General features: G+C 35.9%; 10 protein-coding genes across 27 annotated transcripts in view; 3 read left to right on the top strand and 7 right to left on the bottom strand.

Moving 5' to 3' along the window:
- Mid1 (calcium-permeable channel component Mid1) overlaps positions 1-572 on the bottom strand; it is a 22,284-nt gene extending 21,712 nt beyond the window's left edge. Inside the window, exon 1 of the mRNA XM_017909919.1 lies at positions 67-572. Coding sequence (XP_017765408.1) covers positions 67-551 — 485 coding nt within the window. The 5' untranslated portion in view covers positions 552-572. The remainder of the gene's footprint in view (positions 1-66) is intronic.
- Positions 573-11,224: 10,652 nt separating this feature from the next.
- LOC108554572 (E3 ubiquitin-protein ligase RNF13) lies at positions 11,225-14,961 on the bottom strand. 3 transcript variants are annotated; one of them, XM_017909890.1, is made up of 8 exons: positions 14,457-14,961; positions 13,363-13,679; positions 12,929-13,121; positions 12,595-12,803; positions 12,326-12,500; positions 12,067-12,225; positions 11,758-11,967; positions 11,225-11,563 (listed from the first exon to the last, which is right to left on the bottom strand). In XM_017909890.1, the coding sequence occupies exons 2-8, from the start codon at positions 13,540-13,542 to the stop codon at positions 11,334-11,336; spliced, it is 1,356 nt and encodes a 451-aa protein (XP_017765379.1). In that variant the 5' UTR covers positions 13,543-13,679; positions 14,457-14,961; the 3' UTR covers positions 11,225-11,333. The 3 variants fall into 3 exon arrangements, with proteins under 3 accessions (XP_017765379.1, XP_017765380.1, XP_017765381.1); XM_017909891.1 differs by having other exon boundaries at positions 14,544-14,961; XM_017909892.1 differs by having other exon boundaries at positions 14,800-14,961.
- Positions 14,962-16,080: 1,119 nt separating this feature from the next.
- Positions 16,081-20,386, bottom strand: LOC108554570 (uncharacterized protein DDB_G0283697). Of its 3 annotated transcripts, none has more exons than XM_017909885.1 (5): positions 20,259-20,386; positions 16,769-18,434; positions 16,532-16,702; positions 16,313-16,453; positions 16,081-16,239 (listed from the first exon to the last, which is right to left on the bottom strand). In XM_017909885.1, the coding sequence occupies exons 2-5, from the start codon at positions 18,419-18,421 to the stop codon at positions 16,081-16,083; spliced, it is 2,124 nt and encodes a 707-aa protein (XP_017765374.1). In that variant the 5' UTR covers positions 18,422-18,434; positions 20,259-20,386. The 3 variants fall into 3 exon arrangements, with proteins under 3 accessions (XP_017765374.1, XP_017765375.1, XP_017765376.1); XM_017909886.1 differs by having other exon boundaries at positions 20,255-20,282; XM_017909887.1 differs by lacking the exon at positions 20,259-20,386 and adding an exon at positions 18,741-18,767.
- LOC108554571 (phosphatidate cytidylyltransferase, mitochondrial) lies at positions 18,740-19,852 on the bottom strand. Its single transcript, XM_017909888.1, has one exon. It carries the CDS (start codon positions 19,850-19,852, stop codon positions 18,740-18,742), a length of 1,113 nt encoding a protein of 370 aa, XP_017765377.1.
- A 441-nt stretch (positions 20,387-20,827) lies between the features above and the next one.
- Positions 20,828-22,412, top strand: CSN6 (COP9 signalosome subunit 6). Its single transcript, XM_017909893.1, has 6 exons — positions 20,828-20,977; positions 21,079-21,324; positions 21,395-21,678; positions 21,741-21,906; positions 21,986-22,179; positions 22,254-22,412. The coding sequence occupies exons 2-6, from the start codon at positions 21,093-21,095 to the stop codon at positions 22,392-22,394; spliced, it is 1,017 nt and encodes a 338-aa protein (XP_017765382.1). The 5' UTR covers positions 20,828-20,977; positions 21,079-21,092; the 3' UTR covers positions 22,395-22,412.
- A 1,023-nt stretch (positions 22,413-23,435) lies between these two features.
- LOC108554567 (uncharacterized) lies at positions 23,436-29,940 on the bottom strand. 8 transcript variants are annotated; one of them, XM_017909877.1, is made up of 18 exons: positions 29,788-29,940; positions 29,568-29,713; positions 29,231-29,384; positions 28,100-28,459; positions 27,903-27,929; positions 27,520-27,716; positions 27,283-27,424; positions 27,116-27,212; positions 26,855-27,049; positions 26,536-26,688; positions 26,158-26,434; positions 25,823-26,095; positions 25,535-25,742; positions 25,282-25,466; positions 24,911-25,203; positions 24,404-24,682; positions 23,826-24,008; positions 23,436-23,766 (listed from the first exon to the last, which is right to left on the bottom strand). In XM_017909877.1, the coding sequence occupies exons 4-18, from the start codon at positions 28,249-28,251 to the stop codon at positions 23,608-23,610; spliced, it is 2,820 nt and encodes a 939-aa protein (XP_017765366.1). In that variant the 5' UTR covers positions 28,252-28,459; positions 29,231-29,384; positions 29,568-29,713; positions 29,788-29,940; the 3' UTR covers positions 23,436-23,607. The 8 variants fall into 8 exon arrangements, with proteins under 8 accessions (XP_017765366.1, XP_017765365.1, XP_017765367.1 ...); XM_017909876.1 differs by having other exon boundaries at positions 29,568-29,940; XM_017909878.1 differs by having other exon boundaries at positions 25,535-25,739; positions 29,568-29,940.
- A 2,265-nt stretch (positions 29,941-32,205) lies between these two features.
- Positions 32,206-52,816, top strand: jbug (filamin-type immunoglobulin domains fbug). 7 transcript variants are annotated; one of them, XM_017909900.1, is made up of 40 exons: positions 32,206-32,226; positions 34,030-34,407; positions 35,546-35,670; positions 35,830-35,960; positions 36,049-36,262; positions 36,339-36,456; positions 36,543-36,730; positions 36,816-36,971; positions 37,053-37,194; positions 37,299-37,504; positions 37,575-39,066; positions 39,141-39,276; positions 39,359-39,438; positions 39,535-39,702; positions 43,886-44,032; positions 44,121-44,348; positions 44,424-44,738; positions 44,811-45,029; positions 45,119-45,439; positions 46,755-46,976; positions 47,050-47,237; positions 47,354-47,558; positions 47,629-47,766; positions 47,838-48,011; positions 48,080-48,387; positions 48,452-48,680; positions 48,764-48,892; positions 48,973-49,188; positions 49,551-49,727; positions 49,817-50,056; positions 50,153-50,296; positions 50,381-50,539; positions 50,635-50,783; positions 50,868-51,054; positions 51,165-51,427; positions 51,500-51,671; positions 51,749-51,967; positions 52,045-52,241; positions 52,347-52,649; positions 52,740-52,816. In XM_017909900.1, exons 2-40 carry the CDS (start codon positions 34,038-34,040, stop codon positions 52,806-52,808), a joined length of 8,844 nt encoding a protein of 2,947 aa, XP_017765389.1. In that variant the 5' UTR covers positions 32,206-32,226; positions 34,030-34,037; the 3' UTR covers positions 52,809-52,816. The 7 variants fall into 7 exon arrangements, 5 of the variants coding, with proteins under 5 accessions (XP_017765389.1, XP_017765388.1, XP_017765390.1 ...); XM_017909899.1 differs by having other exon boundaries at positions 32,214-32,414; XM_017909904.1 differs by lacking the exons at positions 32,206-32,226; positions 34,030-34,407; positions 35,546-35,670; ... (9 more) ...; positions 39,359-39,438; positions 39,535-39,702 and adding exons at positions 43,029-43,330; positions 43,402-43,450.
- Positions 52,817-53,085: 269 nt separating this feature from the next.
- Positions 53,086-57,228, bottom strand: LOC108554568 (ribosome biogenesis protein BMS1 homolog). Its single transcript, XM_017909884.1, has 2 exons — positions 56,142-57,228; positions 53,086-56,056 (listed from the first exon to the last, which is right to left on the bottom strand). Exons 1-2 carry the CDS (start codon positions 56,993-56,995, stop codon positions 53,086-53,088), a joined length of 3,825 nt encoding a protein of 1,274 aa, XP_017765373.1. The 5' UTR covers positions 56,996-57,228.
- A 3,721-nt stretch (positions 57,229-60,949) lies between these two features.
- Positions 60,950-63,781, top strand: Hey (Hairy/E(spl)-related with YRPW motif). Its single transcript, XM_017909898.1, has 3 exons — positions 60,950-61,670; positions 61,923-62,137; positions 63,304-63,781. The coding sequence occupies exons 1-3, from the start codon at positions 61,012-61,014 to the stop codon at positions 63,705-63,707; spliced, it is 1,278 nt and encodes a 425-aa protein (XP_017765387.1). The 5' UTR covers positions 60,950-61,011; the 3' UTR covers positions 63,708-63,781.
- A 2,078-nt stretch (positions 63,782-65,859) lies between these two features.
- Positions 65,860-67,350, bottom strand: LOC108554575 (uncharacterized). Its single transcript, XM_017909895.1, has 2 exons — positions 67,163-67,350; positions 65,860-66,594 (listed from the first exon to the last, which is right to left on the bottom strand). The coding sequence occupies exons 1-2, from the start codon at positions 67,205-67,207 to the stop codon at positions 66,340-66,342; spliced, it is 300 nt and encodes a 99-aa protein (XP_017765384.1). The 5' UTR covers positions 67,208-67,350; the 3' UTR covers positions 65,860-66,339.
- Between the last annotated feature and the right edge of the window lie 1,811 nt (positions 67,351-69,161).

Here is a 69,161-nt window from a genome sequence, read left to right as displayed (position 1 = left end):
CCGTCGTCGTCGCCGTCGCCGTCGTCGTCGTCGTCGTCTTCATCGACGTCATCGTCGTCGTCGTCGTCATCATCGTCGTCGTCATCGTCGTCGCCGTGGTTTTCCTTTCTCTCCTCGCTTTCGACGTCAAACCAATCGTTCCCTCGCTGTACAACACGACAATCACCGTTTTTCTGCAAAATATTCGTGAGCGTTCGAATGCGCGGGCGCACTCCGCTACGATAAACTGATTCGTAAGAGACATGAAAGGCAGTGGCGTTTCTGGTTTCGGATTCGTCCTCGTGCTCGACCAAACAACGCTGAACCGACGAGGATAATCGACGGTAGACGTGGTTCGCGATAACTCCGGTGAGTTCTCGTTGCTGAGAAAAAATCTCGGAACCACGAACGAATGAGGCCGTGGATCGAAAACGAAAGAAAGAAATTCCCGGGATGATAGATCGGCGCAGAAGAAAGCGAAAAGGCAAGCCCGAGGACGAGTAACGGTCGCTTGCATAGTTCCAATCGTACGACGTAGATGGTCCCGTGAAACCGGGCGGATCGAGCCGCATGGACACAAGCTCGGGAACGCTAACGTCCCCTGTTTGTCCCGACGACGATCGTTCCCGTCGACGGCCCACGCCACAGAGACGCGACGCAGCCCAAACACTTCTGCTTCTTTCCCGTTGCCTTTCCGTCGATATCGGTGCCGATGATATTCCGAACTCGTAGAATTGAATTTGTCTCGATGATCCCTGAAGCAGTCGCGTGCGTAACCGTCGTCCAACTGCGGAAAGTCCCGCATCGCTGCCACCAAGGATGTAGGCTGTTCTTCCCTTCGCACTGCGTATACACCACGATTCTACTGCTACTTCTTCTACTCCTTCTCCTCTTTCTCCTCCTCCTCGTTGTTGTCGCTGTTGTTGTTGTTGTTGTTGTTGTTGTTGTTGTTGTTGTTGTTGTTGTTGTGGTGGTGGTTGTCGTCGTCGTCGTCGTCGTCGACGTCGTTCTCGTCTCCGTTCTCGCGCGTTCCGACTCAGATGGATCGCTACCGCTTCCTTCGATCTTCTCGATGTTCTCGGCAACAAACTCGGCGATGTCGTGAAGCACAGCGTCGACGACCACTTTGTTCTCGCCGCTGCGAATTTCGTGAATGAATGGACGCTCGATAGACTGAACACCCTTAAAATGACTACGGAACGTCGCGAACTTAGACCTTCTCGGTTCCAGCGGCAAGGAACGCCAACTATCTTGGGGAATCGAAGAGCAGGCCGGAATTCGAAGCGATCGAAGCGACGCGACGAATTTTCTACATTGCCGATGTTGGTGGAATAACGGATACACGGACGAGCAAACTCGCGCGTGAACAAGAATAAGTTCAGCGAGTAGTCGCCTTTCCCGCGGATAATCGAGACGATCTTCTTTCCGAGACGACTCGTGAATGGTGTCAGCCCCGCTCGTAGATATCCCGGAGCCGATAGCCAGATGACAGCTGTCCGAGCGGCCCGGGTCGGCGGGGCCCTTAGAAGTCCCCCTGGAGCAGGCGGCCTTCTCGACGATCCCGGCGATCTCGATGATCTCGACGGTGACCCGCAAAGCGAACGGCCAACTCGAACCGCGCCAACGCGACAATAACTGGTACGGTAATGATACCGAATGCCAACTCGCGCGGCAATGACAGTAGTGGCAATAACAATGGCGTGACCACGCGTTCCACGCACTCGGGATTCTCGTGCCACCGCCGCCTCCGCCGCCGCCGCCGCCGCCGACGCTGCACCCGATGATCCACCGCTTTCGCCTCTTCTTTCTGCCGCGCCACCTGCACCACCACCGACTCCTCGTGTCGTACAACTCCGATGCTCTCCTCGTTCTCGCTTTCGTTCGACTCTTCCCGCTCCCGCTCCTGCTCTTGCTCCTGTTCTTGTTCCTGCTCCTGCTCCTGTTCTCGCTCTTTCCGCTGTTCCTGCTTCTGTTTCTGATCTTGATTCCGTAACCGCTCCCACTCGCGACTCCGATGATCCTGATCCCGATTTCGATTCCGTTCCCGCTCCCTTTCCCTCGCGATTCGCTTCTTCTGCCAGGTGGCCAACACTTCCAATGCCGTTGCGGCGCTGCAACCACGCCGGTAACGGCAGTTCTCGACCAGATTGACCAGCGAGACAGTGATGATCGTAAACACGATGACAACCGTTGTTGTTGTTGTTGCTGCTGTTCTCGTTGTTGTTGTTGTTGCTGCTGTTGCTGTTGTTGCGCCGGCGACGGCGACGGCGACGACGGCAGCAGTGGCGACGGCAGTGGCGACGACGACGCCGGCGATACTGCCCGTTTCGAGGACAACGGGGACCTGCGATCTCTCGACCGGCGAAAGCACCTGGACACCGTAGTCCCCCTTCCGAGGCTCACCAGCTCCCGATACGGGGCACTGAGGTTCATGCTGCATCCTAAACGCCCAGCTATTCTCCCTTTTCTTTCTACCCCCCTTCTTTTGTCGCGGATGATCACGCTTGCCGATAACACGGCAACGCGTCCCACCGCGCTAACGATAACTTAAACGGCCACCACGTTGACAGCCTACGCGGCACCGACGTCGCTTCGTTTGTTCGTTGCCATTGCGTCGACTTCATGGACACACCCCAAGCAGGTTCGCCAGCAGCCTACCGAGTACCCACCTTTCGCGAGTACTCTTACCTAACCTTTCCTCCTTGACCTCGTTGCGCTTTTCTCTGTCTCTCTCTCGCTCTCTCTCTCTCTCTCTCTCTCTCTCTCTCTCTCTCTCTCTCTCTCTCTCTCTCTCTCTCTCTCTCTCTCTCTCTCTCTCTCTCTCTCTCTCTCTCTCTCTCTCTCTCTCTCTCTCTCTCTCTCTCTCTCTCTCTCTCTCTCTCTCTCTCTCTCTCTCTCTCTCTCTCTCTCTCTCTCTCCCTCTGGCTCTTGTTCTGTCTCGTCCTCTTTTTATCTGTCCATCTACCTATCTACCTATCTATGCGTCTATCTATCAATCTATCTATCTATCTATCTACCTATCTATCTATCCCTGTTTCGCTCTCCCTCTTTCTCTCTCTCACACACACCCTCTCCCTCTCTCTCTCTCTCTCTCTCTGTTTCTCTCTCACTCTTTCTAGCTCGCGTTCTTTTTCCCGATACAATCAAGATTTGCTTCGCTTCTTACCGGATAACACCTCCAAACGAAATCTTATTCCTTTCTCTATCCTCCGTTAATAATCTTTCCACACCTTCGACACCTTCTTCTTCTTGCTTTCGTTTCGTAAATAGCCGATAAGATTCCTTTCTCCAAAAATAAAGTGAGGTTATAGAGCTACCCTTGACAAATGGTAGCGCGCACCAGGATCCGCGCGTGAGAGCTCGCGCGCGCGCGCGCGGTGGAGCGCGCGCACGGCCCTCTACACCGTGACGATGGAAATTCCAAACGATAGACGATGATAAGATCGTCGAATATTTCCTTCTTCCGAAGGATTCACCGATTTTCTTTTCTTGCCTTTCCGTTGACTTTCCGTTCTCTTGCTCTCCTGATACGAACTCTCTTGCTCTGCGTCTATCGTTCCTTTCGATCGTTCCGTTCACTTGTCGTGTGTCGTTGAACAACCACCTTCTCACGGACTCGACGATTCCACTCGAGTCGTTTCGATACGCGATACACTAGAGGAGGCACAAAACGGACGGATCGCACGTCCGGTCGATTCACTCTGATTCTCGAAACGATTCCTCTCGTTGTACGAGCATTGAATCGCAGCTGAGATTTCGGAAAATCAGTTGCTCCCGGAGAAAATTCGGTAAATTTGTCGGTGAGACTCCTCCTGGCACCGAACCGTCTCGATCGTGACGCACCTTCGAAATCGCGTTGCGTCGATTTACTCGATCGAATGGTAAAAGAAGTGTATTACGCACGTGCTTTTATCCGATCAGAGACTTAACCAGGAATCCACAAATTTAGCGACGAGCCATCGATAACGCGCACGCGACTCTTTCGCCTTAGCTTTTGTCATTGGCACATCGTATCGCGGACGTAAAGAATGTCTCGCATGGACCAGCAACCGACAAACGTCTTTTTCTCCTTTTCTTCTTCTCTTTCCTTCTCTTTCTTTTCGTCTCGCTCCCTCTTTTTCTAAGAACCAGGAAACGTTTTCGGGGTGGTGGGAACTGACGTGGAAAGGAGCAAAACGGGGCGGCGTTTGCGGCGTTCCAGCAGAACCGACGAATCCACTTTTCGCGGTTTCAGGCGAACAGCCTTTATCGACACGACGGTGGCGCGACCGACAATGATCACGATTCGCAAAACCTTCGATATCTTTCTTTCTTCCTCTTCTTTCGAGGCAATCAAGGAAACTATCTCTTCTCCTTCCTTTGTTTCTGCCTTTTTCCTCACTTGCTCCCTCTGCCTTGCGTTCTAAATGTTTCAGGCAGGTTCTCGCGTTTATCGTCGCGCAAACCAGGGAGCCTGTAACGCGGACGGCAGTCGAACCACGCACGCAGGCACGCACGCACATACACACTTTTTGGGGTCGTGCGCGTGACACGGTAACACCGACCCCGTAGCCGCGCACCAGCAACTGCGCGCGGGTCGTATAACGAACGTACCGAGAGTCCCTCTTCGAGAGACGGCGGAAACTTCGGTGCACCTTCGTTCCCTCGATCTGTCTTTCCAACTCGCACGCGCACACGCACACACGCGCCGAAATTTCTGCTTCCGTCTATCCCCTCTCGCTGTTCCGACCCACTACTCCCCCCTCCATCTACTCGATACTTTTCCCATCCCGTTTGTACTTTCGTTTCACGCGATTTTCCTCTCCTAGTCACCCTTCCTTGCTCAGCCCACTCCCTATTTAACTCGCTCCTTCTCTTTCTTTTCCCTATCGCCGTTACCTTCTAACCGACCTTCCCATCTTTCGGCCTCCGTCTCTGTCCGCATGTATTCGTGGCAGTGTAATCTCGGGTGGATCTCTTGCGCGCGCGCCTCTATCTCGTCTCTTTCTACCATCCCCTCTCCCTTCCGCCGTACCACCTCACCCCGCGCTGTCTCTTTTTTCTCGTGCACCTCCTAACCCCTTTCTCTTTTAGCCCTGTTCCTTGTGTTCGTTTCCGTTCTTTCGAAGCAGCACAACCCACAAGGTGGGTGGATTCTTTCTGTTCGTCGGGAATACCACCTACACTCTATCTCTGATCGTTTATCGTTGGCTATATTAATCGCAATCGAAAATTATCACCGTGTATCGTCGAAAACCGTTAGCGGTATCGATATCGATCCCTTAAACGCGTTCGCCGTTCGGGATCAGGGATCGGTAACGCACATCGCACACTCTGGTTACTGCTACAAAATAGAAAAGTGTCGCGTGATCCGCCATCTTCCTTTTTATCGTTCCCACCTAGGTAGCTCTGACCATCTCTCCGCTCCGATTCTACCCGTCGCTCTGTTCCCCTACTTCGGCACCCAACGGTTTGCCCTTGCCATCAGCTTCGTGTTTATCTGTCTCTCTTCGTCGCCCTCGCCATCATCCCCACACACCGTTCTCTCAACATTCCCCTAACTCGCTTTTCAGTTCCTCGAGCTTTCTCCCTCCCTCTTGCGCAGTTTCCATGATCCCCTACCACCGATTTACCACCTCTTCACCCCCTTATCCCGCCGTATTTTTCCGTCTCTCGACTAAAAACAACGGTACACACGCTGCCGGTTGCCTTCTGCCCCACGCCAGCGTCACTTCTGTCAACGTCTATCACTGGCAACTCCAACGTCTATTCTCTTTCTTTCCTTATCACGATCGCGTACCACTCTCAAATTTTAACTCGATTCGCGTTTGAGTCTACCTTACAAGTATTTTCGTTAGCCTCGATTTTTGTGAAAAAAGTATTCGTTGTTCATCTGCCTTCGTTTGGTGTTCTCGCCTTCGAGTCTAATCGGCATTTCCTTTTCCGTTTGACGAAACTACTTCCAACTGACTTTTAAAAATTCAATGAATTCTCGTCATCTTGACGGGTATGCAATACACGCATACGTAGCGCAAAACATCCGAAATTCAGTCGTTTTCGAAAAATCTAAATATTCCCGATAGATTCGTCCATGGAACATCGTTGTGTTCTATACCATCGAATTCGACTGACCCATGAGGTCGAATGGTTAAAAAACCATCCGCCAAATCGAGGTACCCTCGAATTTAATTTTATGCCTAACTATCCTTCCTTGACTTTCTGTGAAAATCCGTAAAAGGTCGAAATAGGAATGTAATTGTAATCGCTTTGAACAATGTCTATATTTCTCTCTCTCTCTCTCCCTCCCTCTCTCTCTCTCTCTCTCTCTCTCTTTCTCTTCTACTCATATCAATGACTTAATCGTTTCTTTCATTATCTTTATGGTACATAATATTTTCCATACCTATTTCGTACAATTATACCTTAATAAATCTCTACGAATCGAATATTTTCCAATTCTAATCGTATATTTCATTTAAACGAACGTACTTTTCACTTGTCTTTAATTTTCTTTGTCGTAAAATAGGGCTATCGATATACATGAAATTAAGAAACTTTTTGACATTTAAAAAAATATCGTCAATGCAATGATGATAGAAATATACCTGTCGACTATGCGGTATTAAAGGCACAGAGCGCATGTACCGCGTTAGCATCCAGAACGAGCACGTTTTCTTGCGCACGGATGTACGCATACACGAGAAGGCGTATCCTATCAAGGACGTTTCGCAGCATGTCCTTCTCTCTCCCTCTCTCTTTTGTACTTATTCGCTCTCCCTGTTTCAAAGTTAGGTCGAGAGTATTACCGCGCATGACCACGGACGAAGGGAAATATTCGCGAATCGATAAATCGCGAGCAGCTGCAGCAACAGCAACGGGTTAGTCACGCGAACGACTAGCCCATTTGATTATTATTCGTGCAATTCGCGCTGTGGTAACCTCTAAATTATAGTTGCCTTTGCGACATAGCGAGATTGTAGAATAGGTCAAGCATCAAAGTTTATCCGATCGAGACGTCTGGACAAACGAAATTTCAAGAACTTAAAAAGATAAGGATTTGAAATCTTAATCAGAGTCACACGAGTACACATCGGCTCTGTTTCAGTCCCTATCGAAGGAGGTAAAACGTGGCGATCGTAGTTGTCAGTGGATCAATCGGTGTCGCCACTTTACGCTTTCACTTAGAATCTCACTGCATACTAGGTTATATCAGAAAACTACTGATCATGTATAATTCGCATATATCGTGTCACTTCATTTATAGTTACATTACTTCGCAACAAAACTGCCAATTTTAGATTCTCTGAGACGTACAACTTTTACAATCTGATATTGCGAAAAATATGAAAAAATTATTTATGATAGCCAAATATTCGTCAGGAAAGAAATTTTCGCAGAAGAGGTTACTGGAATGCCTGACCACAGGTGGATGTCGTTCACGGCATATAACTTGCCAAAGTGAATAAAAGTAGCAGCGGCTTGTATTATGGGCCAACTTCAAACGCTAACAATCGTAGAAATGAAAGGTGCAGAAATTAATTACAACCCTGTAAAAATTACACGGCCATTCAATTTTGATGATACTTTTCATTTTATGCTTTTAAGGACAGTTATCGAAGCATTACTTCGAATAGCACATAATTATCAACAATGCTACGTCTTATAATATGACGACTAATAGATCTTTATTGACCACAGATACTAACTCGTTCGCACTCATTATCACTGCATCGTTTGAGCTCTCTAATATCGTAGACTAAACTTTAATAAATATATAAGTTTAGTAAGTATCCTCAAAATATCATTTCCTTTTTCAATAACAAGCATATCCCATAATGCCAAATTTATCAGTTCAAACACAGATAAATTGCACATTTGGTGAACTTGATTGCTTCACGTAAACATTACATTCTTTTTTCAGGTGTTACCTTACTGAGATTAACACTAACAGATGAGGTGTATAAAAACACGATGTACAAAACAGAGGAAAAATGAAAAACACAGTGGTTACGATAACATATAGATAAATGTCTCGTTTACATACACAAATTGCACAACGTTTTAAACGTACATATTAATTTGTTTCCTTATTTAATCCGATATTTTTGCAACAACAATGATACATGTTACAAACACATACAATAGAAAATTTCATGTTGACGAATCGACTTGAAAATAATTATTTGTTGAGCACGATAAGATAATTGTTTATGATTTTATATCCATAATACATTTTTTCTCGTCACGCGATACGCTAAACATTATATAACATTTTTTTTCTCGAGTATGCGGAAGCGATTGCAACAATAAAACATCGATGAATTGCGACCCGTTGCAACGTTATCTAACATATGTATATACAAGATTTCGTAACTCGTTTCGAATGTATATATTCAAATACTATCGCTATATTATCGCCTATTATCTATTATAATAATAACATATTATTCGAATAATCATGAATACAGAGTTATTTGCTTACACCGGGTCATCGCAAATATATCAAATTGTCGTGTAAATCGATAGAAACATTTTCATTTATCACTATTACGTTGATATCATGGAAAGATCGTGTTGAAATAATTAAAACAGATTTTAGTTATACATATATGTATCGGAAACAAACTGGTTGGTAACATTGAACGTGCCCGATTTTGTGATCACCGCTTATAAAAAAGCAGCAAGAGGTAGAAAAAGGGATGTCAAACAAGTATAGGTAATAGAAGAGGAAAGATCAAGAGGATGAATAAGAAAGATTCAGTGGCGGAGGAAGAAATCGGGGTTGCTGCGATAGCGAAGGTGGAGAGGATGAGGCTATTCGGAAGGTTGAAGAGGCCGAAGCTATGAAGAACAGAGCACGATCTTTTCTCGTCATCGTGACCGTCTCTGGCCGATTTTTGAACAAGGAGGCGAATTCAAACGGCATTGTGTCGTCACGTGCGGCCACTCGCGCTCTCTCTCAACAAAACACTGTTAAAACCTCTTCCCTCTGTACAACCGCAAAACTTTTTTACATTGTCCCTTCTATCCACCTGATCCGCTGCCTTTTTTTATCCTGATCATTTTTTTTTTACCCTAAATTATATATTTTTTGTCTTTTTCTTTTTTTATATATATGTAGCATGTTCGATTACATTTTCCATTAAACGCAATTACTAATTTACTGCTTATACGAAAAAAAAAAAGATTCAGTTGTCATATTCGAAATATGTAGCTTTCACTTTAATATACGTTACTGTTATTTCATAATATTAATCTCAATTATTTTCTTGCATCAGTATAATATAACTGGATATAAATTGGATAAGCTCCAACTGATCTATTATACGTATATCAATCCTGATATTATGTGGACATAATAAGGTATACATAAAAAGAACGAATATAGAAAACAAATATTTCCAATATATTATAAAACATACATAATTCCTTTCTCTATTTATTCAAAAACTTTTGATTCTTTCAAATTTCTTAGTTAATCTGTCGCGATAGCGGTATCAAAAAATACATATGGTAAAACACAAAATATAAATATTTTTTTATTTTTATTCGAATAATACAACTAGCATTAAACAATACCATGATAGCAAGTATAATCATTCGATTCGAGCATTAAAATAATCAAGTAAAAATTCATTCTGTAACATTCTAAAATGTTCATATACATATATACACACACGCGTGCACATACACACACATACATACATGCGCATATACATATATATATATATACACATATGCATTCATACATACATACACACGTACATACATACATACATGCATGCACACACACACACACACACACACACGCACGCACGCACGCACGCACACACACACACACACACACATATACACACACGAGAACACGCTCGCATAATAAAATTACACATACCGGCTATTTACACAATTTTATACAACTTCTCCTTTGTTCCTTTCTTCCAAAAAATGTATTTAAACATTAATCAAATCACAGTAACCATCTCCTAATTTCCATAATTTATTTCTCCATTTCTATTCACATATTTTCTATATATAATACATATTTTTATCAACAGTATGCAGTCAGATTTCAGATATCTTTTGTCCTATTATTAATAAACTGAAAACTTCTCCCCTTCCTCTCACTCTCTTTCACACACACACACACACACACACTCACACACACACACACACACACACACTCACAGATTATATATATAGAAAATTTTGTAGAATTTGTATGGAAAATGGTATGTCAAAGATATCCAGTTATACTTTGTTACATCTGTTTAGAAAATCAGTTATGGATACTACATGCTTATGACTATCATGTTCCTCTAGAAAAATTCAATTTGATTAACATAATGTAACATAACACTCAACATGTTCGCCATACAAAATTTTATCTTTAATTATATCCTATGTCCTGCATTGAAGAAAATCTTATTTTTGGTCTTCTAACTTACGTGTGTACGTGTGTGTTGCGCGTACACGCGCGCACACAGATACATCACACACGCACACACACAATAACAAATATTATTTACAAACTTATATTGCAGATCATGTCGTTAAAAAATATTTTTTCCCTCATTATATATAATATATGCATATGTGTATATGTGCGCACGTGTGTGTACGCGCGCGCTCACGTATGTGTATATAACCGATAGTCATTATTTAACATTTATGAAATAACTCTAAATTATATTTTTTTGACTACTAAAAAAAATATGTATACTGTGGCAACTGAACAAAGATAAAAATAAATGTATATTAATTAATTGCTGTGTGCAAAAATAAAATATCTAGGCCGTATAAAACTGTAAATAAAGCTCTGAATTTTTAAACATTTTAAATATCAAATTCGTTAATAAACTTAATACTAATAAAAATTTTGGTTAGAATAACGTTTTAAATAAATCATAATTTTTAATGAATTATATCCTTATGTTTTTAAAATACTTCTTAAACTAATGAACATATCTGAAAAAGTAAATGATGCAAATCATGCCAAAAAAATAATTTGCAGTCTTAACTATCAAATAACTACTTTTATGTATTTAAAATGACTTCCAAATATAATAAGCTAATAGAGTAACGTTGATTCTTACTATTTAAACAATGGCAGATCATTTTCAAGAAGAAATTTTCGCTTACCTTTGTATAAAATACACGATGTAAAAAAAATGCTTGAAGAACGACGAACATTGGACCAATGAAATAAGTTTGCAAAACATTTGCAAACCATTTAGTCGACAAAGATACAAGTGATCATAAATATATTTCGGACACTTTAGTTCTTTGAAATAATAGATTTAAAGCATTCAAAATACTTTTTCTTTTCATAGTTACAAATTATTAGTAATCTATAGCAAATTTTGTAACTTTTTAATTTATGCAGAAATGTCGGTTTCTCCGGAATCCGTGTTAATGACATTTGTAGCTTCACTTTCGATTGGTACGATAGATACATCCGAATTTGACGTTTGTGAATTCGCTACAGCTCGTGTATTGCGATTTGCAATTTGAATGACAGGAACTGGATACTTTTGAGCATCCGAATATAAATTCACTGTATGTGGCTTGGTACTGCTCACAGAACATTCCAATTCTGGTAACTCGCCTAATTAAATAATTAAAGTTTCAATTTCTTTTTTCTTTTTTTCTCATTAATTTAATCATTAACCCTCTCAGTGATAGTGACTACAATTATCCAATAAATTATGTAGTTATTAATTGATAATGAATCATTAAATTATATTTTAGTAGGAGGGTTAATAAGAATGTACTTAAGTAATGTTTAAAAATAATTCTTACCATTGATGCTATGAATATCAAATACCCTGAAAACAGTTCCACTGGATGGTTCACCAGCACTCATTCTAGCTTCCTCATCTGGACTGTCAAAAGATTGTTCAGAATCAGAATTATTACTTGAATGAACCACATCTTGCTGTCTTGATTGCGATCTTCTAGCACGGTTAAAAGGATTCTCTCTCTGGCTTGAAAATGTTCCACCTTGAGTGCCTAATAAAACATTCTTACTTTTATAGAATATAATTTACTGTGATACAAATAATTTTGTAACTGTATCTTGTAACACGGGGAAACAAAGGTTCTTTATACCTTGATAACCTTCACGAATAAGAGGTGTCGTATCGTCGGCATCCGAATCACTTTCGTCAGTAACAACTTGTTCATCTGCTGCAAATACTTGTCGTTTACAAACAGGGCAAACCCTCCGATTTTTTGTCAACCAGGGATCAATACATTTCATATGGTAAGCTGAAAGAAAATGGTATATTGTCATTTTATTAAGAAATACATTTTATCAGTTACAAAATATTTTAAACTTTTCAGTATCTTTATAATCGTACATACTAACCATGAGCACATGGTAGAACTCTTAATTTTTCTCCTTCAGCATAGTCATCTAAACAAATAGCGCATGTTTCATATGGATCACCTTTTGTATATTTGTGCGTAGGAATCTTTTTCAAACTTGAATTAGGTAATCTATGTCTTCGTTGCCTTCTTCTGTCCTTAATACATCTAACAATCTAACAATTTATAAAAACATGTTTTAAATAAAATTGTTCATTAAAAATATTTAAATGTTGCAGAATAATTTTTATTTTATTCTGCAATTCTTACCATAAAGATAACCATGACTAGAAAACAGACCCCAACAACAATAACAAAAGGTAAAAGTAAGTGCGTTATATTAAATGGGGTATCATCATTAATTAGTACAAAATACAGTTGATCATATAAATAATTTTCTTTAATAATCAATCCTGTAATTTCACTGACAAATACAGATGGTATTAATATTCCTACAGGATCTTCAGCTTGCATTGGTTCTGTAACAAAATTTATGTTTATTGATTAACCTATTCAAATATTGGTATATTATTATGCAATATTTCCAATAATGACAATCATTAAATCTATAGTTATTACATTTTTTCATAATAAAAATAATTACCTAATTCGTTGCTGTTTACATTATGTATAATTACAGCATCATATCCAGCTTTCTGTGCTATTCGTACTTTTCTTTCAAAATTACAATTATAACGAACAATCAAAGCTATCCAATTACCATGATAATTGGTACTATTGGGAGGACTCTGTATTTCATGACATGCTGTAGGTGGGTCTGCATACACAACCATCCCCTAATAAAATTTCCCATAAGCCATAATGTATATTTTATTTTCGACTTGCATTTATCTAATATATTATCCTACATTCTCTAATAAGAAATCAAACTATCAACATTAACCAACAACATAAAATATATATGTTATTTGACCTTCAATTTTCCTAAGAGATATTTTAATCTTTTTTTCCAATATGTGTAATATAAAATATAAATAATCATGCAAAAATCATATAATACAATTACATATTAAGTACCTTAATCCCTTCAGATGGTATCAAACCTCCAAATCTGGCAGGCATGTCTCTAAATTCTTCTTCAATTTGATGCCTTGCAGCTGCAGAAAATACTAAGATATCTGCTTTGTTGCACATTACACAAAAGACAAGAAACATAAGCCACAACTGGAGTTGGTGGCTTAAGCAACACTGTCTCATTTTTTTAAGTATCAGAAGTGTCCACTGTCTTGTCAACTTTAATAGTTTAGCATATATTTATTTAAGAGTCTCATTATATATTACATTTAGTCCTGAGATATTGATGTATCCATTATAATGAATGAAATAATATTAACCTGTCAAAATAATTACAATGATTTCAGGTAATGTGTATACATTCTTTTTCTACTTAGTATATCTTATACGTTACTCTGCAATTACAATCTTTTTCTTTATTACATGTATTTAATAATAATTAATATATTCCACATCAATTAAGGATTTTCTTTTTTTAAAGAACTGAATATTAATTCTTTCAATATCACTATTTCTATATAACAATAATAATGTATCAATATACTAAATATAGTAATATCATTAAATAATAGATTGTTCCTTTGTACAATAACAAAAACATTCAAACATATCCTCTAGAGCAAATTTCCATTTATTTTAAGTAATTAACAAGCCAAATAAAGAGACACAACGCATACAAAGTAGAATTGTGTGAATCTTAATCATTCTGTTCTCAATATGTGTCGTAAACGATTAATTAACGATTAATTACTCAATAAACGATTGATAAGCGCAAGATATAGCGTTATTCTCTTGTCGATATAGAAACAAAAAAAGAAATGCATTTAATATGCAAAATACATTCGTAATTTAAATCTGATACATTAACAAATAGATAACAGGATCATAGAAAGTGATAATAAATTTCTCAAAATACAGCAAGATAAGTAAAATAAATGAATGATTAACGTGAATAAAAATAATATACACATGTAAATTGCTATGTACGCAAAAAGGTATGTAACAAATTGAAAAGTCTGTACAAATTTAATCCTGTAAGTTTCCTTGCCAATAGTAACATTCAAATATATATATACATAAATAACTTCGATACATACTAATATTTTTGTCTCTTTTTTCATCCAGGAAAACGCGTTACGTATATCACGTAGGGGACATTCAATCGGTTCGTAAAATGTACGTACATGCAAACACATGCATTCACACATGTAATATTGTAGATACTATGAGTACGCAATAAGATGCACATCGTTTGCACATCGCATGTCATTTGCACCTTCTTTAATTCGTCTTCCACAAATTTGAGGTTATTGGAATATTTTAGAACGACCTGTATATTATTCACCGATAAAACCGTAATATCCTTACGACGACGTTAGATCAACTGCGACGTTGATTAATTCATCGAATAAACTTCATGAGCAAATGTCAAAGACTCACTTCGATAAACGAATTGCCTGTTCATGACTATTTCACTAAAAGTAATTCTAATAATTGTATGTAACACAAAAATCATTTATACAATTTTTTTATTGTAACAAAAAACTGTATGTAACTTGAACACTGAAGTCACGCGCATATCACACATACACTTTTTCCTCTATTTTCTCGCGAAACTATCTGATAGAGCCATGCCGGACGTATACGTCCACGCATGCAAGCGCTAAATTTAAATTCAATTAAATGTCAACCTATAACGCATCGATGTTTACATTGTACTATTAATATCCATGTCTAAAAGACTAAATTACAGATTAAATTTTACTAACTGAAACTTTCTGTATTATCACATTTATTGAGCAGATGATAATATCTGGGATGAAGATATCGCGCTTTCTATGCATACTTAATGCATTTTGTATTTCAACTTCTTCTTACATTTGTTATTCATATAATCGATCTTTAAATAAATGTCGATATTTTGTTTATTTTCGTCAATTGTTTTTACATAAAAAAAAACAAAATAATCGTATTTAATTTACAGAGAAAATTAAATATACGACATAGTTTCTGTAAAAAGTATATTTAAAGTACACTTGATACAATTACAATTATTTGAATTAAACAAAACATTTATTACATCAAAATATTCTTAAATAATCACAGGTAAAATTGATTGCGCAGCAAACTCAATCAAGAAACGATACCTCTTTTTTGAACATGTAAAATTTATGCCTATCATGTACTTACAATTTTGTAACTTACTGATTTACTACATTTCGTACTAGAATATTACGCGTTCACATGCACATCACAGGCATGAAGATTGATCATTTACAAAATATATGTTTCAGTGAATATATAACGAAAATTTAAATTAGTATCATTCACAAAATTGACAGAAAATAATTTTATATATAATGTAGTTTTTGAATATTTAAGCAAAAATGAATTAAATTTATATCATAGTATATAACATATTTTGCTTGAGTGACTTCGAAGAGACCATATTTTGCAATTTGAACGTTAATACCACTTACAAGTATGATGAACTGATAGAGTGATAAGACAACTAATAAATAAGAATTTAAAAAAACGGAGAAATTTGATTCATATCAAAGTATTATATTATTTCACCGTAAATAAAAATATGTATAGTTAAAGGCACTCATCAGCAAAATCGCTTATACTGAAACAAATTACAAATTTACATTGCACCAAATTTAATATTTCCTATAAAATTTTAATTATTAAGTAAAATATTTATTTACTCTGATTTGATTAAAATTTTCCACGAGAAAATCTTTCGTCCAAATGTTGTGCTTTATTAATAACAGCATTTTTTCGAGTTTGATCAAATTGATTGATTTGTAAATCAATATCTCTGTCAAATGGTCTCCTAATCGTCTGCCCAGTTGATTTTGCCCTTTTTTCTTCCTTCTAAAATTTATGTTTCATGTATTATGTTATCAATGTAAAAATATGAAAACGAAATTATTTAGTAAACAAATACCTGTTTTTTCTTTTGTAGTTCGTTTTGATGTATTTCTAAAAGTGACTTCTCGCGTTTCTTATTTTCCAAACATTCAGTTTCATTATTTCCTTTAGACAAATCTCCAATTGATGTTTTAACATCGTATAATTTTTCTTTTTCCTAAAATGATATATGTACAATATTACTTTGTATTAATAATCTTCTTCTTCATAAAAATGAGCATAAATTATACCGTACTTGTTTACATTTTTCTGCCCGTTTTGCTGGAGTATCTGTCCAACATGACCTGTCAGACATATCCGGACCTGCTTTCATTCGAAATTTTCGTGACGTTAATCCTAGATTATTAATCTGAGTTGGAGGTAACTCAGTCATCCATTCTTCTCGCTGATTCAATATACTATACCCCTAAAATATTATTTATTATATTGCAGTCTTTAAATATTTTGAACACTACAGTATAATTTATTTTACCTCTTCCTTTTGTTCATTTTTAATTTGCTGCGCTCGTTGCTCCAATTGTCTATATACGTAATTACTTTCTAAGGCTGGATGATTAGCCGGCAGTGGACCTATATCGTCTTCATTTTCGGATTCTATTTGATTTACTTCATTATTATTAATTAACGTTACGATATTTGGAAGAATAGGGCCTATGATTTTTGTATTTGTTTCATTATTACATTTCTGCTTTAACAAATGCGGTGGTAATGCTGGACCAAAAATGGTATCCGAATTTGAGACAAAATCTTGTGTTATATTATCTTGTGTAATATCATTTGATGTATCTTTTTCGATTCTTTCACATATATCCTGTGCACTAGTTTCTGGTAAACAAGGTCCTATAAAATGTACATCTTTACTTGATTCCATATTATTGGAAGAATTAGTTATTAATTGCGGCGGTAAAGCTGGTCCGTATGTCGTAGTTTTCTCAGCATACATATGAGATGAGAATACTGCAACATCTGTTGCTTTTACAGAAGAATTATTCAGATGCAAGGAAGTTTGCTCACTAAAATTTAAATTTTCTTCCTTACTATTGAAATCAATTGTATTTTTCCTTGATTCCATCGGTATAGGCGATGTAGTACCTAATAAGGAATCTGAAATGGTACCAGAATTATTATTACTGGAACCATACAACATATCATTCTTCCTTGCATTTACCTTTGGCGATCCTTCCACGGGTTTGATTTCTATCACGTGCTTCTTCGATGAATTATCATATTCGTTGCTTGAATTTCTTTTTTTTGACTTCTTATTACGTTCTTGTGATAGTAAATTTTTATTTTTTACATCCGAACTATCAGACATATTTTCATCCGTTTCTGATAAGATATCAAATTCAGATAAATTTAATTCCTTATATTCCTGACACTCCACTGAAAGATCTCTTTTCGTTAATGATTCATTACCGCTATGACCCTGTTCTACATCTTTAGGCGAAGGATACTCTTGTAAGCGTTGCCCTTCATTCTCTTTTGCCGATATCTTTTTATGTGTACTGTATTTTTCAGATTCTCCTCGAAATTTACCGTGATCTTCAGATCTCATTTTATATGACTGGTAACTTTTATCACGGGTTCTGTCACAAACATGATGCCTATACTTTTCATGAGATTTATTTCTGTGCTTGTCATTTTGAGAACTATCATTTTCATTTCTCCTACGACATCGTTCTTGAGATCTATTTCTTCGATGCTCGTTTCGATCTCGATTTTTGTGTCGTTTTGTGTCTTTTGTTTTATGTTTCAAAGATAACGAACTATTTTTAGAATCCGTACTAACATCCTTCGCAATCTTATGATCCTTATTATCTTCACGTCTTGAGTTTCTTGACTCAAGAGAATGTTTTGAGTACTTAGTAGGATATTTGAAATCTTTATTATCAATATCTAATTCTTTTGAAGGTCTATATTCTTCTCTATTACAGTTATGTTTAGACTTGTCTGTTCTATCTTTATATTTTATGTCATCATAGCAAAGCTCCTGTTCCGACTTCAATCTCGATAGTTTTCCTAACTTCGTGTCCAGCTGAACATTATCTTTACGAGTGGCTTCGAAGCGAAATCGTCGTCCATCATCACTGTCTTGACTTTCGGAATCAGAGTCCATTGTTGTCATAATTAGTTACAAACTGAAAATAGCGTAAATTTATTTTTTTACATATACATAACAAATACACATGGTAGCACTTTGTAATGTAAATATTTTAATACAACACCATACATATGCATAACAGAATTTAATTTTAATTTTTAATTATTTTAGTCAGCAAAATAGAACAATATTTTATAAAAATATTTTAAAGCATTAAAGTATTAAGTAATACTTGGGAAAAATAACTACAATGTGACTAGATGAAAACTTTATTCAGAACGCATTTGTATGATACATAGTACATATGACAGAATTAAAGTATGAGTAAGATAGATGTAATTACTACTCTATACGTTTGTCTGTTTCCTTTGATAGTACTTCAGTCTTCACATTTTTCAAATTACTTTCTATTTTACTTTGACTTGGCTCTAGTTTTGGAGGGGAAATTATCTGTGGATTTGTCTGTATCATCTTCTTTACTTTTGTTGCACTGTACCGAATAGATTTTATAAATCCAGCAGTTACAATTCCCTTTAAACTTTGGGTAACACTAGATCTCCATACAATTTCTTTCAAACAATGATTTAATATTTCACCACAATCAGGATCATAAGCTATTGCACGTAAGCAATCTTCAGTATCCACTGATATTGGACCACGACGCCATGCTCTGACAAGTTTAACTTGTGGTACTCTAGGTAACTGATTGAAATGATGAATTCTTGTTGCAGGACTTATATCTTGATGGCAGGTGACTGCCATAGTCTCAAACTTTGGAATATCCACATAATTATCAAAATGTTGTAAAATTGGACTATACAATTGTCTAAAATATGCCAACTGGGATAAAACGATGTTATTAACTTTTTCTTGATTTTCACCGAAGATCATTCGAAAATCACCATTATAGGATAAACCAGCAATAATTTTATAAAATTCAATTTCTGTAAAGTGTTGTGGGAGTAATATTAATGCTGCATGTACAGCTGAATGTAAATTTTGTACTAGAGCTGTAGGTAACTTAGAATATTCATTTGGTTCGATGAGTATTTTAACTGGCTTGTGTAACCTTCCTGCTAAATATATGTCATGCCAATCTATTAAATCTTCTATTAGTGAAACTTCAGAAATTATTCCATACTTGATGGTATATCCTTCTGCCATTTTAATTAATGTATTATAATATACCTTAGCACCCCATTTTTCTTGGACATTAGTAATTGCTCTTTGTCCAAAAAATCGTAATGGCTGAGCATAATGTGTTGGATTAAGTTTTAAATTCTCAGTATGCCATTGGTTCACATTACGAACAACAAATATAAGATCCACTACATTGTTAGACTGATTATTTAATTGTTTAAATGCAGCAGATCCATATGCAAAACAAAATTTTATATTTCTTGGAAAATTTTTAAGTACTTCTTTTAGTTGTTGAATATTTTTTAATTTTTCCATTGTACTGAGATATTAATGATACAATCAAGTTCTGTAGTACATATGTAAAAGCACTCAATAGCTTTAATTCTGCATAATACTTCCTTATCCACAAATTAAAGTAAAAATTTTATAGGTGCTTCCTCTTTTTCTTACATAAATTTAATTAGAGTACAGTTGATTTGCTTTGTATTATCAAAGTTATAGATACAATTGAAAGAACGAATACAATGTTGCAGAAAAATATAAAGAAGTGGCACTTGAAGTGAAATAAATATTATCGGTCCCAAATCTTCCTACGTTTCAACAAGAAAGGTGGTAAATTTTTGGATATTTATAATCAACTGCGCCCTTTATTAACCGAGATCCATTCCGTCTAACCTAAAAGTTTTTACTCATGAAATGTTTAATTAATATACATACTCACTTAAAGTCGATGAAATATCCTATACCGAAGATTTATTATTATCAAGTAGCTTTAATAATATAATTGATTTAAAATATACAACAGTAAATAAACGACAAAATTACAGAATACAACATCTCATTGTACTATGCAACGAATTCAGAAAAAAATGATTACTTGTATATAATCTATTTTATGTTGGCTATGTAGGAAACCCGAGTTTCTGTTCTGTTATTTCATTGGGTTTAACCAATTAATTATTTTGACGTATTAACTAAATTTGATTAAACATTTATATATATATTTTTGCAATTATTATCATATGCACTTTTCTATAAATTAATCGTCTTAATAATTTTGAATGATTTTCTCTCAAGAATGTTTTGTTATAATCGGCAATATACCTACGTAGATTTGTCAACCTAGTGTATTTTTTGGTTGAACTTCTGGTATGTATACTATGATTGCTAACTACAGATTGGTTAATCTCTACGCAGAGTTATAATAATTTACATTAGAAAATAATATTTTGTAGTGTATTGTGCACTCTCTAGTTATATATGCATGTCTAAATTTGAAGATGTCGAACGCATAGTTAAACATAATTTCAAAGGAACGCATGAACAAACTTAAAGTTTTAGATCGTACTGCTGACATTATTTAAACAATATTTAAACAAAAAATTATTTAAAGATACTCATTGAAATATATACAACAAAGAGATTTACTTGAATAAAGAAGTACGTATCGTAGCAAACTGAATATTGATATTCTACAAGATGTAATTTACGGAATACTGACTAACAATTTTATGCATGTTATGTATTATACGAATGAATAGAAATAGGAAATACTATGGAGGTTGATGAAAATAACGCAGCGGCTTCAACGGATACACCGATGGAGGTTGACGAGGATACTTCTGGTAAAAATAATACCACATCAACAAATCCTCCTAGTGCTATCAAAGTAATGGCATCTTCGGGTACTGTTGGCTCTGTGTCTATTAGCCTTCATCCCCTTGTTATAATGAACGTCAGTGAACATTGGACTAGGCTTCGTGCCCAAGAAGGGATAGACCAACTAGGTATGTCTTTTGTACCATTTTTCGTTTCCTTTCAGTATCTTAAATTATTCTTAATTTAATTACATTTTAGTATATGGAGCACTAATTGGCAAACAGAAAGGACGTAATATAGAAATTATGAATTCCTTTGAATTATTGTTTACGTGTATTAAAGATGATGTTATAATTGATAGAGATTATTATAATACCAAAGAAGAGCAATTCAAGCAAGTTTTTAGTGAAATGGACTTTCTAGGATGGTATACTACAGGTGATATGCCTAATGAAAGAGATATTACAGTACATAAACAACTTTGTGAAATTAATGAAAGCCCTGTACTATTAAAACTTGATCCAAGGCCAAAAAATACTGATGTATGTATTTAGCAGCATTAGTTTAATATTCAAATTATTTAATAAAATGTTATACTTTGCAGCAACTCTCCGTTTCAATGTATGAATCAGTAATTGATTTGGTAAATGGAGAAGCTACAATGTTGTTTGTTCCATTGACATATACATTAGCAACAGAGGAAGCAGAAAGGATTGGTGTAGACCATGTAGCAAGAATGTGTAGTAATGATCAAGGAGAGAGTTCATTAGGTAATTTTATGTATATTAAATTAATTTATTATTATATAAATAAAAAAAAATTAAATAATTCTTTAATTCATAATAATAGTTGCAGAACATCTTACTGCACAGCATAGTGCTATAAAAATGTTACATTCAAGAGTAAAATTAGTTTTAAAATATGTACAAGCTGTACAAAATGGAGAATTAAAAGGAAACCATGAAGTTTTAAGAGCAGCCTGCTCTTTGGGACACAGATTACCAGTTTTAAATAATCCCAAATTCAAAGCTGACTTTTATAATGTAAGTTTATGTTATTGTTTTCAGAAAAGCAATTTGTCTGCATATATAATACATTATATTATTTATATTTTTAGCAATGTAATGACTATGGTTTGATGACTTATCTTGGTATTATAACAAAAGGTTGCAATAATATCAATCAGTTTGTTAATAAATTCAATATTTTGTATGATAAACAAGGTGTGGGTCGCCGTTTGCGAAGCCTCTTTTTGTGATAAGTGAATAGAATTCATTGTTTTTTATACTTATATATTTTTTATTCTATAAATTATAATGAATACTCCTGAAATTCAAGAAATTAATAATGCAGTAAATTTAATTGCTCAGTAAATTGAGTGCTGTAAGAGATACTGTACTTCTCAAATATAAACATAAAAACGAAATAAATATTGTAATATTTGATTTCAATTCACAAAAATAATCAAGTTCTATATTACTATAATTGTATAAATGTTTTTAATACATACTTCGTACTTGTACTTTTTTAAATATACAATATGCATACAAAGAATTTTGAAACACATTTTAGATAATATTGTTTAAAATAAGATATACATAGAGAATGTACAAATGGTTGATACAGATGTAGTTGCGCGCTTTTTTCTCCTTTCTTCTTTCTTTTTCTTTTTTTTTTCCCCCCCCCCCACACACACACGCACGCACACACCTTTTTAATTTTTATATTTTCAGAGGCCACATTACTTTCTCTATACGTATTCAATTTGTATTATTTATGTAATCTACTTTGTATAAATTATATTTGATATAAAAAAGCGGCCTATAAAATACGACTAAAAGTCTTTATCTAAAAATCTATTTGATTATGACATATTTTTACTTGACATATATAACGACTTATAAATATTATACTGTACAAAATATAGTATAATATATTGTGCCTCATTAATTATTGCAGGTAACTGTATTGAATTACATATTTTATGTAAACATAAAACAGAATTGACTTTTCATATGGGTAAAATTATTAAATTTAAACAAATTTCATTCTAGTAAAAATTTCTGTTTACAATTTCACTAAGTAATTGAGTCAGTAATTTATGATATTTCATTTATATCATACTAACTATATTTAATATTATCTGTACAATATAATATTCTCTAAAAAGTACAGGATTTTTACTTTTATTTTTGTACATTAAATTGTGCGAATTTGTTTGATATTGTATTGATATGAAGTATTTAAACCACAGAAAACTTTTTTCCTCTGATTCATATAAATCTTAAAAAATTGCGTTTTCTCATTATGAAATCCTCCACAAGTGATTTCTAAAGTACATTTTACTTTCACAAATCGCAAAAGACACGCTTATTTGTTGTACTGTTTTGATATTATATTTAAGTATTTAGTAGGCTGTCTTCGATCATAGTAGCAAGTATATCTACCAGAACAGACAGCATTGAATCGGGCTAAGGACTTGGTTTATCCATACCAATTATTTCTTCAAAAAGAGTATTTCTTCCTTCAGTCCTTTGTTCGATAATGTGTAATGCAAATCTTAATGTTGCCGCGGCTAAATCACCGACAGACCAATGTCTGTCCATGAGGACTCTGCTCACAGTGTCTAACTAAAATGTCACATCCAAAATAAAACTCAGTTGTATATAATTTGTATATAATTTATTACCTTGGATAAGCTAGGATTTCCTGTGGTATAATATATTAGTTTTGGTACTCCTGCCAAAGAAGCAGCAAGCCATTGAATAACGAGTTTCAATTGAGGATCTCCCTTTAAACGGGATCCACACCCCCAATTACCTGTAGCAATAGGTAATAATCCACCAGTTTGTGGACTACCATCTCTTGGTATCTAAAAATTGTGTTGACAAAAATTTTAAACTATATGCATCATTTTTAAACAAACGTGACTCAAACCACACAGAATTATTAAATCTTAAATGATGTTATTGTAAAAGACCTATGAAATTACATCATATTAATATAGAAGTTATATTACATTAATATCAAATACATATTTAAGTCATTATCAGATAGAATGAGAGACAAATCATTAGTTTTTGGAAATACAATTATACAATTTCAGGTACACAAGAAAGCGTGTATTTGTAATCTATCATGCAATAGGCACTTAAGCTTAAAAAATATTTATCATTATCATAGTAAAAGATAATTAATTGGTGATATTATTACATGCATTACATTTATGAAATAGGATTAATAAATTTATAACATAAGTTTGCTCACATTAAATGTTATATGCGATTCGAATTGTTGCGCAATTTTGTCATTTCTGATATTGAAAGATTGTGTTGGATTTATTCCTTTCACCCCGGAGCCAGATATATTTAAAGAAACTGGATTAGATAGATATACGGTAGTTTCATCATCAACCAATGTTTGAAAAACTTCAGATGTGAACGTTACTGTCCTAAGCTTTTTACGTTGAATATCCTTTATTTCTTTTGATACAGTATTGTTACTTAAAGTATCTTCATGATATTCTAAACCTTCAGATACAGACACCTGTATAGTGTAATGAATTGATGAGATTTGGCTATGTATGAAAAATTATCTGACATAGCATTAGTCATCAGTTTGTCTCTCATTCTTCATCAATAGAATAATTTAAAATAAAAAATGTGTAATTTATAAAATTATTATCAATCCATCATAGAATGTTTTCTTTATGATATTATTATTTTGATCCAAGATCAAGTAATTTTGACTGAAGAAAAACATATTGTTTCTTACTGATTGTTGTCTCCTATTTTTCTGACGGGCTAGCTCTAAACTCAAACTTCTCACAGCCAAAGCTAATTTGTGGCTTTGATTAACATCGGTAGAATCAATGAAAGGTTGTGGTTCCCCCTCTTGAACTGGAACACCGGCAAACGATTCACTAAGAGCTCTTTTCAATAATGATCCTGCGAATCGTACTACTGCTCTGTCTCTCGCATCTAATTCGCGAGATTCGTCTGCTGCTATAGGATCTTCTAACCATTTTGCTAGTTGCTCATAAACTTCTTCAAGCTCCGAACAAAAATCTTAATGTAGGAAGATCGTTTTCTTATTCTTAGAAACTGGTGAGAGATATTATCTATAAACCATTCCATAATACTTGCCAGAATTGTATTCAGTGCTGAAACTGTACCTACTGCTAGCATTTGTGTCTCTCCTCTGTAATATAGGTTGATTTTGACGAAATCTGCCTAGCCATTTTTGTTCAGCTTCCAAAGATTCTTTCAAAAAATCTTCATCTACTGTTTCATCCCGTAGAACAAAACCTCTTGAACCTCCTCTCTTTACTCTGTAAGATTTTACATAATTCATATGAATTTATCAATACAAACGATATTTTTAAATAAATTTTCTTACCTAATATCTTGATCACAAACATGACTTCCAGATACACTTATTCCTACTGCATAACTACTTTCTCCAAATGAGGTATTCAATGAAGTAGCACCAGTAGCTGTATTTTCTCGTTTTAACGCATCTCTTAAACGTTGTGCGAAAGTTCCTCTTCTTTCTGGGGTATCCAATTGAGTATTATAGTATTTAGTTACTTTCTGTTCCTCTTCTTCTATATATTATAGTACATAATAATATACAAATTTTATTTTCGGTATAATAAGGGATTGGTTAATAACATTACATACATACCCAGGTCTTCATCTATAGTATCTTTTGCACTGTGAAAACTGTCTGTACTCTGACTATTACAACTACTATAAACCGACATTTGACCAAGTGACTTTCGCGTAACTGGTAAAATTTCTCCGCTAGATCCAAGAACGATAAACCGATTTCTTCTATTTGTATAACTTGTATCATTGTACATCTTATGAGGGCTAGGTGGTCTTGTAGATTTACCATTTGGTTTAGTACGAACTTCCGGTAAAACATCGTATTTATGTTCACGTAATACAGATTTTGCTAAAAATGATAGTAAATTATAGCTTTTCAGTTATTAATTGTTTTCAGTAATGTTGTTGTACCTTCTTTAGTATCATTATTTATTGGCAACATCTTATCATCGCTTTCTATTTCTGGAGGGGTGCTACTAAAACTTTCACCGATTGGCGATAATCTGCGAGAACCAACTGTTTCATCTATATCTGAATCTAACTTTACAGGGTCAGTCGGGCTGCTTGGTATATGTCTTTGTCGAAATCCAAGCAAAGATTTGTTCATTTCTCGTAATATGTTATCTTCTTCAAATTGTGACAGAGGTAAACGTGAGTAATTTTCAGGATCAATACAGCACACTGTTACCTGTGTAAAAATAAGAGAGTATTAAAAAGAATATTAAAAATAACAGAATATTAATGTAAATAAAAAAAAAAAAAAATTGGAAAATGATATAGTGTACTAACGACATTTGGTTTTGGTAAAACTTCAAATACAGCTCTGTTGCGAGGATCATTTATTCTAGATATATGCCTAACTCCTTCGACTATTAAAACTTCGTTGTCTTCTAAAGCCTCGACCGACAAAATTGCCGCGAGCATTTCGGGATGCGTTGCTATCTAAGAATTAAATTAATAACTATAATTGTTCGTTGCTTTTTATTTCAAGAATGATCTCTAATATTTAGTTTTATATTTCTCTGCCTTTCTTTCTTTTTTTTTTTATTTTGGAAGGCTACGATTAACTCAGATCGAAATTATTTTTCTCACGCCTTTAATTATTTACATGTACAGTTTCTTGCGTAATATCACCATCAAGTACACCGCCTCCAAATTTCGCACTCGTGAAACAAATTCTCAGTACTTTAGCTTCTGGTTCCACTCTGTCTAGACGACCTTCGTGACGTATCATCAGCGGACACAAAGGAACATTGCTCTCCAACCAATCTTCAATAGTTAACCACTGTTTTGATGTCATTACCTAGAAAGTCTATATTCGTTTTGATGTCATGAGATTTTCAAAAAATTGTGGCACCAAGTACAATACCTGTCTGGAAATTATTAGTTTTCCATCTAACGCGTTTTCAGTATCAAGATAGTCGTAATAACTAAATATGCTTCTTAGTTTTGCTTTTTGTCCATTACTGCAAAATAATACAGAAATATTTTTGACATTAAATATATTTTACTTAATATTTTCAATTTGATCCTTACTTGTGAAGATGTTTGAAAAAATTTGTAAAATTAAAATCCTGTAAAGTTGGATGCGTTTTCGCCGTTCTTTTTGGATATGTGGAAAAAAACGCGTTCGCGATTAAAGATGAAATGAAGGCATAGCTGTACTCGACGCAATCTCCTACGTAAACATATATGTTATATATTGAATTACATTATCGAATTGTATTATTAATTATATTATTAATCACCTAACATAAGATAAGTTTAAATTACCTTGTTGTTGAAGACTAAAGTGTAGACCTTGAGGTGGTTTACAAGACCTTAGAGCTTTCGCTCTTTCTACTATTCGTGGTATTGTGTTCACAAAGATTTGATCTCGTTCGGAGAAATCGAGATCATTATCAAGGAAGGTTGTTAGTCCAGAAAATAATTCAGGATCCTGTATGTCTTCTTCAGGATCGAGGCTTATGCTATAAAAGAAAAACGAAATGTTTTAAATTAAATCATTAAATAGAGAAAACTTTTTAAAAACACGTAAACAATTATAGTACAAAGAACATTCAAAATATGGGTGATTTTTGTACAGAAAGGCGTTGTACTTAAGAGCATTTGGGTACATCTTTTATAGATATTGAGAAATACTTTTGATCAGATACCTTTTCAGTATGCACTGTTCCTCGTATCTTTATAACAGCATGTAGCAAAAAAATCGAATTCGTTAATACCTCCGCGAGATAAAGTAATCAAATCAAATTGAAATACACATTATATATATATATATCCGCGTTGCCAGTTAATCAAAACTCACGTATACGTGGTGTTCATCTAGAGTAGCTTCAGTTGCAACACTTACTTGCACATGTCGTGCAGTCTCTGCATCGCTTCCACAAGATCTTCGGAATTCCTGGCAGCAGCAGCTCGATCTAGTTGCTTTACTACGGCCGGCCACCATGGTAAATCACAGGGTAACATTACTAGAGCCATTTTAATCACCGATCTAAACATCAAACATCATGGTATCCGATCCAAACATATCGAGGAAGTTCGCAAGTCGAGGAAAAATTCGGAGAAGTGACTGTAGATAATCAGTCGCTAGCCATACAAGTTCACTTATGTATTATATTTATATTTCCAATTGTATTCTCCCTGCGCTCTGCACACTGAAGTTCATGCTTAGACATGTGAAGTAGTACACATTTTCCAAGTCAAACAACTATGTAACATTATGTGAAAGAAAATAGATGGTTAGTGAATCGAGTTTCAAAAGGAAATTCATCTTTTATAACACAAACTATCTATACATATATGAGCTACGTGAAAATCAGTGAAATCGCCAAGAACCGAATATTTGTACTATTGACACTACACATAACTAAATCATATGTTACTACGTGATGTTATTTTATTTTGATGCAAACATTTAACTCAAAGTTTAATCATATTTTTTGGCTTACATATTTTGTTATCATTCTTTATTTACATTACCATTATCCGGCATATATCAATATGTTTTACTTGCGAGCCTATCCTTTCAAAGAACTGTAAGTAGTACAAGTTTAAAACAAGCGCGTTAGATCTATCGAATCGCTGACAGGGTATACGTGAGTTTACGCGCGAATTGTCGCGTAAAAATAAATATTCCATGGTTATAAAATGAAACAAGGTTTCACGCGCCATGTAACACGATATTCTTGGTTCCTTGCTTAAAAATATGTATATTCCTTGTAACAGAGAACTTCTTCGTAACCTTTGAATGTTCGAAGAGTAAGTAAACTTATTGCATTACGACACTATTCTTCAAATAAATCATTCTTGAAAGTAATATTATTTTCAGTGTTCTCGAAAATTTATAGATAAATAATTATATTAAAATATTACCATTAATAATTATACTAAACAAATAGTTCATTAAAGAGAGATCATATTAATATATATATATATTAATATACACATATGTATATATATGTGCAATTGATTAATTTACCTGATACTTTTCCCGGTTCATTTCAAACTGTAAACATTAAAATATTAAACACTCGATCCACAATTTTCATTAAGCATTAGTCAGTTTTGTCCAATGAAGGGACGAATAAATCCCTATTAAGGTTCCCATATGGGCCTCAAAACTGCTCGTGCGCCTGGCGAAAAGGGTTGTGTGGTTAGTAATCTTTCGTCACGAGGATAGCATAATTAATTTTTCTTGTAGGCAGAGAGAAAACTAGCCGGCGAATCCACAAATATTATCACGCAGAGGTAGATGCCAGAATAATATTTTGCAAGACACGGCCACGGCTGCTCAAAACTAAAATTTACATAATCACCTAATTTGCTCGATAGGTTGTCGATCAGCTGACGCGATCACGAATAAAGTCACATCTTAAAGTGTGCCATTGCGTCAACGAACATGCCGCATTTCGTAAAATGAGCACTTATACAATTGTAGCGTCTTTGAAACGTAGAAAACACCCTACATAGAGACTAAGTTAATGATTCTCGGCAATGATTCTTAACGACAATATTATCATTCGTTTGATACGGTACGACTGATTTGTTCGTGACAAATTTAACACGCTAATTTGTCGAATTGTTTATTATACAATGCTACGAAACAATGAGTCTGTCTTCGTGGGTAGGTGGCACAAAACACCAAAATGTTCCACCGTTAACTACAATACTATCGTCGAGCACACGCGATGGCTGGCTTTCCTTTTACTTTGTTCACAAGCCGCAACCGGCGATTGGCGTTGTATCCACTATTTATAGAGCGGCGCCGGCGCCCTGCCAAACCCTATATAGAATTTTTGACAACAAACTTGTCTATAACACTTTATTGAATCTATTTATCATACCATCATTAAGATTTTTATTTAAAAATATTATTTATAGTTTCTATTCTTCAACATGAATTCATCAGAAATGCAATTATAATAGTCTTTACAACGAAGTATTCTGTGCTCAGATATTTATAGATAAAGACGGATTCTACTTTATTAATTGATAAAAAGAGGTAATTGTAGTGATTAACTACTTTAAGCGAGATATAAACACAGATGAAATATGAAATATACTTATCGCCTTATAAAACATTATATATTAAGTTCTGAAATACCGACCGTACAAAATTAGGAGATCTATCATGCCCTCTACGATTTAAAGCGGTGAATCTAAGTATTATATTCAATTAAACTACAAAAGTTGGGAAAGTTGGGGATCGATTTAAAACGATATCTTTTGGTACTTTCTCATATGAACATAGATACGGTTGGGTATATTACTTATTATTTGTTTTCTTTTATTCAAGAAAGGTTAAGTTTCATACATTATTATTTTATTATGTAAAAAGCTTTTACTACTCGGAAATTATAAAAGAATTTTTATCCGATAGTTTTGTGAATAAAACATTTATAAAATTCAGGTGAAATATTACTGTCTTATTTGGAAACTATTTTACAATGTATTAATTTTTTACATAAAACATGTATAAAAATTACACTAAATTATAATTGATTGACAAACACAGACAAGTTTAGTTCAGTTTCACGTACTCTGAATGTAAAGATGTGTTCGAAAAAAAGGCTGTAGTAGGAAAAGATATTTATTACACTTGATTACACAATAATAAATAAAAAATACTTATAATAAATTTAATCCTATCACTTTTATTGTTTAAGAATAGTAAGTCCAATCAGTTTTCTGATGTCCAAGCCTATTCGTAATTTCTAATTTCATAATTAAATTTAGTTTCTACTCCTACCGTTATTGTTATTGTTATTATACCGAATCGGTAATGTCATAAATGATACCAAAATGGTAAGAATTTCTAAGCTTTCCGTAATGTTAGGCAAAGGACAAATCAGTATAGATCTGCCGTGTGCCTTATTTCTGTTTTTTAATTTGATATTTTTACTTAATTTTAATCCCGTCATTTAATTTGTTGTAAAATCGATAACGTTGTAAATGATATGAATATAGTAAGGAGCTTGTGAACCCCTATCTAATTCTACTTTGTGAAGTATTTAATGTTCAAATAGCTTATCTTATTTTTTACTTTTACTTGAGGCTAGAAAATAGAAATAGAAACAGTAAGAAGAATAAATATTTTATGTTATATATTGTTACAACACACACACACATATATATATATATATATACACATATGTACATATGGAAATTACATGAGCCATAAGATGAGTGGAACTAAGTATAAGTAAATCGATATTAAGATACATAAAAATATTTGTTATTGATACACTATAAAGTAACATTGATAATTATATAAAAATTTTTTAATTTGGATGGAATATGTATAATAATGTATAGCGTCATCATTGAACGTAACTAATTAACATATTATGCGATCTATTTTACGTGGCTTACTAAGTATCTGGTGATTTCAATACCTGATAAAGAAAGATCGCAATGTATGCAGTCCCAATCATTGAAGTCACTTCGTCTCGTATTGCTTACTGCTATTACTTGCATATTAAGATTTTTAGAATTCTTGTATAACTGTATATATAAATATAATATATAGCATAATTTGTCCATTTTGACGCCTGCAGGTATGCTTCCATGCGATTGCATTTCCGACAGGTGCCACCACCTTGCGGAATAATTTGCGTGATTCTAGTTACAGAATTTCAGTAGTGTATCAAAACGAAACGAATAAGGTATTTACCGGAAAAAACTCGTTATGTCTGAGCGATTTTGTCTCGAACCATTTTTCACTTACTTTATTCGTAGCAAGAAATGAGATATTTTCATTTAGAATTCTTTTGTTTCGATTAAGATGTATAATTTAAATTCTAAAATATATTATAAAGTGTAAGGGCCCGAAGTTGAATAGATACATGTTCATATTCATTACAATCGTGTGTTCCAACGGTCTCGGAAAGCGATTGTGTCGAGCTGTGAAGAAGAAGGGGATATTCATGTTAGTTCAGTGAGCTCACACGCGTCGAAGAACAGTCGTTGACAACGGTACGAAATCTTCAACATCCAAAAATGGCGTTTCTTGCATAGTATATCGCTATATTTAAGTCTATCCTGGTTTTGTCAACGAGTGGAGCAAGCTTCTTGAAAGAAAAATCGCGTAAACCAAGGAATAGCGTTGGAGGATCGGTTTCGTGAGATTCCGCGTTCAGGAGGTTGCTTCGTAGAACAACGACGTAAATATCAGTTCACATACCAATCATTCTTACGTATTCAGTTGTGTGAGTGAACGTATTAAACAGTTTGCGTTTAAAGCATTTATTCTGATGATGTTAAACATCGTTTTTAATGATCAAGATTTTTGCATACTTTTGGAATTATTCTTTTGCGTATTCTTTGAATAAACCTACTCCAAATCGCGCTCTTACAACGAAGATTCCGATTGGTCAATTCATTGACTATTGACCAATCGATGAATGTTCTCATAAAGTCTACAATTTATATTATAAAGATGAAATTTATTATGTCAAAATGGTTTTGGTCAGTCATAAGAAATTATCTCATTAAGTCATTTAGAATTAAATTTTAAATATCGGTAGACTTTAATTAATATCGAAACATACCAAAGATCGTGTGTCTTTAATACAAAAATTTGAAAAGATAAATGAAGTGAAAGTGCAAGGAAAAGAAATGAATTTCATGTGCATTAGCTTTATAGGTGTAATATCGATATCCATCTGTGCTCTATTAAAGTTTCTCATGAAATAGTGGAAAAAATAACGTGCTTTTTATACTCTTATAATTATTCGATTTTCTTTAATACGTTGCCGTAACGTCATATTTACAAATGATTCTTTGACATTGAAAACATCTTATCCAATAAAGAAACCATCATAGACAATTATTTTGAATGTTTCAAATGCCTTTTTACTATTCAGTAAATTTTAATTGACTTCTTTTTGCATTTACTTCTGCTATTTACGTCATATTTTTCTCTTGAAATCAAATATTATATGACGTACGTATCCGAAAGGCTATTCGATTCTACATTTAACCTAACGAAATCGAACAATAAAAGTTCGTAGTGATCGATAGCATCGACCATCGAAGTTTGCTTGCTTCGGTATAAAATTTTTACGCACTTACGCAAGCTTCACCGGTCAGACAAGGTTTTGAGAGAACAGTGATGTCATAACACAGTGTAGCGTAACGAAGCAATTCCTCTGGCACGTGCAGTTGATGTCACATTAATACATCACATTAACCTAAAGATGCAATATGATTAATAGTTTGAGTTTCTTTATGAAACGTCTATTGCAAATAAAAATAGGGAAAAAGAATGAGTAAACTACGATATTATTTCTACGCTTTCTTGTTTCCTTTCTCTCGCCTGTAACAGTAAAAGATTTAATGAATTCGAATGAAGCAGTTGAGTGGTAGAATTTTATTTTAAAGCACATGAACTGTATAAGGTGGATTAATGATTAGAGACATACCAGTGCCATCTTTTACTTTCACCATAAGAAATTTGTTAACGAACTAATCTCTTCGAGGAACGAGTGTTGCATAATTAAGTAGGTTTTTCGACTTACATTCATTATAGTATTCAAAAAAATTCAACGTTATTTATAACTTCACCGATTTTTTTATATATTTAATGTCTATCCGACTGAACGTATGCGCTGGTGTTTTTCATCGGTCATTAAATCAATTGATCTACAATTTACGTCTAATTATCTTAATGGATTATTATTACATTTTAAAGGAATTTTATTTTTATTAGTAGCGTCGTACTAGCAATAAGTGCATGTGATATAAATATGTGATATGATATAAAATGTTGACGAATAGGAAGAAAAATGGAATCAACGGAACAATTGCGACCAGAAGAATTGGTAGGTTTAGTAGCCCGGTCTGCGGAAGGTACAGCAGCGAAAGGAATGCCTATCAAGGGACATGAGGATCTGTGGGTGGAAATTCAAGCGAATACTTTCCGAAATTGGGTGAATGAACACCTGAAACACGCGGTCGACTCTGCAAATGGTCCCGTCATCGATCTCGTTGAAGACTTTCGGGACGGTACACGATTATGCGCTCTCGTTGAAGTACTCACCAAACGACGACTACCTCGATGGAATCCCAGACCAGCTAATCAACATCACCATTTGGAAAATGTCTCAACAGCTCTTCAAGCTATTGAGGCTGACGGTGTGAAACTTGTTAATATCGGTGAGCATAATTTATTATCGTATCGACTGTTTACTTATAAAATACATGAAGTTATGCTAAATACTAGATTGCTTTGACTCTTTGCACTATAATAACGAATCTAACTCGTCATGAGTTCTTGTCGGATATTAGAAATATGTGCTACACTTTTGGTCATACGACCAAAATTATATTTCATGTGTTTTAATATTTAAAGTTCTAGAATTATCGTAGTATGATTTCATCGCGAATGTGATGGAGCTATTGTGTAAGGTGAATCGTAGTGCAAAAGGTTAACAATCAGTGCACCGTGTTATATAATAAACGATTTCCTGATGATTTGTTTTTAATTAAACATCTGATCTCTACGTTTGATTAATTTAATTGGTTATCACTGGTTATTACCGAAAATGTATTTTCCTTGATAATATATGAAACAATCAAAATCAAACTCGCATTTATTTGGATCTATTTGATATTTATATGCAAAACAGCAAAGCTCTTCTCGTGGTCAGTGGTAAAATATGAGTCGCGGTGCGGCTTCCATGCGCCATGAGTCACAACGCGATAAGCGTAATAATTAAATGTGGACCATCGTTACGAACGTATTTTATATGAACAATATATAGCATTTAAGCCGTACGAATAGCATTCTTCCAGGTTATTATACTTCAGCTAATTTTAAATACTTGTGGTAATATTTTAATAATTGTTGGAACAGTAGCGTTTATCAATGATTCCAGTTACTTTTTGAAATAAAAAATACAGTTGCGACGTCATTGCTTGCAAATCAATCTTCGAGGTCGTTGCCTTTCTGGTGTTCTATCGGCGCCTACGAGACCATAGTCTAGAACCATTACAATTATACTATCGTGTATCTAGCAACTAATTTCATTTCTACCGCGTGAGTACCGTGCGCATCTTTAACATACTTTAACACGCGGGGAAACTTTCATGACTGCAGTATCTTGATATTATTAAAATAGATAATCATTGAAATAAAAATTCATTTGCAGGAATATTCAGCTTTTCCGATGCAAAAGACACATGGAAAGTTTAATTAACTTAACATTAAATTAAATAATTTTCAGCTTCCTTTTGTTGGTAAGAATTTGATAAATATCTGAAATAATTTGAAACTGCAAATCGTTTTTTATAGGTAATGTAGATATTGTCAATGGAAATTTGAAACTGATCCTTGGTTTGATATGGTCGCTCATTGTAAGGTACCAAATAGGCAAGTCCAAGTTCCCTCCAAGGAAACTCATGCTTGCATGGCTCAAGGTCAGTACACGTAATCGCACAAGTAACCTTGCTACATTGCAGATACATTATATATTTGACTTTATATAAAAATATATATATGTATACAAAAAATATCTAATCCAGGAAAACTTAATAGTTATAAATTAACCAAAATTGTTTCATCGATTCGTTTTACAGGCAGTTTTACCGGAATGTAGAGTAAATAACTTCACCACAGACTGGAACTCTGGCGTATATCTAAGTGCCTTGCTAGATTATTGCCAACCAGGTCTATTTTCTCATTGGCGTCGACTTGATCCTAATGATAGGTACAATCGGAAGATCGTATTTTTTTCAAGATATTACAACTTTAAAAGTTAAATATCAGAAATTCCATAAGAAGTTTTATATTTATAGTGTGTACAATTGTCGAAAAGCTATGGAAATTTCGAAACGTGAATTTGATATACCTATGGTACTCGAACCAGAGTATCTTGCATCTCCATATTTGGACGAACTATCGGGAATGACCTACTTGTCGTATTTCATGAAGGAAGGTTCGCCGGGTTTTCACGCAACGTTACGATGGGTTAACTCACAGTTACCTCGTCATCCAGTACAAAACTTTACGGTGAGCGAATACTTGTTACTCCGATATGAGATCGTATACCATAGACATTTCTGTAAGTTGGAATTATTTCTTACAGACGGATTGGAATGACGGCAAAGCTTTATGTGGTATTGTGAGAAACTTGGGTGGCCCTGCTCCTGCTTACGATAAGATTGATACCGATTCTTCCGTATGGGAACATAATATACAATTAGGTGAATATTAATACATAATTTGTTTTTAGAAAAAGTGAATTATTTTTATTCATTTATGCGGTACTATTTTATATTTTACTTGAAAGGTATTGATGGAGGCAAGAAACTGGGCGTAGAGCCTATTCTTAAGGCAAAAGACATGGCAGATCAAAATGTAGAACATTTAGGCGTTATGGCGTATGCGGCATACTTTCAGTGGGTAAAGCCTCGCCCTCAAGCTAGCAAACAAGTTGTTGTCCACATCGATAGCACTTCCGCTAGAGTGCAACAGCCAGTTAGTTGGTTAATTATTATCCAAGAAACTTATTTGCTCAACCATTCTTCAAAGTTCATTATTATAAAGTAATGATTATTTGTAGGCACACTTTAAATTAGAGATTCTTACCAAAGAAGTGAATACAAGGGAAGTACGTGGTGAAGTGATAAGTCCGAGCGGAAGGGTAGAATGTAGACTTACATGGAATGGAATACATGGGAAGGGAACCTTTATACCTACAGAAGTTGGGATGCATAAGGTTCGTTTTGATAATACTAGATTATACTAGATATTAAATTAATAAGTCAATATATAAAGTTTGTTATTGGTTGCATTACAGTTAATGGTATGTAACGACGGAGAATTAGTAGATGGATGTCCCTATTATTTCAGAGTTTTACCTCCCTTAACCAAAATTAAATCACCTGGAATGGATCCGTGCGCTATAGGATCCATTGTTGAAGTTCTAGTCAACAGTTATGGTAAGCATGGTACTTAAAAAGTACACATCACAAAAAATAAAGAAAGAAAAACAGGTAGAAAAGGATGTTGAATTATTTAAATTTATAAAATAAACATTGTTTAGGAACTAGTCATAATGGCATTGATGTGACTGCTTGGTCCCCAACTGGAAGATCTCTACCATGCCCTGTTAAAGAAAACGATGGAGTACATACCGCGACCTTTCAACCAGATGAAACAGGAGAATGGAGTATTGCGATAACTCATAAAGGAAATCACATACAAGGTGGACCATTTATATGCTTTGTATTTGATCCTAATGGCATAAAGGTATATCAGTTATTTTATGTATTATCTTACTCATATCGATGAATCTTTGATTTTCAATAAATATTTATAGTTATTGGATACGGAGGGTGCTTTACCCGGACAACCATTTTCATTTACTGTCGATGCAACAGGAACCGGGGGTCTTGGCGATGTAATAATAGATTTAGTCCATGATAAACAATCCATTCCTTTCAGAGTGGAAAATTTTGGACATATGCAATATCGAGTTTCATTCATTCCATCAGATTCTGGAAAATACAGAGTTTATGTATATTTTAATGGATCCGATGTTCGAGGTTCTCCATTTTCTATACGAGTAGGAACTCAAAAAGCATCGAAAAGATCAAAGGAATCTAGCCTCGATAAGTCTAAATTATCTTCACTGGAAAGACGAATGAACGGCTTGAACATTGCAGTTGAGACTGATAGATCAAGTCCTGTACAGCAGAAAGCTTACTCTTCTCCTACGTATAAATTATCCAGTCCAACTCAACATGTACGCGAGTATTCTCCCGTACGTCAAACTACCTCCACTTATAAGACATCGAATAATTATTCGTTGGAAAACTCTAGTTCGACGTACCACACATCGACTTCGTTCAATCATACTCGATCTCCAAATCATAGTCATAGTCCTGTTTCGCGAAATCTTCATAGTCCATCTATGGTTAAGGATACGAAAGAAATTTATTCTTCTACTACATACAATCATTCGAGATCCCCGACGGTACAAAGTCCTAGCTTTATGAAAGAGTCCAGTACAATAAATAGATCTCGTTCTCCAAATCCAAGTCCAACGATGCATGGTCCACGATATTCACCAGTCATTAAGGAATCTCGAGACATTTATAGTTCGGGATCGTTGAAGAGATCTCGTTCGCCAAATCGAAGTCCGATGGCATATCGTAGCACAACTCAGAGTCCTGTTAATAGGAGCTTCAGTCCGAGAAATGACAAAGACAATAGTTACAATAGGAGAGATTCCACGGATAATGGAACAGTCGACACAAGCAGCAACGTCAGAGTATCATCGATGATTGGTGGGACCTCGAGAAGAGATTCATGGGATGCTATAGAGAAAACAAAATCTTTGCTATCTTATGGCAGTTTAGAATCCCTTGCTAATCTAACCAATAATTCTGCAACAGCTGAAAATACCACTAACTCGAATTACTTCAATAATAATTATAAGAATACTCAGGATTACAGTTCAAAGAATATACTGCACACTCATAATAGTTCCTCCAATCTTGCATCCACTCAAAAGCTTTCAACTTCAGAATATAATACATCCCAAAAATATACCAACGAAAATCAAAATATTCGTACACAAACGCACGGAATTCTTAAAAATAAAAATAATAATTATTACAAAAACATGGATAGCACAGAAGGAATGCACGAACGATATCTTAATAATGAAGTTTCTAGTTCATCAACACAAGATAGAAATTACGAATTTGTAACTGGAAATGCACTTGAGACATTACAGATTCATAGACCGGCTACTTTCACTATAGATCAAAGTGTAGATCCGAACAAAATTACCGTTAGTGTTTCTGGTAAGTTTTCTTGTTATATTGTGTTACTAGTGTAGTACATCATATATTTTGTAGTATAATATATGTGATTTCAGGTCCAAATGGAAAAATAATTCCAATACAAAAATCAACTCTTCGAGGTTTAACGTACACAATAACCGCTGAAGAAGTTGGAGAACATATTATTCAAATTTTAGTAAATGGTCAACATATACGAGGCTCACCTTTTAGGTTTGTAGTTACTAAAATTTTAAAAAAGTAGTTACTGAAATTATAAAAAGTTAATGAAATTATCAAAAATTTACTACTTCAGATCGCAAGCATACAATGCCCGCGCTATTCAAATTGGGAACATTCCGAATGGTGTTGTTAATCAACCAGTAGAATTTGAAAGTATGTATCCAAAAACATATTTATGGCTGCAAAATAATAAAATACTTATTATTAACGACAAAAATTTATATCCTTGTACACTTTTCGTATTTATAGTTGACGGATCTAATGCCGGATCTGGAAATCTAGAGATCCTTGTGAATGGTGGTCACGTAACTAGTTTTGTTAGAGCACTAGGTAATCAACGATTTCTGGCATCGTTTGTACCTCATGAAGCTGTTGTACATCTCGTAGAAATGACGTTCAATGGCGAAGTTGTCCCTGGTAAGTCTCTTTTTATTTGTTTTTTATATCACGAAAATATGAACAATAACACAGTGTAATAATATAAAATAAAATTTGTATACACTTCCGTATCTAAAATATTCAGCGAAACTAGTTTCTTAGTCAATAACAAATTTATTTCTGTTTCATGAACAAATACTTTTCCTTTCAATTTGCCTTAATGAATCAATCTTTCTTAGTAAAAGTGATCCATTACTTCTTCATATACTTTCATGAACAAAAGAGTGTACTAGTGGTGATATTATTTAAAAATTTAATTTATTTGCTAAAGCAAGCATTCTTTACAAGAAATTAATTTTTGGAGAAGCTATCAAGTAAATTTGTACAGTATTTAATATTTACCAAAAATGTTTTCATACTGCGTAAGCATATTAATCATTATTGTTTATTAAATTTTACGTTTGTAAGTCTTATTAGTTTCCAGCTTTTCATAAAAATTACATTCAATTATCATGTCGTACATTATTTTACCTCTTGAAATACATTGTACAATCAAGTACATATGTGTACTATTTGAATCAACAGGTCATTGATCAGGTCATTGACTTGCGATTTCACGCATCCACGTGATGTTCCACTGACACATATACGACGTCATCGTTTCCTTTCCTTCCTCATATATAATTTCCTTTCCTTCTTGAATTTTTTCCTTTCATTTACTTAACAAAGTACAATGAATAATACTCTTATTTAAACAGACCTTTTATTTCGGCCATACAGTATCGTATAATCATACGATGTTCGGATACTTTATATTATTGATGTTACTTAAAAATCTTAATACGAATCAGCATAACAAATAAAAAATTGTAAATAAGATTTCGTACAAATGATACGCCTTTAACGATAATTAAATAACGCTTTATGTCTACTTCGAATATTATTTATTACATATTGTGACAGTAAAACTTGAGGGCATTTGTGTTATGTTACTGCATATGTGCAAAGAAAATTATTTAAATGTGATGTGGAGAAGGGCATTTTGCAATCGTGATTACACATAGTATGTACAATACTGTAAAAATCTTCAACGGAATATTATTTTCAAATTGTTTTAAATATTAAAGAAATTCATATTTTTTTCCCGATTAAAAAAAAAAAGTGTAATTAACGTTTGAAAATTATAAAAAATTAAATATTCAAATGGTTTATTTTATATAGATAGTAGGCGATGTATCATATAATTTTTTATATAAATTTTATCTAAATAAACTCTTCTATGTATATATCGGTAATATTTACTTTAAATTGCATTTATTTGTCAAAGGTTGTATAATATTCATATATTATTAATTGAGAAGAAATATCAAGGAGACTGTAGGTGTGGTCACTAAAGTCTTTGTATACTTGTAGACGTATTTGGTTACGAACGAGGATAGTCAGTCTCTGCCTACATAGAGGTAAATGTAATCCATGTAACTGCACATACTATCTTACAATGATTTAAAAAAAGTTTCTGATAATATAGTGATTTAATTCCTATATACTTACAATATAATGAATTATATTAATATTAAAACTATGTAAATAATAATTATCATTGGGTAAAACGACATATATTTAATATGGAAGTCTTTGAATTCTTTCGTCTTGTTTAAACAGCAAATCTTTTCTAATTATACATGTAATAATAGTAATTTCTATAACTATAATCTTGTTTTTGTACGGTCTTTTGTAAAGTCAAATATGCGGCGCACCGTTATTATTTAGCAAGAAAGAAATGTTTGCGGTTGTTTCTATTCTGAGACAGCACGCGGAATAACTTACGGTTTAGTGACATATGGAATGCATTCTTGTACAACCCAAACTATTTCTTCAATTTAAATTTTTTCATTAAATGAAATTTATATCGTTAATTTTTCCAATTTTAAGTATGAAGAGATATACATTCAAGTATAATTTCTAAACGTGTAATGAAATTACGGTAGTGCTCAATTAGAATACGTACTAATTATAAAAATTTCGATTATATATTAGTTATACTTGTTACAGGCTACAAAAAAATTTGTGATTTAGACAAAGATTGCTGTACTATATTTATATAACATTGTTACTTTCGTTTTAGCATACGTATTCATGGATTGATTTTAATTGATTTCAATTTGCTATTGCATAAGTAATGTTCCATTCATTCCAATATATCAAATTTAGAAATAACATTTACTTCTTTGATATCACTTTTGTTAATCATATTTTAGTAAGTCAATAACAATTCAAGAGTAATTTTTGAAAATTTTGGAACAAGTTTCCTTCCGTATGACCCGTTATGTTGGGGAATGCAGCGATTCACGAACCATAGACTCTTCAGTGTAACTCTTAACATTAAGAATGTAGCGCTAAGCAATCCGAAATGAAAGAAAAACAACTCAATGATCTTAATAGTACAGACGTAATGTAAAAAGTATTGAACAACTTTTAATTCCTTTTCTCACTTTTCTTAAATATAAAAAATATATTAGGTATTATAAATTATACGTATTGCATATCATAAAACGTCACAAACATTTGCCAGTTAATTTTCAGGCTATTGAAGTATTGAAAAAATATATCAAAAATACATCAACTGTAAATCTTTATACAATTATAAAAAATAAAAGTATAAAAATACAAAATTATCCAAGAAACTATAGTTTTCCAATTCCGTTGGAAGGGAAAACCGAAAGAATTCGGTCGTCATAGAATTATAATGCATGAAAGCCACATTCCTTGTATACATTCAAGTATTCCACTCTGACATTCGTTTAACGTAGTAGACTGAATGGCATAAAAATGTCATTACTAAATAGTATCGCAATATATGAAAAACTGCACTTTTTTATTTTTTATCGATAATAATCAGTAACAAACATTAGCTGTATAAGATCACACTTTTTCTGTATGTATTCTAAAGTAATTTTACGTTGAATGCAGACAGTGAAGTTTCTATTTGCGGCCGACCTTAAAGTATCGAAATACGCAGATCAGGTATCGTGTGAACGTATACACTGTAGCCGGTCGAACGAGCAAGAAACGGATGGGAGAACATAGTCGTACCGTGTTGCATTAAAGCCCCACTCAATTTACACCATAAAATGATTTTCCAGTAAAAATGATGTACTTTCGTAACAAAAAATCATTAAATATGAACAAAATCATGAAAAGAAATGCTATAAAAAGTTAATTTAAAGTAGATATAAAACATAGCGGAGAAAAAGGAAAAATGTGACACAAAATTATTGAATGTACACCAAGAAAAGCACGTCCCTGGTTTTGGGCCTAAGCAGCAACTCAGTAGTGGCAGCTACACCCGTTCTGTCGTTCGACTCTGAGTCTGCCGTGAATCGCGACCTGCTGACGTTTCTTCATCAAGGAACAGAAGCTATAAAATTCTTCGATTTTCTCGATCATTCGATTTTAAATTCTGTTCTTCATCTTTAAAAGTAGTTTTCAAATTATATCAAAATGGATTTTCAACGGAATTATTCACAATTAGTGCTCAGTAAAGATGAAATAACCATAATCAAATTAGTGCGCGAGCGACTGTGAAAACACTCACTATCTGTTCTTATGGCCGAGATCGAAGTGTATTCCATAATGGAGCTCTGTTATTGACCGATAGATTCGATTCGTGTGTCTCATTTCCTATTCTTAAATTTAGTAAATTTATAATACAATTAAATTTTCCTTTTTTCCTTTAAGTTTCTTAGCGTCTTTCAGGTTTCTTAGTTTGAAATTATAGGTGGTAAAGGTAATTTAATTTTTTCCTAGTTTCGTATAATGAATAATATCAATCTTCCTCTTGTTGATTTCAAATAACTTTGTCGATTTCTCCGCGACAATGATAAAAGTTATTTTCTTCGATTCATTGTATATATTCTTATGGTAACTAATATTTCCTAAGGTTAGGCAATATTTGATGAGAATCACATTGAATATAATAAAATCTTAGTCGAAGTGTATAGATACAGATGATTTTTTTTGTAATTTAAAAAAAGTGAATGCTTTAAATTGAAACAATTATTAATCATTTAAATATTATTACACTGCAGTTAAATATTGTGTATACATTAGTTAAATTTTGATTAAATTCCATTTATGATTCAAATTTCGTGTATTTTAATAAAAAATTTATTATAAAATTTTATGTGTATATTTAATATGTGATAATATTACAAATTAACAGGATCACCCTGGCGTGTGGGCATTATGCCAGCCCCAAAAATGTCAGTGATTGGGGATTCAATAAGATTGGTCCCTGCTGGTAGTCCAGCACTTTTTGAACTTTCTGCTCTTGGCTTTAGTAATAATGAAATTGATGTACAAATTATAAGTATGTATTCAAAATCAATTATATATCATATTTAAAATTATACTTATTAATAACATTTTTATAATAAAAATGTAACAATCATTTTTAGCACCTTCTAAGAGACATATACCAGCAAGAATTAATGAAGAATCAGGAAGATCAGGAGAATTTCGTGTTGAATTCACTCCAATTGAAGTAGGCAGTCATCTTGTAGAAGTAACCATCGCTGGACAAAAGCTACCGGCAGGACCACTAGTTGCCAAGGTGTACAATAGCAGTTTAATTCAAGTTACTGATATACCCAGTGCTGTTGTAGGACATGCCTGTCAATTTAGAGGTAACTGAAAATAATTAATTGTAAAAAAAGTTGTGATGCATATAAATTTATGTTTGATCTTTGTTAATTTTATAGTTGATGCTAGTGCTGCTGGTGAAGGACAACTTGAAATTTCTATAAATGAAGGAGAAGTACCTAATCATGTTCAAGTAGTAGGAGGAGGACGTTGTCTTGTTTCTTTTACACCAGAAATCGCAAAACCACACTACATTGACATAAAGTTTAATGGGGAAGCAGTGAAAGGATGCCCTTTTATTTGTAATGTATCTGATACCAGTAGAGTAACATTAAGTTTAAATCACCTGGAATTAATTCCAGTGGATCAACCTGCTAGTTTTCATATGGGAGTTGATGGTAGTGGTAGTGCAGAACTTGCAGTTTCTGTAAGAGGTCAGTAAGGATATTATGCCTTCAAATTGATCAATATTAGATGATGTGATGCTAGAAAAGTATACTTTTTAGGACCAAATAGTGAATTGCCTGTGAAAGTAACTGGTGATATAAAAAGTGGGTTTACTGCAGAATTTATTCCAAGAGATGTTGGTGTCCATTCAATTAGTGTTGAATATAATAGCCATCCTGTAAATGGTACACCATTCTTGGCTAAAGCATTTAATGCAGATAAAGTATTAATAGGCCCTGTAGCTAGGGCTAGTGTTGGTCAACCTACACATTTCACTGGTATGTACAACACATATTTATACATCACATTATATCCAATCTCCAACTTTCTTTTCAAATTCATTGTAAAATACCTTTTACCTTGATAGTTGATGCAAGTCAAGCTGGTGAGGGAAATTTAGAAATTACGATATCAGCTCGCAGTCAAAATATACCTACTCAAGTTACACCGCAGGGAAATGCTCGGTTTTCAGTTAGTTTTGTACCATTTGAAGCATGTGAACATATAATTAATATAGCCTTTAATAAACGAACAGTACCAGGCTGCCCGATTATAACTCGAGTAGGTGGTGACAGTCATGTAACAGTGAGTGGGCAGGCATTAAGCAGTGCTGGATTAGGACGACAAAGTTATCTTACCGTCAGTAATGTTGCCGGTAGCTTGGAAGATTTAGAAGTTAATGTTGAAGGTATGTCTATCTTCTTTTTATTATCATTGACAGTTTCTATTGCAATTGTACTTTAATACGTGTATGTCGCATGTATATCTTTCAATTCAAGATTGTACTTTTACTGTTACTGCACAAATGTCACAATTTTCATAGTGATATACTCTATATTTAATATTCTTTTATATCTTGTTGCAATCTAGTATTATCAAATTTTTACAATTGATGCACAATGGTTTTACAGATAGTTGGAAGTATATATAAGCACCTCCTATGTCGTACTTATCATTTTCATAATAAATTTCTGATCTTCTGTTATATGTGTTAGTAATATTCATTCAATAAATTTTGTCTATTAATTATGGTGGGAACTTGCACGAAGTTCTACCTCTGTGTTTGTCTGTCTTGTTAATCTCTAGCTTGAGAGCAATTCTCTCTCTGTTGCAGGTCGGCCAGCTTTCAGACTACGACATTACTAGACTTCTCAAACACAACTAATCTCACTTTTATCTTAATAATGGATTATATCATATAACTGGTGGTGGGTTTTTAACTTGACATTTTCTAAAAATAATGCACAAAGATAGTTTTCTATGTTATTTTCATCTTCTTTTACCTCTAGTTACCACCTTAGAGTATTATAACGGCATTGGTTTTACTGTAATATGTGATTAGTAAAACAGTGACTAACAGTTCAATTGTAGTGTTATCTACTAAATGAAGTAAGGCATATACTATATGCGTGACAGCCATTTTTATGGTGCTATATATATGTTATTAATTTTATCTTAATTTTTAAATATTACTGCATAAAATTATAGTTTTTGAATGTGAAACTTGGATTGCTTTAGTCAATGTGCCAATATGATCATTTATTTGAATAGTACTTAGTTATTAAGTATAGCATTAACAATGCAAAAGTCGATCTCTAGTGGTTTCTGTTTCTTAAATCTTCATACATTTTGCTTGAGTTACTTCCTTTGTATAACTTCATAATGTAATAATATTAACTAACTATTAATCTGAATTTAACTATCAGATGATACAAGCAGACTAATACCTTATTCCATTTACTTTTATGCATCCCTAATAGTCAATTCGTTCAGAATAATATTTATAGTGTATACATATCTGTGTACACACATACACATATATATATATATTTCTTTTACTTTTTCTAATTAAACATTGCTTATTATAATTAAAGACCTTAAGTTCGAAAAAGAACTTGATAAACTCGCATAAACACTCACTGTTCACTTTTGGTACCCCTGTGATCCACCCTAGTAGTTGGCTGACTAAATTGTATTAAACAACTAACCGGCGGACTTGATAGGACCCAATGGACAGGCCGTACCCGCTCAAGTCACTGACAACAAAGATACAACGTGCAGTGTAGCATTTACACCAAGAGTAGTTGGAGAACATAGAATTTCAGTAAGTCATCGGAATGTTCCCGTGATTGGTAGTCCATTTAGCTGCAAAGTGTATGATGTGACCGCTATTAAAGTAAAGGATGCTAAGCATGGTGTTATCGGAATGCCTGTAACTTTCTTAGGTATGAACACAAATATTTTGAAGTATATTATGCACATAGATAAAGCTGTTGATTTTCATCTCTTTCTTCTTAGTTGAAACTAGTCAGGCAGGACCAGGAAACCTCGAAGTAACAGTAAATGGTGGTCGTGTACCAACATCTGCTCAAGCTCAAGGTCCGCATACATACGCAATATCGTTTACACCACGGGAGCCAATTGTACATACTGTGGATTTAAGGTTTAATGGAGAGGATGTACCTGGTAGTCCTTTCAGTTGCCAGGTATAACACTATTATTTTTTTCGTCTATTGTTATTATTTCTCATTTTTATATATTATAATTATTCTCTAAGAATAATTAATGTAAAACGGTTAAAATGATTTTCGTAAAACGCCAGGTGAGCGACACAGCTAAAGTAATAATAACTGAAGGACTTGAAAAAGTATCTGTAAATCGCTTAACAACATTTACGATAGAAGCAGATACCTCTTTAGGAACTCCAACAGTGGAGGTTCTTTCACCAACCAGAGAAAGTTTATCAATTCATGTTAAACAAAGTGGTCATGGATGTTATACTGCGGGATTCACACCTAAAGATGTTGGTATGTGAATCAATAAGAAACTATAATAATTAAGAAAATATTTAAAAAAAATACTACATCAAACTTGTAGGGGATCATAGTGTTGAAGTGAAAATAAATGGATTACATGTAGAAGGTAGTCCATTCCTAGTAAAAGCTTATAATGCTGATAAAGTAAAAGTAACAGATATAAATAGTGGTGTTGTTGGCAAACCAGTTTTCTTTAGCAGTAAGTGAGTTTTATTCTTTTATTTTATATATTTATTATATTTTATCTATTCATTCATATTTTAATTGTAGTTAATGCTAGTCAAGCGGGTGCCGGTAATCTTGAAATTATTGTTGCTGTGAATGGTAAAAATGTACCAAATTATGTACAAAGCGAAGGAAATGCAAAATTCAGAGTTAATTTCAAACCACAGGAAGCTGCTATACACAGTCTTAGTGTTCGTTTTAATGGAGAACCAGTTCCAGGTATATAATAGACTTGTAGTAGTTATATATTAAATGTACAAGATTCAAATATAATTTTTTATGTTTAGGTTCGCCATTCAATTGTAAAGTAGTTGGTGCAGGTCAAGCTGTAATTACAGGTCACAATTTAAAAATGGGAGCTGTAAAGCAGTTAATGTCCTTTATTGTAGATCCACAAACTCCTTCAACAAATTGTGATGTAATCGTAATACCTCCATCAAATATATCTCTCCCTATTACAATAGAACCTATAGATGGAAAATATAATATTAGTTTTGTACCTATGGAAGTGGGCAGACATAATATTAGTATATTAGTGGACAGTGAACATGTTAAAGGCTCTCCATTTGCTTGCAATGTTTATGATGTTACAAAGGTAATTTATTAAAATTAAATTTAATTTATTAAATTTAAATTTATTAAAATTAAAATTGTTACAGATTCATGTATCCGGTCTTACGGAAGCACTGTTAGGTCAAGCAACAACATTTACTGTTGATGCCGCAGAAGCTGGTGAGGGTACGTTAGAGTTAGTCGTGAGTACAGAAAATAACACAGTTAAGGCTGAAGTGGTTGCCTGTGCTCGTGGATTATACGATGTAACATTTGTTCCACAAACTACTAGTACTCATTATGTCAATATTAGTTTCAATGATGATAATGTTCCAGGTTTGTGAATTTAATGTTTTTATTTCCTCAGCAGATATTAATATTCACAGAAAGTCAGTAACCTTAGTATTATTGTTTACTAGGCAGTCCATTTAAATGTCCAGTGATTAGTACAATGTTAGATGGACCAACTATGATTCGTGTTGGGAATACAGCATGCATGGATTTAGAAATGCCAGGATTAGAGGGGCCTGTATCTTCCGAGGTTACAGGTGAGCTTATATTCCGTGTATTACTATTTTTATATATTATATCCTGTAATGTTATAATTTAACTGCACAATCTAATACAGGACCTGAAGGTATAATTATTCCGTGCACATTAACAAAATTATCACCTACTCTATATCGAGTAGAAATTCGAACACGGCAAGTTGGAACTTATAGCATAATATTCAGTGACGGTCATAAAATGATTAGTTCTCAAACACTTCAAGCTTTTGATCCAGGAAAAGTAACCATTAAGGAAGTGTCAGATGTAGTTTGTCATCGACCAGGAACCATTATAGGTATATATAACATATAATTTTATTTATTTATTTACGAAGGTATAAAATGCTTCAAGTAACACTGTTTAACATGAATTTTAATCTGTAGTATCAATTCAGTAATTCTTATCGAGCTTATTTTCTTTAAAATGAATATGTAATTTAATTTGCTCTATCACTTTCAGTTTTCGAAAATTGAGCTTTTCTAAAAACTCACAATTTTCGAAAATTGAAAGTAATGGAGCAAATTCGATTACGGATTTGAGTTCAAGAAAGCTCTAGAGGAATTACTTAATGGATATTACAGATTAGTAAAAAGGTTAAATTTTGGAAAGGTAATTTCCAGCAATCAAAGTGTAATTTATTGTTAAATTCTTTCATAGTGGTTGCACCAAAGGAAGCTGGGCCTGGAAAATTAACTGTAAATGTACGTGCTGCTGGTGCTGATGTTGATAGTGTAGTTAGAGATGGTGAAAATGGTCAATATGATATAATGTTCCATCCTACACGAGCAGCTCCACATAAAGTTCATATAAAATATAATGAAGTTCATATATTGGGTATGTTACTTATTGTTTATTTTGATAATCATTTATGTTATTTCGTTTTAGTTCATTTATATTGTTCATCGCATAATTTTTGTTTGTAGGAAGCCCATTGGATGTGACAGTTCGTGGTCCCACTGGCGGAAGAGAAGTAACTGCAACAGGATTGGGATTATACCAATCGTGTGTCGGTAAAGTAACCTCATTTACCATCGAAACTTTAGGAAGTCCTGGAAAAGAGTTCGATGTAGTAATCAGTGGACCACAAGGTAATGCAGTTCCAGTTCGATGTTATCAACATCGAGATGGAAATTTACTTGCTGAGTTTACTACAAATAACGTCGGTACGTAATTTAAATATACAAGTAATAATACTATTAACATTATTGTATTAATTGTATTAAATTATTGTAATAATTAAACTATTTTAATTCTATCAGGAACATATAAAATTGATGTCTTACAAGGTACAAAACCAGTTTTGGGTTCACCTTTCTTTTGTCAAGCTTTTGATGTTACTAAAGTAAAATTACAAGAACTAGGACCTATGACAGTGTCTGTACATGATCACATTGCCTTTAAAAGTATGTATTTTGCAATAAATATATATATTTATATTTTGCAAAATAAAAAACGTATTCACTAATCGTAATCATAAATTATTATAGTAATAAAAGCAGATGCTGGAATGGCAGATTTGGACGTAGTAGCTACAAGCCCATTAGGTCAAGAACTTCCTTTACAAGTTACTCCGCTTAATGATGGTGCTGAAATGGTTGAATTTTCTCCCAGTGTACCGGGTACATATATGATTAATATCACATATGGTAAGATTAATGTATCCGTTATCTTAAAATATTTATTGTAACTTCTTTGAAAAATACATACATATATACATACATATATATCTTTTTGTGTTCAGGTGGTTGCCCTATACCAGATAGTCCATTAGTGTGTACAGTTGATGCGACTGGACAAGCTCGTGCGAAAGGGGAGGGTTTATTAAGTGGTCATGTAGATAAAACAGCGCACTTTATTGTGACTGGTACAAGATGTCCTCCGGCAGTTCAAGTAACTATGAAAAAACAATATTTCACATAATACATTTATAAATTTTATTATGTCATGTTACGACTCATTCGTGTTTGTCTGCAGGTAGATGGCCCGGATAGTGTTTCAAAAGCAATTATTGAAGCTGGGGCTAATCCAGGTACTTGGAATATATCTTATGTACCAACCGAAATTGGAGTATTCGATATCAGAGTCGTTTCTGCTGGCCAACAACTTCCAGGTTCTCCTTGGCATCCAAAGATAATTGATACACGAAATCTTCGTGTAATTGGTAAATAATAATAGTAACAGTTGTAGTAATAGCAGTAATAATGGTAATAAAAAGAAAGAAGAAAAAAAGAATGTATTAGTTTTCAGAAATGTGTTCTTTTTGTTTCTAAGGCGGTTGGCCAGCTGTATGTGACGATGTTGGACGGTTGAAATTACATCCATCAAATAAAATTAGTTTTGATACTGCCGAAGCTGGACCTGGTGAACTTACTGGGAGCATAGGAGATCATGCATTATCTTTTGAAATGACTTCAAATAATAGACTGAAACTTATTTCACCACAATTAAATAGCGGGGAACATCGTTTAGAAATATTATTTAACGGAACTCCATTTCCAGGTGCTCCGAAATTAGCAATTGTTCAAGATTTAGAGGTATTAAAATTATGCAGGATTAAGTTTATGCTACAGTAACTTTGGAAAATTATTGTTACTTCTTGTATTTAGCCACCTATACAAGATACAAGTCGTGTTTTATTAAGGGGAAGAGGATTAACATCAGCAAAATGTGGAGAAGAAGTTAGTTTTACGATAGATGGTTCTCAAGCTGGTACAGGAACACCAAAAGTTCAACTTTTTTCACCAACCAGCGAGCTCAATGTAATGTTACAACATTTAGGTAAATATTTCTTTGAATAGTTACAAGTCGTCTCATTGTATTGAATTTTTTAATTTAAATTATAATTTTGTGCTCAGGTGACAGCGTTTATCGAGCAAGTTACATACCATTAACACCTGATCCTCTTTTGATGACTGTGTCTTGGAATGGAAGACAGCTAAAAGGATGTCCTTTACAAATAAACGTAACTAGTGCAGCTGATGCATCTCGAGTTATTTGTTCCGGAGATGGATTGAAGCATGGTATAGTCGGTCAAGAAATAAGAAGTTTTATTGACACAAGACGCGCAGGTCCTGGTATGTATTATAGTTCAAAAACTGTATATTTATTACCTATTGATAGACATTAAGAGCAAATATATCTTAATATTTAGGTGAATTGACGGCACATTGTGTTGGTCCCCATAAAGTGGCTTATTGTGAACTGTACGATCACGGTGATGCAACGTTTACATTGAATGTAAAACCTCAAGAAGCTGGACGCCATGCACTGACGATTAAATATGCTGGAGAACACGTACCCGGTTCCCCTTTTACATTACGTGTTTCTGGGGCTCCAGATGCTTCAAAGGTAGTAATTTGGGTTCTAAATTTTAAATCAAGATGCAATGACCTATTTCAGTTCAAAATAATGTAAGTTAGGAAAATAAATATTGAAAAATATTCTTAACAATAGGTTCGGGTTTACGGACCAGGTATTGAGCATGGAGTGTTAGCAACGTTTCAATCGCGCTTTATTTGTGACACTCGAGGAGCTGGAGCCGGTCAGCTCACCGTAAGAGTTCGTGGCCCTAAAGGAGCGTTTAGAGTAGAAATGCAAAGAGAAACTCAAAAAGATCGTATAATACTTTGTCGGTATGATCCAACGGAACCAGGCGATTATAGAGTCGAAGTTCGTTGGGCAGGCGTTCTCGTACCTGGTTCTCCATTCCCCGTTAAAATCGTCGACACACAAGATGAATTACTAATGTTAACACAGGTAAAATCACAATGATAAGAATATTAAAAATATAAAAACGTATTCAAAATGATAGCAATATAAAAATTACTTTTTTTTCATTATTTTTAGAGTGGAGATAATTATTCAACGGGACATCATACTATCGCCTCTTGGCGTGGATCACAAGCTATATTATAAAAATATTACATATAAAGTTGTTATTATTTTGTACGAACTAATAATATATTTTCATAATATATAATGATTCTATAACTTATCTAAAACGTTTGCAATAAAATAAATATTTTGACAACTTTTCTCTTTATATAATTTATTTTACATATTGTAGAGTACAGCATAAACTCAGTTTTTGGTTTATATAATATTACGGAACGAAACTTATTAGTAAAAATAACAACTGTTCTATTTATAAAAATGTAATATATTTTGTGAAGAATTATGAGCATCGTGTACACTACGTTTTCTTTTTTTTCTCTAACTTACTAAGTTCTCTGAACACGTGTTTCTTAAATTCTTTTTGTCTCTGGAGTTTCCGTGCTTCCACGGCAGCAATTTGAGTTCGATGTGCCTTAATTCTTTGTTTTGTAGTTTCTCTAAGTTGTTTTTGTTTATAAGCATAATTGGTTTTGATCATTTGCATGAGGCTCGCCACTCTCGCTTCTTTTGGTTCACGTACTACTGCTATCCTACCACTTTTAAAGATCGATTTGTCCCTGTCACGAATTGGCATTAATTTCGGTTTGTCTCGATACGGAAGCTCTTTCTGTAAGCTTCGAGGTATAGATAAGGGTTTAAACGTTGTTACTGGTCTTTCGACAGGCGTATAACTAGAATCTTTATTAGCAGGTATACGTATATTCTTTTCTCTTTTTAACTGACCAGTTGTTTTCATACCTTGCCAATGATTTTTTTCTTCGGGAGGTAATAAGAGTGAAGTAATAGGATTATAAAATTTTGGAACATCAACTTTGTACCAAGTTCGACAGAAAACAATATCGCTCAAAAGTATTTTATCTTCGAATGTTGCGCGGAAACATCCTTCGGGCTTTGATAGAGCTTTCTTTATTTGACCACGTATACCAGATACAGTTTTTATTCTGGCACCTTCAAATTTTGCTACCTCAAGCGCTGAATTAAACATATCTTTTATGAAAGCAGTTTTTTTGTAAATCTTCATTGGAACACCGGTAAGTTTTAATTTTTTCATGATCTGTGTACTCTTGTCCATTTCTACAATGGTACCTGTTGCTGCTATTCTAAAACCTGGTAGCCTAGTAGCCACATCTTGAACTGCTAAAACACCTGTACCCTGTGGTGTAACAGGACCCCAAAAATGTGCCATACAGGCAACATGTTCTGGGGTATACTTTAACATCCTATTTCTTAAATTGTCTTCTAATTTTGAGAAAATTGGTAACGTTTGAAATCGACGCCATCCTACGGAAAGTATCAATGGATCTTTGCTCTTTAGAATTTTTGGATACCATCGATGCTTTTTTATTCTTGTCTGTACGTATCCTATGTTCTCTTCCCCATGTAAAAGTCCCCCAATAATCAATGGATATGTGGGATCTAAATGAGTAATAAGTTCATGTGGTACAGTTTCAATTTCAACACGAACGTACATACCTGGACGATAACCTTCCAACTGCACTCTCACATTATCCTCTATTCCCTCAAATTCTGATTTATTTAGATTCGCTTGCTTTTCAACCTCTAGTTTTAATTCATCGTAATATGTTTTATTCTCGTCATTATCGTACTCTAAATCAAACTGTTCTTTTAATTTTTTCTTTTTTTCTAAAAGCTTTTTCTTCTCCTCTACCACATCCACTATTGGTTCTTTTGTTTCGTGTTTTTTCCCAGCTTCTAAATCTTCAAAATCTCCGTACAATTCCTCATCATTTATGTCATCTAATTTTAAAAGTTCTTCTGCGTCTTCTGATTCTTTCCATTTTCCGGTTACGAAGCGATTCATTACAAGTATCTTATTTTCTTCAGTCAACCAATCACGCTGATTTGTTGGAAAAAATATACACTCCTCTTGGTTTTGTAGTTCTCGTTCATGTATTCCTTGTTTTTGTTGTTCTTGAACTACACGAAAGATACCACCTATTTCGGTATTTTCGTGCTCAACTTTCTCCACTTCTTTATTTTCTTTTTCTATGCAATTTTTATCAAATGCTCCATAAACGATTTTCATGAGATTTATGTTATCTCGCTGGCGATTTTCAAATGCTTGTCTGGCCTTCTCAACTAAATTTGATTTCCATTTTATTTCATCTTCAACTTCTTCTTCATTCTCGATCTTGTCAGTTTCTCCAATACTATCGATTTTGATATTTTCATCTTCTTTATTTTCTTTTTCTTCGTAATCTTCTTCGTCGGAGGCCTCATACCGAAAATCAGTTTCTTCTTCTGCGTCATCTATTTCTAAATCAACTCTAGAATCTCCATCACTAAGTTCATCAAAGCTTTCATTCTCGATATTCATTTTCTCCTTTGATTTAGTCGTCTCTGAATTTAATTGATCCAGTACATTTTTAATCTTATTCTTTATTAAGATATCTGATTCCTTGCTTAGGGAATGATAAACATCTACAGTATTTGATATTTCTGAAACCCCAGAATCTGTCAAATTTGAAAACTTCTGTTTCATAGTAGACACGTCGCTGTTCTCCAGATTCGATACATTTGGCAAACTTTTCCTCTTTTTAACATTTTCTAGTTGGCAAATTTCATTTTTTCTCTTCATGCCTTTCCTCTTATTCATTTTTTTAATATTATGTTCATCTTGTTCACTCAATTTTATATCTTCCAAGCTGTCATCATCCACTTCTTTTAGACATTCAACTTTTGTTATCGCTTCATGTACTTCTTCCACATCGCCTTCAGTTTTTTCATCTTGATCGCTATGCAATTCCTCATCTTTGACATCTTCCTGATCACTTTCATCCGACATATCAGAAGATTTTGCTAAAGATTCAGCATCAAGGAATAAAACCTTTCTCCTGATTCTACCATTATCATTTACAGTTTCTGTCTTATAATTGCCAAAATCTTCATTTATATCTTGTGATTTTATAGGAGCAGCATTACTAAACAATTGTAATTCACTGTGTTGTAATTTTTGATCTAATGTTTCTTGGGCATCCATTAATGCTCCAATCAAACCTGTCTCTTCCTCTTGATGAGAATGGCTACCACCCAATTCAACATAAACAGCATCTTTATCATATACAATACCACCAACACCAGAAAAAGGTGCATAAATTAATCTCTCTTTTTCTACTAATGCACGTTTCTTTAATTCTTCTGGTAAAGGACATGGATCTGGCAGAAAGCTAATATCTTTGATTTTTAGGTCTCCACAACCAGGGATATGTATGGATGTTTCTTTGTTTAATGGAATTCCCCTTACGTACCTATTAATATTAATGTAAGATTAATATTGAAAATTTTTTTAAATTATAATACATACATATATATAATATATAAACTTTTACATACCCATATAAACTAATTGTTCTGTCAACTTTTGAATTTTGTCTAATTAATTCTGGAGATGTTAAATCTTCCACTCTGTCAACCATAATGTAAGGATGCGTAGTACGCCAAGTTAATGGCCTAAATTTCATGACAGATATGAATCTAGCTAAATTCTTAACTTCTGTACGTAAATATTCTCCATGAATTAATCCAGACAGATAAAACAATTTTGCTCCAGCATAAACTTCTGTCCAAAACCTTTGTTTCAATATCTTCTTGGTTCTTTTCAACTGTTTTGCTTGTTTTATTAAATCTAAGTGAGTTAAAACACCCATTATTCTAGGCATACCATGAACTTGACAGATATTTAGAAATTCGAATATTTCCATTTCAAAACCAAAGGATGCATCTATTAAGAGCAGTACAAGGTCTGCTACTTTAGCGATATCTATCATACTGTTTATATCATTGTTGCATTCCATAAAAGTAATTCTCCTTTTTTTACTAGAAACAACAGTAACAGGACCAAGTATATTGACCAATGGTTGTCTCACATAACTCTTAATAAGGCACTGAATTACTAAAGATTTACCAACTTTTGGAGGACCAACAACAGCAACTAAAACAGGAGGAGGTTCAAGAGGTGTTCTATCAACCAATGGTATGTGTTGTTTCTTTGTTTCTATGTCTTGTTTTCGTCTAAAGCGTCTTTCTGCCTTAATTGCGGAATTAAATGTAAATGCTTTTGGATTTTTCTGTTTGTCCGTGAATTCTTCAGCATGATTTTTCTTTGCTTCCTTTTTTTCTGCTTTACGACCGGCATTGCGTTCTCTATGAATTTTATGGGTAATCGTACCATTTGATTCTTTTGACATTTTCAATTATTTTTATATAATCTGTAATTTACAACCGGGTTACGTGTATTACATTAATAATACCAAAAATTCACACTAACTGCTCTGGTGTATTTCACCTCAGTATTAAGGTTATATTATACCAATGATACATTTTATGCACATACTCCAAGTAGGAATAAACGATGTAATATCCGAAAATATTTCAGTGTTTTCACAATAAGCAGATATTATAATTTAGAATATAATATATAAGAAACACAAGCATTATTACAATTTGAAACTATTTACACGTGTTGTCTATAATAACCAACATGTCACTTATCGCAAAACGGTTATCGAAGTTATAATTTGTGAACAATAAAATGATATACGTCAATATTAGAAAATATATTTTATAAAATATGAAATATATGGCTAATAATTAATAAATGATTGGAATAATAATTTAAAAATTTTATGACTAATGAGAAATATTCGTTCTTAATATTTTGGATCTCTCGGTTAGTACTACTGCTTCTCCGTTAGATGGTTATAGTGTAACGTTTTGATAGAATATAGAACTGTTTGTATATATTTAACGTAGTCCTTTGGAAATTTTATAAGATCTTGATAAGTATCAAGATTGTTTATAAAAATAGTATTCTTCGAAAAAGCAAAGTTTCGTGAAATAATACGAAGGGATATATGTTAAGATGAATTATCATCGACACAGTCGCTATTCCCTCGGGGTCAAACGATACTAGACTTCGATTGAAAAGTCATCGATCAAAGGTACCTTAATTCATACAATGGCCAGTGATGTTGTAAAATGTGGAGACATGATCGATCGTTGTTCAGTGTCGAAGTAACGAGCTGGTTAAGCGAATACAATATCGTACTATTCTATGAAAGTAAAAGTAAGAAGAATGAAGTTTGAAAGATTTTTGAAAAGGTGTGGCGATCTCTGGGAAATTAGGAAACAGTGCAGTTTCGCGGTTGTTCCGGTCTGTCAAATTGGCCCCTGACAGCTGTCGCCTTTAAAAATCACGCTTAAAAAAATTGTTTAATATACGATCGCGGATCCGCAACGGTTTGCATGGCACTTGTTTCCAATTGAGATGCCTCGAACCGCAACGAATCGCTGCGACGATTGGGGTAACTTTTAAATGGAAGTATAATTTTAGGGTGTGCACATTCCCATTCGACTTCCCAAATGTATATATTCATTTAAGACCAATGATCTTTTTATCTCTTTTATTCTCACTTCCGCAGTTACGATTGTCCAAAATCTAACATTTTCTTCGTAGGTCGACATTTTCAGTGACTATATAAACTAACAATAATGCAAGAACGTGTACCGACTTTTCGATTTTCATTTACACGTTCGTACATATAATATGATGAACTGCCTTGAACAGTAGTTAATCGAAGAGTTGATTAATCGTGGAGGGCAAACCAGTGTGGCACAGATGGCATGGAATGACATACTCTGTGACTCGTCGCATTTTCAAACGTTCAGACGTTTAGCGAACACGAAAAAGTTTTCACCGTTGCTCGAGCTTCTCGCTATATGGGAAAGGAAAAGAAAGAAGAAAAAGGGAGGTTAGGTTCGATATACTCATCAAGAAAACGTCGCGTTTTCAATTGGTCTCGTATAAAGTATTTATCCTGATTATTATTTCAGTATGCGGAACCCAAGGAATGGTACGATAGAAAAGAAAAAGTCAAGAATGGAAAAGATTCGCGAGAATAAAGAACAATAGAATACGCGAATCGTAGAATCATAGGGGCGAATATTTATCGTTATAGGACGATCGGACGTAATGCGATCGTCGATAAATTCACGTGTATGCGTGAAAATGGTGTAACGCGATCGCTGATAAATTCATATTTCCGTGTGTCCAGTGGAAGAACAGTACCAACAAATCGTAAAGCACTGGACCACGCGATCATAACGGCGCACGCGAATCGGCATATGCGCGCGCACGTTGATTCGAACTCAAGTATTCCGAACAATATCAGCCAATTATCGGACGATTGTGTCGCGGCGCCAACTGTCAACGTCGATGGTCAACCAGCCGATCGGGAGAGGGAGTGACCACCGGTCGAATCGATACGCGGTCCATCACCCTTCGCGCCGATCGAATTCCGAACCTTTGTTTTCCCAAGAAAGATCATACCAGGCAACAGCGCTTATATAGTCGATTTCGCTTGGTCACGAATGCGACTAATTGTATGCGTGTTTACTTTACACCGAACGTTCGTTGTTTGTCCAGCAGATGGACTCCGGACCATTGGACAAATCCACTTCAAGTTCTCTCGGAATTATGAATATAAACATTCGTAGATCGAAACAGCGGTATATCCATTTCTAGAACGATTCCCATCTACCGATTTCCATCGTCTCGACGGAGTACCGAAAAAAATTATACCATGAACTTTTCGAAAGCGTAAAACGTAGCAACATGACTTAAAGGAGGAACTCGGTAGGTCTCGACACTCATTCGGAAGCGGTCTCACACGCGCGTACACGAGCAACGAGATTCGCGACACGCGACTTCACGTGCGTGAGTCGCGTGCAGACCGGAAACGGTAGTCGGATACTTTGCTTCGATTTCAACAGCTTCGATTCCTCCCGCCATAAAACGACGCGTAATATCGCGTCAGATCTCGTCTACTCATTTCATCTTTCTTCCAAATGTTCAACTTTCTTCTAAACTTTTCCATTACCTATATTTGTACCTCTCGAGACCTTGGAGTATCCGACCCAAGGCAACTTGCTAATGGTCGATAATTCGGATTCTCTTGTTTTTGTAATATCGGGAGTAGGTGGGAGCCAGTGGTCATTCACTTTTGACAAAAAATCGGTGATACACGATTAGTCGGTTTGGTTCCCACAGGCGACCACCGTATCGATAATCATGCGAGCGCGTGCCGCGTGCGATTGCCGCGTGAGAACATTCTATCGCGATCGCACCCTCCCTCGTAGCCAGTCACCCTCTGTACTTCGGAAAGCGACTATTCGCGAGTTCTGACTACCGTGGGAGCCAAATCAAGAGATGGCTTAACCAGCAAGGCGATTTCACGCTGACCTGTGTTACATCGATTCGCGAGATCGAGTTTTCGCGGTAAATAGGTTTAACGATTCGGTTTTAGACGTTTTAGAAGACTAAACACGTGTTTACGTATACTCGACGAAAGAACAACGTCGTGAATGATCGTAATGAAATTGGCTCAAGTGGCGCCATAATTCCAGATTTCGCGAAATCTCGCACGGACCATGACGAGGGTAGAGCAGCGCAGCGTGTGACCAGCTAAGCGCCACGAGCGTTCCCACGAAAATCGCCCCTTTTGATCGCCGTTTTACTGCCCCTTCGCTTCTATTTCTCTCCCTCTTTCCACCTTCTCCCCGTCTCTTTTGTCGCCCTCCGTAACCCCGACGAAGCATGGGGTTCTAGAGAGTCTAGCGATCGCTTTTCACCTTGCGATCGAGAAGCAGGGAACAGAGAAGTTTCCCCCACTTCTTGGCAGCGCGGCGCACCTAGTTCCCCCACTGCTAGGACCAGGCACGAAACGGGGCACGCGGTCGTGTGTCGTCCCCAAGTCCTCCCGCACACGACATACGTCGGCCGCCACGCGACCAGTGCACACGCCTGCGAGTGCAGCGCGTTTCGCAGCACCACGCAGTCTAAACGTATCGCGAGCCTTCTTTGCGCGCGCACACGCGACCGCGAATTTCATCGGGAAGTCGCGGCACGTGAACTTGATCGACTTCCGACTCCGAACTGTGCTCCTTGTCTACGTTTTCTTGATTGCTCTCGCGATTCTCGATAAACTCACGGTATCACCCGTGTACACCGTTATCATGTTCACGATGTCGAACGCACGCGCGAATCAGCGGTGAGCATCGCGGGAATTCGATTCACGTTTCATCCGCGAAGGACAATTGGTTCTTGCGCGGTGGAACCGAAGAAAAATCTGTGATTACTTCGTAGGAATATATAGATATAATTGGAAAAAGATAATCAGCAAGATCGACGCTAATCGGAGACACAATGTGGAGGGTAGTAGTAGCGCGATCGGACGAGAACAGCACTCTGCTGTCATCGGAGATCGCTTCCGGGCCAGTCGGTCCGAATCACATCTCTGGACTCTCTGGACCACCTTCCGGTCACCACCATCATCACTGGGGCTACCCACCTCCGCCTCATGCGTCTTATCAGCCACAGCATTCCGACGCACCTCGTCATCATCATGATTCGCGTCCACCTCACGACCTCAGGCACCCGACCGGCGCCGATCTCAGGCCTCAGGAGCTCAGACACGATATGCACAGATCGGATCTCAGACATCCGACAGCTCCGGAGATGCGACACCAGCCCTCGGAATTGCATAGGTCCGAAATGGCGAGGCATCATCAGGATTTAACGGCGATGAGACCGGATATGAGGCCAGATATGAGGCCAGATATGAGACCGGATATGAGACCGGATATGAACACGGAGATCAGGTCTAGTCACGAGTTCCCCGATCTCAAGATCGACGTCGCGGACATCAGGAGTCAGGAGAACGGGCAACAGCAGCAACAGCAGCAACAACAACAGCAGCAACAAGGATCTCAACAGGGTCCGACGCATCAACAGAGAAATTTGAAGAGGACCATGAGCGATTCCGACTGCGACGACGTATTTTCCGAGGAGAGCGGCAAAGAACCGTAAGTACCGCGATCGATTGGCGAATAATCGCGATCATCGCCTGTAATATCCGATTATTCGCGACATATGTCGGCTTGACTTCGAACGACGCGGTAATTAAAATCTCATTGTCTCCCGGAAGGGACCGCTTTCGAAAGAGTAACCCTTCCTCGTGGGGAATAATGTGACCCGCTGCCAGCGAAATCGAAATCTATAAAATCGCAGCGGCGAGGCCAACTTTATTCACCATCGTTTTCTTCTTCTCGATGCAGCTGCAATTCGCCAGGAGGCGATTCTTGCCAGCACGCGTCGCGAAAACGAAGAAGAGGAATGATCGAGAAGAAACGTCGCGACAGAATAAACGCGTCCCTCGGCGAGCTGCGGAGGTTGGTGCCGGCAGCAGCGAGAGATCCTCACAGTGGAAAATTGGAGAAGGCAGAGATTTTGCAGCTCACCGTGGAGCATCTGCGAACGCTTCGAAACAAAGGTAAATCTCCGAGAGGATTCGTGTTTACGAATCGGTTGATCGTAGAACGAACAAACCGGGGATATATCCCGTGAATCGGTACGATACGATACCTTTTCGTTCCGGAAGACACCTGTTGACCGTACTGCATCGCGAAACGTCGTCCTAGTCGATCATCGTGTGACTCGACAACCGAAAAACCATCTGTCGTCCGTGCGTTAAACTCGTGCAAACGATCGCGATCCTTCGTGTCCCTGCAATATCGATGATTGAAACGATGAAAGAAACGAAAGTAGCGGAACATCGAAGAATCATGAAATTCGTTAACAACGAGATCTCGGGCTAATGCGAAGAGAAAATAGAAAAAAAAGCAAAGGGAGGCGGTCGGGCGGTATTCGAAAGCAATTCGGAATATCGGAGCGTGGTCGAACGAGATATTCGAGATAAACGCGTAAAGAAGCAGGTGCTGGAGCCGAATCGGAGATCCTGTGGGAAGCACAGGAAGTCAACGACTCTTCCGAAGTGGTGTTCCCACGATTGGTGGCAAGTTAGGTAGTAGTGGGGTGTTCCGCGTGTGGCACCCTTCGTGAAGGAGGCACCGAGTTGCCCACGGTCGGGGCAGATGTCGAACCCTGTGGGAAACCGACTCCCGTTTTATATCTATGAGCGTTCGTACCACACGCACATAACCTACCGTACGTGTTCTTACCTTCTCGTCTACCTATCGGTTATCAACGTTTATCGATAAAAGATCACGTAATCCATTTTTCGTTCTCTCTTTTTCCTCGCTTTTTCTCTCTTAGTTTCTCTCCTAGAAAAACGCGAACTTCGGTATCTTTTATCATTTTCGCAAATTTTTTCGAGGTGAACAACGGATTTGCGTATCGCCCTAAACGTCGTCGAAAAGTCTCCATTTTCCGGTAAAGATTTAATCTTGTACCGTATGGCGTTTACTACGAGCGACACCTATACACCGTCTTATACGGGGGTCTAAACGGTTCCCACGCTACCTGTCCCATTACTCTCCTCTATAGAATATAATGCCGGCTGCTTCAACAGCCGAACCAGCCCATTTGCCATTTTCCCCATCCTTTCCGGATATTTAGCGCTAATTACGATAGATACGCGGTGAAAATAAACGACGAACCCGAACCTGTTGATAATAACCCATTCGCGTAATTTCAAAGGTCCAGAGGGATACGACAGTACAAAGCTGGCAATGGACTACCACGCGGTTGGTTGGGGTGAATGCGCAGCCGAAGTAGGCCGCTACTTGGTCACCATGGAAGGACTCGACGAGAGAGATCCTCTGAGGTTACGATTGCTCTCTCATCTCCAAAGTTTCCACCGCGAACATCCCCCGTCCGCGGGACCCGCGAGCGTTCCTCCGGTGACCAGCTTGACAGCGACCTCGACGAGCAGCAGCTACGAGCCAGCGAGCACCGTTTCTACCGGAATGCCAGCTGGAACGGGAACCATGCCACCCCTTTTGGGTGGGACCGCTCTCGGATGGAGCCAGTATCCGGGACAGTATCCTCAACAGCAGCACGGCAAACCTTACAGACCATGGGGTGCCGAACTGGCCTATTGAGATACGACCTATTCTTAGACCTATCTTCTTAGACCTATTCTTGTGTTCTCCTTGATCGCACTTCGCCTCTCCACCCCCCCCCACCCCTCCCAGCTCTCCAGGATACTTTCGAATTTGTCAATTTCCGGATTTACCATCCGTCATTCATTCGCGCGTACTTCGTCTCTCGTTAACGTTTACTTCAGCCTTTGCCAGTTTTCTCCGACGAGAAGAAACGAAAACGAGAGCGTCGACGCATTTCCCTTTTCTTCTCTCTTACGTGTGATACGATACGCGATAGTCACGCGAGTACCTAATAGCGAATTAAAAAGATATTAATTTATTATACGACTCGAATCGTCGCGACGAACCGCGCAGTTCGACTTAGCATCGACGATCTATTGTACAATTTGTATATATAAACGTTTTATTGTAAATAACAAAACGCGACAAGATCGCGAGTACTTTTCTATCTTTCTACTTATATTTTTTATTTCTTTCGATCTTCTTCGTATTTATCGTTCATCCGGTAACAGACACGGTCTAATCGTTCGTGATAGTAATCGTGAACCGAAGAAGCAATCAGACGATCAAACGCGTGAAACAAGTGCCATTAAAAACGTATCATTGCATATGTCCTATGCGAAAACGCTCAAATATTTTTGCAATAACCTTTTCGCAATAAAATAACGATGACGATATCGAAACGAGCCATGGCGTTACTCATTATACCTTTCCTCATCGGGACGTTTGGAAAATCGACCGATTAATACCGATATCTTGCGCAAAAGGTACACCTTGTACCGGTATTTCTTTCTCTTCGACCCTCGCATCCCCTATCATCTCGGGGCTTCCCCGGAACAGGATTCGCGAAGCATGCTGACACTGCTGACACATCGCGTGCGTAACGAGCCAGATCGGCAACTATTCTTATGCAAAGAGCGTTTCGCAGCTTGCAAGAGCGAACTACGCGTCGCGACGAGAAACAAAGTAAACATCCTAGGGTTCCGTTCGAATAGCGGGACGCGAACCAGTTTTGCAACTCGTTAAACCTTTCGTAGAGAATGCCTCCGCAAAACGGGAAATTCGCGGTGTTCTTAACGATCGATGGGAACAATAATTAGGCGCCGCTGGTTTTCACGGATATTCAAAATCCACGGGGAGCGGCAGCAAACCTAATTGTCGAAAAAGAAGAATAGCGCGTGGGCACGTGGCCATTGTTCAATACCCGCCTCTAATTACCGCCGTCTCCGTTGTCCTTTATGTTTCATCTATTTTCTCGCAAACACCGTAAACGCTGCGAACCTCGTTACGATTTATCCCTTTCCATGGTACGTTGTTAGCTACGAGTTCGCTACATCGCGCGTTTAAGAAACACGGTCAATCGCTGGAACTCTACTCTGCGACTCGATCGATCGCTAAACGTTCGTACCCCTTTCATCACGACTGGCATAGCCGCATTAGAGTACGGCAACGCGTGCATGTACTATGTACGGTATGCATGCAGTTACTAGGTCCGGTGTAGCGAACGAACCGCGAAGGAACGAAAGTTTCGATCGAAACTCTAATGACAAGGGTCGCAAAAACTCCGGTGTGTCATCGTCGCTAACGTTATTTTATTTATGACATTCGCATCCGTTAAAAAGTCACAGCCTCATCGGACATACTTAGAATAAAATATCGAGACTCGTTCGTATATCGTATCTATGTACACCCTCGCATATCGTGTAATTAAATACATATACATTCACGTGGTTTCTTATATACATGTAACTATACGTATATATACGCGCGTACAAATGCTACAAAGTAACTGAAACGATGGTCGTCGAAACGTTAATTAGAAACGGCCTATATGTCTATCTTAAAAAAGTAAATGGCGGTATAATTCGAAAAGAATAAATGCGACTAAATACGATTAAAATACGAAGCTTCGGAAGTTGAAGGTGCAACGTTCGCCTCTATTGCACAGAAACGGTGCAATTCTCGGTTTCAAATGCACAATGAAACAATAACATATCGCGAGAAAAACCAAAGAGAAATAATACTTTCGTAGACGAGAATCTCAAAATAATACCGTCAATTTATCTTTTCCATCTTCTACTATTACTCTTTTACGATCGAACGCTAAACTATTCTTCGAAATGAGATCAAAATCAAGTACGTGCTCGCGAAAAAAAAATTTGATACACCAACTGTGATATATATCTGTATGTATATACATAGTCGTTCTTCGGAAGATCGATAGTTAGAAAAAACTATAGCTCGTTTGTTCGATGTTCACACGAGTATTTGGTAAACTAAAATCTACCCGATAAGTCTAGTTTTACCCGGCCAAGGAAATCCACGTGACACTCGCGTGACACGATACGTTAAAGTAATGTACGCGTGTATCGCTGACAGAACCAATGACTCTTCCGTGGTCCAATTTTCATTAAAGTATATAGCTTAAAGGATATTCTCGACAAACAACCATATCGTGGAACGGATTACAAAGGATCTTCAAGTTTCCCATCGGTAAATCTTTCGTTTCGACTTTTCGATGCTTCGCTTCGATGCGTCTTGAGAATGAAAATCGAATCAGTGTCGCTATCGAGGAGAAAGACGAAGATAATGGTGAAGATAAAGTATTCGTTGGAGCGTCGTTTGCTGGTTAGATCATCATTTCGTTCTCCGTATTCTCGTTCCGCTGGTTCTCCTCGTATTCGTCGCAGTAGCAACACATGGAGATACCGTCCTCCGAATTGTCCGCCACATAGGTCGTGAAGGTATCGATGCTTTTCGTATCCAGAGACGGTAAAGACCACGACAGAGACTCTGTTTCGAACTCCGGTATGGCCGAGTGCCAAGAGGTCAAGTTTCCTGACTTTTTCGCCTTGCGGTTTCTCGTCGACAATTTCTTGATGGCCTGCAAATCGAAGCAACAGCCTACGATATAGTTTAGCCTTCTCTCTTTCTCTCTTCGTTTCAACCGATCCGTTTATCGTCAAATAAACCACCGACAAACGCGATTGTCTACGAGGCGATGCACGAGGTCCCAAGTCGAACGTTTGAGAACGATTGCGTACAACGTCGTAACGGGTTAACTCGTGAATACACAGGTATATGTACGTGATGCAATGGCAAAGCGTATGTTCGTGCAATCAATGTCGGGCAAGGCCAAAATTGCTAGGATAAAAAACAAGAGGTTTATCTTAACACTGGTGTAAGAGAAATGTTCGAGAAAAATTAAAACGTTTCTATCGATTCGACGTTTAACGAGCGTGTAAACGACTTTTATACGTATACGGAGAACGACGGTGAGTGGACAAAATTAAGCTGCAACTGCAATGCAGGAATGACACGGTGACTAGGTTAACGATACGATACGCGAAGCTAAGGAAATTAGGTCGGCCGATGCGCCAAAAACATGCGTGCGTGCGGGCGTGCGTGCGTGCGTGCAACAGAGTCAGGAAGGATAATTGTCGTCGCCTTACCCTGAGGAGTCTGCGACCAGATTTGCTCAATAATTTTCTCAACATATCGATGCTGACCCCTCGACCGTATCACGACGGTATACGAATTGTCTTTTGATTCCCAGGAAAATTGAATGTGACGCAAGATTGATTTTCGACCAACGTAAACTCTCACCGTGCCAACAACTCGGTTCGATGCGCACGCTTCGGCGTCACGCGACCAAATACCGCTCCGAGCCACTACACTGTCCTATTTATCACCTCGGTTGGTCCGATCTTATCGTACCACGCCGTACGAATACGAACCACCCTTCCCACCCCCCTCACTCGAACATTTGCCCTGTACTACTTCCGAGTGGAGTCGCGTTCACACGGAATGGCATTCGCGAATAATTTGGAAAAAGGTAATTCGCAAAATTACCTTCCTTCGAGTATACACGAATTTTCCGATCACATAAATACTTCGAAGTCACTTTTTCCGATTTTATATCACGAGAGAGAAACGTGGAGCGGTCCATATGGGATACGAGGGTGGATAATCGAATCGAATTAATGCTCCAACTACTGACTTCGAATCACGTATATTCATTACGCGATAGACGTCAATTATACATAAAATGATTCCAAGCTACGAATTTTTAATACCCAATCAATGCTTTGCTAAAGCTTTTTAATAGTATCGATCATAATATTTTTTTTCCGACTATAAAATAAAAAAGAAAGAAAGATAACTATGTAATTCGTGAACAATCGCACGAGCGATCGTTTGTCGCAATGATCGCGTAAAGGCGATCCGTATCGATTGAAATTCGTTGGCGATGGATACAAGACCGAGGGGAATGGAAAAGAGAGGAGTAGGAGAGGAAGAAAGAGAGAGAGAGAGAGAGACAGACAGACAGACGGCAGACAGACAGACAGAGAGAGAGAGGTGCTCATTGAAAAGTTGGAGGGTGATAGGCGCGTGGCGCAGTCGCGCATACGCATGCGTGTACGCAAAAGTAAGCGCAATACGTAGTACGCACGTGCGCGACGTAACGCGTGTGAGCGAAGTTGTTCTCACGCGGCGACACGCGGCCACCATCTCTGTGATGCGTGTCGCCACGTGCCACCTCGATGCACCCACAGAAAGCTCATAATTGTCATAACATTAGAACTGCACTCACTCGGAGGAACGCCAATACCGGCTACTCGATGTACGACGGTACTCTTCTTTGTAAAACCTCGACACGTCCACCCAGGATAAATGCCCGCTTCCTTTGCCCTTCTACCCACGCCTTTGCAATACCATTCCACACAACACATGTTCGTTGTTTTTCAACAATCGAACAATAACCTCTTCGATCCACGGATCGTCGAAATGTCGATTACCTATTTCCAATCGTTACATTCCATAAACCTGAGTAAGAAATAAAAAGTAAAATATGTCTAAAAAATAAATAATTTGGTAAACTTACAATCGTATATTTTAGGTTAAAGTGTTGCAAGTTATCACCATACAAATTATGTCGCACGATGTCCCGACCTATCTGATGACGTCACCAAGCCTATTTACGTTTCTTATTGTCCTGAAACTAGTTCACTGTCATGTACATGCGTATATATACCCATGCAAAACGTGTACGAAATATACACGAAAAATGTACGAGAAATATACGACATTCGGTAAAATTAACAAGGTTAAGATGAAGAAGGAAAAGATCAATGACATAAAGATGCGTGACGCATCCTTTAATCCCCTCTGCCTTGTCAGTTTTTAATCTTCGTATATCTGAACAAGCAAAGTAACCAAATCATCTCGACACGTGCCAAATATTTCTGACAGTAGTATAACCACTCGTTTTTTCCGTTTCGGTTAAACGATTTTGAACGTGCTTCGGTGACTCGACAAGCAATACTTTAATCGGTTAAATCGATCAATGTCGAACGAAAAGCACTAGGAAAAGACAAACGACTATTTATAAAAGAACTACCAACCTTGTTCCTTTCTCTTTTATCCTTTTCCGAAGGAAACATGAAGGAG

The sequence above is a fragment of the Eufriesea mexicana genome, unplaced genomic scaffold (assembly GCF_001483705.2).
Source record: "Eufriesea mexicana isolate 0111107269 unplaced genomic scaffold, ASM148370v2 scaffold36442, whole genome shotgun sequence".
Lineage (NCBI taxonomy): Eukaryota > Metazoa > Arthropoda > Insecta > Hymenoptera > Apidae > Eufriesea > Eufriesea mexicana.
Note: the sequence above shows the minus strand (reverse complement) of the source record. Positions and strands in the feature narration are given on the sequence as shown.

Excerpts from the sequence above, each read along its gene's own strand:
- LOC108554572 (XM_017909890.1), bottom strand. The coding sequence starts at position 13,542 with ATGAGACAGTGTTGCTTAAGCCACCAACTCCAGTTGTGGCTTATGTTT. Across the intron at positions 12,226-12,325 it reads AGTTCTACCATGTGCTCATG|CTTACCATATGAAATGTATT; the intron begins GTTAGTATGTAC and ends ATTTTCTTTCAG. Across the intron at positions 11,968-12,066 it reads TATTCGTGAAGGTTATCAAG|GCACTCAAGGTGGAACATTT; the intron begins GTATAAAGAACC and ends ATGTTTTATTAG.
- LOC108554570 (XM_017909885.1), bottom strand. The coding sequence starts at position 18,421 with ATGACAACAATGGACTCTGATTCCGAAAGTCAAGACAGTGATGATGGA. Across the intron at positions 16,703-16,768 it reads AAAATGAACAAAAGGAAGAG|GGGTATAGTATATTGAATCA; the intron begins GTAAAATAAATT and ends ATAATATTTTAG. Across the intron at positions 16,454-16,531 it reads GGGCAGAAAAATGTAAACAA|GAAAAAGAAAAATTATACGA; the intron begins GTACGGTATAAT and ends ATATCATTTTAG.
- LOC108554571 (XM_017909888.1), bottom strand. The coding sequence starts at position 19,852 with ATGGAAAAATTAAAAAATATTCAACAACTAAAAGAAGTACTTAAAAAT.
- CSN6 (XM_017909893.1), top strand. The coding sequence starts at position 21,093 with ATGGAGGTTGATGAAAATAACGCAGCGGCTTCAACGGATACACCGATG. Across the intron at positions 21,325-21,394 it reads AGAAGGGATAGACCAACTAG|TATATGGAGCACTAATTGGC; the intron begins GTATGTCTTTTG and ends ATTACATTTTAG. Across the intron at positions 21,907-21,985 it reads TCAAGGAGAGAGTTCATTAG|TTGCAGAACATCTTACTGCA; the intron begins GTAATTTTATGT and ends TCATAATAATAG.
- LOC108554567 (XM_017909876.1), bottom strand. The coding sequence starts at position 28,251 with ATGTTTAGATCGGTGATTAAAATGGCTCTAGTAATGTTACCCTGTGAT. Across the intron at positions 27,425-27,519 it reads CTTTAGTCTTCAACAACAAG|GAGATTGCGTCGAGTACAGC; the intron begins GTAATTTAAACT and ends ATGTTTACGTAG. Across the intron at positions 24,009-24,403 it reads AATCGCATATAACATTTAAT|ATACCAAGAGATGGTAGTCC; the intron begins GTGAGCAAACTT and ends CACAATTTTTAG.
- jbug (XM_017909900.1), top strand. The coding sequence starts at position 34,038 with ATGGAATCAACGGAACAATTGCGACCAGAAGAATTGGTAGGTTTAGTA. Across the intron at positions 39,439-39,534 it reads TCAACCAGTAGAATTTGAAA|TTGACGGATCTAATGCCGGA; the intron begins GTATGTATCCAA and ends TCGTATTTATAG. Across the intron at positions 50,784-50,867 it reads GATGTCCTCCGGCAGTTCAA|GTAGATGGCCCGGATAGTGT; the intron begins GTAACTATGAAA and ends GTTTGTCTGCAG.
- LOC108554568 (XM_017909884.1), bottom strand. The coding sequence starts at position 56,995 with ATGTCAAAAGAATCAAATGGTACGATTACCCATAAAATTCATAGAGAA. Across the intron at positions 56,057-56,141 it reads AGAACAATTAGTTTATATGG|GTACGTAAGGGGAATTCCAT; the intron begins GTATGTAAAAGT and ends TAATATTAATAG.
- Hey (XM_017909898.1), top strand. The coding sequence starts at position 61,012 with ATGTGGAGGGTAGTAGTAGCGCGATCGGACGAGAACAGCACTCTGCTG. Across the intron at positions 61,671-61,922 it reads GAGGAGAGCGGCAAAGAACC|CTGCAATTCGCCAGGAGGCG; the intron begins GTAAGTACCGCG and ends TTCTCGATGCAG. Across the intron at positions 62,138-63,303 it reads GCGAACGCTTCGAAACAAAG|GTCCAGAGGGATACGACAGT; the intron begins GTAAATCTCCGA and ends GTAATTTCAAAG.
- LOC108554575 (XM_017909895.1), bottom strand. The coding sequence starts at position 67,207 with ATGTTGAGAAAATTATTGAGCAAATCTGGTCGCAGACTCCTCAGG. Across the intron at positions 66,595-67,162 it reads CTGGTCGCAGACTCCTCAGG|GCCATCAAGAAATTGTCGAC; the intron begins GTAAGGCGACGA and ends TTCGATTTGCAG.